The sequence below is a fragment of the Strix uralensis genome, chromosome 16 (genome assembly GCF_047716275.1).
Source record: "Strix uralensis isolate ZFMK-TIS-50842 chromosome 16, bStrUra1, whole genome shotgun sequence".
NCBI classification, from domain to species: domain Eukaryota; kingdom Metazoa; phylum Chordata; class Aves; order Strigiformes; family Strigidae; genus Strix; species Strix uralensis.
The window spans coordinates 1,305,311-1,376,271 of record NC_133987.1 but is presented as its reverse complement, the minus strand read 5'-3'; the positions used below and the strand labels follow the sequence as shown (position 1 = coordinate 1,376,271).

Sequence of the window (70,961 nt, the reverse complement as noted above, 5' to 3'; positions counted from 1 at the left end):
ACCAGTCAGTAGCTTAAGACATCCATGTGTGTTTGCAAATAAAGAACTTTAACCGAAATTTTTAGAAACAGCTACTTAGAGGTGTCACCTCCAGTGCCTGAGTTCCCATTCCCAGTAAAATGGGTACTGGTGGTGGGTATCCAGAAAGATTGTGTCATTCAGGAATCTGGGTTGGCACAGAGAGAGGTGGGGGATATTAGAGTGTGTGGGGAGGAGTTGGTTTTTTAGGCTAAAAAGGAAGTTTGAGAGGTTTAGAGCAACGCGAAGAGCTGAATTAACAAGAGGACTGCGATGGTGTGATGGTTGAAGTCAGCTGGGCTACTTGCTTGAGTAAATCTTTTAGCTTAAGAACTTCATGGCACAGAGTGTGTCTTTTATCTATTTCTAATTCTCTGTGTAAGCCTACCACGCTAATTCCTGTGTTTGTGTAATAATGGTTTGTATTCTGAAAGCCATGGGTACTTAGGAGACAGACAGTAATTCTTCTGTATCTCTCCACTTAGTTTTAGGGATATTTTGTATGCTGCATATTACTCAGAGAAAACACAAATGATCCACTTAGAACTGAAACTAAAATAATAAATAATTGGGTCTCCTGAAAACTGGACTTATAAAATAGCTTGATTGCAATTACCAGCTTTGCAGCAACCTTGAACAAATTAAGGTCAAATGGCGTTATCATGAGCAATGGTAAAAATGAGAACACACAGACATTTGTCTTGGTCTTGTAAAGTGCAGAACACCCTTCTTGCCTCTGAAGGGGGACTGTGACCCCCAAAGACACAGCCATTGTGGGGGAGCACCACACTGCTGTGACTGCAACACTGCCTCCCGCTCTATCCCTCCTTAGCTTCAGAGATAATCATCCCGGCAGTTCTTCCCATCGCTGACTCGTACAAGCACACGCTCTCTTTGTTGCACTCCTTTTTTTGTTCTCCTCTGAGACCCGAGGTTCTCCTAGGAGGCCAGGGGATAAGTATGGAGGTTACAGCCGCTCTTTTCACTGGATGTAACTCCAGGTTAATACTGGGTGAGCGGGAGTGTCTGACGTGGCTTGACAGCACAGCCCTCTCACCCGCTGTGGCTGTAGCTGGCCCAGCTGCAGGCACCTGGGGTCCCACCTTCATTAGGTTTACCATTCTGGCCTGTTTCAAGCTGTGATTTAAAAATTCAGACTTGCAGAGAAAATAATTATAAATCTGATCGGAATGCTGATAATTATTTTTTCCAAAGAAGCAATGTAACAGCTCCCAGTTGCCACTGTGTGGCGTCTTATCATTTCTTAGCATTTGCTGTTTATGGTCATTTTTTGTCATACTTAATCTCAAATTAATCCTTTGGTTGTTTTGATGGAGAGGAAAAGTCCTTTGATAGTGTTATCTGTATATCAGCGTTAGAAAAAAGGATTTTTCCATATGCCAATTTTTTCTGTCTTTGCAGTCAAGTGATTCTGTGATCATAAAATCTCCTCTGAAGTACAAACCCAAAGCAGTAAGGGATGCTGCAGCAGCGTTTCAGGAGCCAATGGGACTGGCAGCTTACTGTGAATGTTAACACGATACTGCTATTTGTTAACTTGGAAATACCATTTGCTGGTTTTTCCCTGATCCAAATGTCTTTGGAAGTAGGATGCTGAAGGGGTTTTCCTATTCATCAGCTTTCCATTTCTCCTGTGAATTTCCTTTCTCGCTCCAGGGCAGTCATTCAGGCCATGGGGGCTCTGATCGCCAGCAGCGCTGCCAGATTTCCTACAGGAGCAAATTTGGATCCTCTGTTTTATCTCTTACACTTGACCCTGGGCATGAAGGAGGTAGGGGTGAGTGTATTGTATCAGGTGAAGAGATTTGTCCTCATGAAACCATTCTAAAACAATGCCTCACCTCAGTTTACACGCAGGGATGAAGCAAATCTCTCATTTCTAGAACACAAGATGATGCTGGTCCTTCTGGTTGGATATACAGCCTCTCCTTTCACCATCTGAAGACTACTCATTCTTGCTGCCTTACAGCCTTGTCAGTCTATACTTATCTCCTCCTCTGACCTATTCTCAAAAGTACTTACCTGAAAATAAAACAGACAGATGGACTGGTGCCTTTTCTGGGAGATTCTCTGGGAAGCTACAAGGCACTTAAAAATGTTTAATATCTTTCATTTGTAATTTAGGTCCTGTGCAGCCTTCTGCAGATCATCTGGTCTATCTGTCTAGATCAGCTAGCTTTTAAAAAGATTCTTCACCAACACTTTATAACCATTTGCCTTGATCTGAAATACCAACAAAAGACATTAAAAAAAAAGGATGTACTAGATGGGGGGAAAAGGGATCGAGGGATGTGCTTTTGTGAAGGGAATTGCTGGGCATGAAAGCCCACCAGTGTGTGATACAACCAGGGTGTGAAGGAGGGCAGGGGAGGTCTGCGGCTGCTTCTCTCAGGTGCCTGATGATCCAAGGCTGTGGTGCCAGGCAGGGCTGGATGATGCACAGCTAGGTGGGTTAAAGTCTGGGTTTTCTCTGCATTTACCTTTCCAGCTGCTTGTTTTTAGGCTGAGAACTTGGGCCTGTTCTCCAAATTGCTTTTATGCAGCAGCAGAAGGCAATGGTGGTTCCTAGTGGATTTGATAACTAAGTGGACTTTTAAGTTTGACAGTTGTGGCACACTTTCTCTGTCCTCCAGAGTTACTCCCCTGAAATGTATTTATCAGATAAAATGTGAAATCTAATGGGTATGTTTGTAGCCTGCAAGACTGCTATTAATCACAGGGACACCATTTCTTAATGTAGATTATCTCCCACAGCTGGGAGATTGTGATAAACTGGGAAGACAGATGAGTCTAGACTTGTTCCCAGGGAATGAAATGGCTTTATTAACCTTCATATTTATAAACTGCAGGCGTGAGTAATAGTAATAATAATATCCTAATTTTTTTTGGATGGGTTGGGAAGTAATCAAATAGGCATATTTTGTTGACACAATTTTGAGATGAATGTTCTTGTTTTCTAAAACAAAAAGTTTCATGATGCTGATAGTCCCATTTGCAATGTAAATACAGAGGAGGGGGGAGTGTGAGAGAGAGCAAGACTGAGACTGAGTTTATAGGAAACAAAATGTGTCCCGGAGAGAAGCTGTCTCTGCCCTTCCCTGCCTGTCCCCAGGTTATGACCTGGCTGTAAGGCTGTGGGGACAAGGGGCTCTGGCCCCATGGAGCTGCCTTTCCCCAGGGGCCTCTTGCAGGGACAGGGCGGTGCTGCCGCTCTCTGCCAGCAGCCACATCTGGGGCACTGATCGATGGATTTTATTGGCGCCCAGTCCCGGGTCTGCGCTATGCAGGGTCCCTAAGCCCGACCCAGCGCTGCCCTCAGCAGATGCCCACCTCTGCCTTAGCCCAACCAGCCCCCCAGAGCAAAGCTCTCCCAGAGCCCGTCCTGCCAAGGGAGCGACGATGTCCCGGAGCAACGTCCCAGCGTCTGTGGCTCTACCTCGGGGGGAGTTTTCCAGACAGGACCCTTCTCCTGCAAGAAGGTGCCCAGCAAGCCCTGCCTCCAGCCTGGCCAACGCTCTCATGCCCATCCAGGTGGCCCAGGAGAAGCTCCAGGCCGAAATCTATTCCCGGGTGAACACCTGCAACATGCTGCTGGACCAGGTGAGGCAGCGGAGCGGAGCCCGGGACGAGTTGCAGAGGTGGCTGCAGCGGCTGCAGGCTGTCGAGGAGGACAAACAGCACCAGGCGCAGCTGCAGGAACCCAGGGCCCCTTCCTGGGGTGGCAGCACCTGTGGGGGGCCTTCATCCAAGCCCTGCACCCCCCGGGTGGGTTCCAGGCTCAGCACGCAGGGTCACCCCGTGTCCCCCCTCCCGTCTCTGCCCCAGGCGGTTTGCCAGCTGGAGAACAGCATCAAGAAGATGCTCATGAAAGTCCATGCTGGACAGAAGGTGACCGCCCTGTACCTGGCGGTGCGGGATGTCCTGAGGAAGGTGTCCCGATCCAATGTTGGGGGAGGTTTCGATACAATCCCAAGAGCGAGATTAAGACACAAATGAGGTCAAATGCCGTATATACCCAAAACAGGTTTTTATTATTAAACAAGTGAAGAGGGGTAGCGATAGGACAGAATGGAAGGAAAAGGCAGAAATAAAGCAAAGATGTGGGATAGGGCTGCAAGAACAGTCACCACCATGGATCCAGCAGCGTCCCGTTGGTCCTCAGTCTTCAGTTCTTCGGTGGTGGGTGCACACGGATCTGGCTTCAATGGTAGATGCACACTGAGAAAATTTTCTGCTGTCTTTTTAAGTTCATCATATCGGCTGATTAACATATCTGCTCGCCTTTAGTTGGTTTTATTTTTCTCTGGTCCCACAGGTTTTGTTGCATCTGGCTTCAGGGCAGGAACATTTGCCTCTTGTCAGTTCATTAGCCATGCAGGCATGGGGTCTGGCCTACACAATAGGGCCACAAATGGCTACAGGATGGGGCCAGCTCAGCACAGCTCTGCCCCTTTGAGGCTTGTCTAAAGAGTCCGGACAATGCAACCGCAAAGAAGTGGGGGGGTGCATCCTTCAATACACTCCTGCTTCTCTGGGCAACATCCCCCAGACCAATTCACAGGCCGCAGCAGCTTCTCTTGGAGGTTTGCACAGACACAAGCAAGCTTTGAGCCAGTCATAGGACATTTCAGTCTCTCACAGAAGGTGAGCTCCTCCTCACTGTGTCATCGTCCCACCCACTCCCCCTGCCAAGGCAACGAGATGTCCAAGCGGCTGCTCTGGTGGGATGCCCTCCCACATCAGCCAGGATCTCCTGCTCCCCTCCACCTGCTGTCACACTGCAGGGGACCCCTGGGGCTCGCTGGGGTGAGGTGCTGTGACTCCCTGTGTCCCAGGAGCTGGCCCACCTGCCTCTACACCTGGACCTCCTGTGTGGAACAGCTGAGCTGTACCATGGGGAGCTGGAAGACATGGAGCTCGTGGCTGTGGATGCCCTCAGAGCTGCTGCTGTAACCAATGTGAGATGGTCCAGGGCACCTTGGGGCACTTTCCCACACTCCAGAGCCCACAGACGGCACCACACGCCCCGGCTGGGGAGTCTTCCTGCAACAGAGACTGAGCTGGGCTTGCCCACAGCACCCAGATGCCTCCAGAGCTCCTCCTGGGTCTCACTCTTGGGCCAGACTGCCCTGGGGCTGGGGACAGGCTGCCCAAAGCACCAGCCACGGTGAAGGCAGTGCGCTCAGCACGCTCCATCCTCCAGCCCTCCTGGCCCACTCTCCTTCCCAGCCTGTTTAGATGGAGGGGGCAGGGAGTGTCCTTTTTGACACTGGTCACCCCAGAAGCTCAGCTGGCTCCCAAAGATCCATTCCGGCTTTGGCAGCCACTTCTCCCTTCTTGGATACGCTGCAGGAGGACGTGGAGAAGGTGGAAACCCAGTTGCGGATGGACAGAGAGTTCAGGTACCGCTCCCAGGCCGCGCAGGAGGGGCACACAGAGGAAGGCAGGGAAAGGCATCTGAGAGAGGTGAGCTGGGAGGACCCAGTACAGGCAGGGCTGCGGGCAGGTGACAGGCACCAGTGCCGAGCCCCCTGTGGGTGGGAGGCCTGCAGGGCCAGCTCCCCCAGGGTGCCAGCAGCTCTGGGGGTGACGCTGAATGTCCTTGCAGCAAGCCAGGCATGAGCTCGCCGTGGACTTCTCGAACCTGCACCTGAAGGACCCTCTTGTGGGTGAGTGCCTGGTGGGGTGCAGAGGGGTGGGACGTGGGCACAGCTGCAGGCAGCGTTCCCTGACGCTTCCCTCCCACCCCAGGCACCCAACTGGAGGCCACCAAGTCCCAGGTGGAGCACAAGGCCTGAGTCACCACAAAGATGGAGAAGGCCAAGGCTGCGGTGCCATGCTCCCACCTCTGGGTAATGTAAAAACCTATCTCCATTAAAATGCAGGGCTGCGCCAGCCCTGGGGAGACGAGACCTCTCTACTTGCTTTGTGTCCTTGCGGGGTTCTCTGCTCTCCTCTGCCCCTGCAGCCCCCCAGACCCCCTCTTTTGCAGGCAGGGATGGAGCTGCTTTTCTCCATGCCATGAACCTGCAGCAGTCCGTGGTGCAGAAACCTCCCCGAGGCCACGGCCCAGCTCCTGTACCCTCCAGGAGCACCATGGGCTGAGTCCTTGTGCTCTCCCCTGGCCAGGACATGGCTGGCAGGTTCCTGGCGCCGCACAATTCCTCGGCAGACCTGGAGCAGTATCTCCAGCAGTGCAAGGAGAAGCAGCAGGCGCTGAAGGAGATGCTGAGGAAGCTGGAGCTGAAGCACGCTGAGCTGAAGTTTCGCCAGCCCCCCAACACCCTCAGGTGCTGCTGGCCTTGGGACAGTCGTGCCAACTGGGCCACCACCCTTGGAGGAGGGACATGGGCATCCTGGGTGTCCCAACAGGGCCCCCTTCCTCCATCCCGCTGCAGCCGCCGACCCCCCCTGCTCTGGGAGCTTTTCTGAGCAGAGTGCTCCCCCAGTGATGGTCCTGGCAGAGCACCCAATGCTCCCGCTGTGGGTGGCAGCAGGAGGACCCTTGCTCCTTGCCTGGCGTGGGGAGTGGGACCAGCAGCGTGGGGTTGGGTTGCAGACAACATATCTGCTCTGCAGGCAGTGCGGGGGGCGAGACGAGCAGTTTTGGCAACAAATGTGGGGTGTCTCTGCACCCCTACACAGTTGTATGGATGTGAATGTGTTTGGCTGTAGGAAGCTGGAGGAGGAGCTGAGGAGGAAGCTGCAGTGGGAGGAGGCTCGGCAGGAGCAGATGCGAGCCCAGGTGCTGAGGGACGAGGATCTGCTGCTCCAGTTTGAAAACACCATCGACAACCTCGTCGTCCTTCTGTGTGGCATCACTGTGCCCAGGCAGGTACCCATGCAGTGTGGGGGTGAGCACGGCTCCAGCCAGTGCTTGGGGGTGCAGCGGCACAGCGCGGTGACGCTTGGTGCGGCCACTGTCTCCCCAAGAGGCTCTTCCTCCCCACCAAGGTGGTTGTTCTCTCTCTGATTCCAGGACGCTTCTGCCAAGGCCCGGGTGGTACAGGAGAAGCTCCAGCACTGTAGGCAGAGGCTGCAGTACCTGGTGCAGCGCATGGCCAGCCTGCCCTCTAACAGCCACAGCCTTGATGAGGACGACGAGGTGCGTGCGTGGGGGCTCCATCCCTGTGGTGGCCTTTGGGGACCCGCACAGGGCTCTCCCAGGTGGCCCATCCCAAGCTGTCCTCCCAGCTGGGACAATGGAGGTGGCCCCAGGAAAGAGCCATGGAGCAGCTGAGCCCCAAGTGGCACTGGGTGCTGCGGGGTGTCCCCCACAGGGGGACATGGAGGTGGAGCACCCCTGGGCTTGGAACACCCCCCTCCCCTTCAGCAGTTAACCCAGGGTGTCTTTCACAGGCTTTTGTGAAGGTCAGAAACCTCCTGGAGAAGACGATGGTGGAGGATCCCCAGAGCCTGAAGATTTCCTTGGAGGACACAGAGAGTAGGAGAGCACAGCGGGGACATGTCCCCCAGCGACTGTCCCAGCCCCTGCCCACAGGGAGTTCTGAGCGTCCTTGCCTGTCTCCCACTGTCCCAGCAGACCCTGACCCAGGAGTTGCCTCCAGACCTTGGGGCTGACCTTGGCTGTCTCCAAGGCTTTGAGCACTGGGGGTGGCTTTAGGTGGGGATGTGGGAGAACGACAGCAACCGGTGGGGTGGTAAGCGCTGAGTCCCAGCAGTGGGGCAAGGAGGGGGCCCTCGTCTTCAAAATCCCCTTCGCTGGGTGTGAAGAAGAACTAGTGCTTGGCTCTGCCTGTGGCCTCCTCTGATTAGATGCTCTTGGAGCAGACAAGGAGCTTTTGGGAGCTCACAGCCCTTTTTTACCAAAGCGGAGGTGAACCCACTGCCCCACAGCTCCAGACCTTCATGGGAAGCCCCTGCAGTGTTGGGGATGGACCCCAGTGGTGGCATCCCCAGGTCCTGCAGGTCACCCTGGGCTGCTGGGCTGGAAGAGCCCGTCAGCAGTGCCTGTGCCCGAGGGCCTGGCACGGGGCTCTCTGGGATGCCACCAGCCCTCCAAAAGGGGCCAGCTCTCCCCAGGGACACAGGCACAGCAGAGGTGGCCCTGTAGACCCTCCCCAGCGCGCTCCTCTCTGCTCTCTCCTCCAGACCCCCCTGTTTTTGATGATGAAGACCACGGCCTTGTCCTCACCCAGGAAGACATCAAGAAGCAGGGGCTGCTCCTGATCGAAAGTAACAAGAAACGTGGCAAGAAGTAGCGGTTGCTCCACGCATGAGAGCTTTGGATGCCCCCGACCAGCCCTTCTGCTTTGGATGCCCCCGACCACCTGTTGTACCCTTTTTCTTAATACAGCAGGTGTTCTTAGGCTTAATACAGCAGGTCTTTGTCATTCCTCCCCAGCCTACAGTAGAGCTGGACCAGGAGCTCCTCGGTCACTTCTGTCAGCCAGAACGCAGCGGGGTCAACCCCTGAGGGGAGCTGAGCTGGGTTTGGAGGCAGCCCCATCCCCCTGCCCCTTGCCCAGCTGTTCTCCCCGCAGAGCTGGGGATGGGCTGGGCTGGGCTCAGCTTTCCCAGACAGAGCAGAGCTGGGGGCAGGCTGGCTTTCTCCCCCTTGGTCCTTCCTGGTACGTCTGCCCCCCCAGACAGCTCTGGGAGCCCCGTGGGCTGGTCTCTGCCCAAGGCAGCTCTGGGAAAACGTGGGGCAGAGGCTGAGGCCTGGACAGGTACCAGATCTCAGGGGGTCATCTTCGTGTGTGTGCGTGGGAGTGGAAGGGCAGAGCCTGCCTTGGAAAGGGAGAGCCAAAGCAGAGCTGAAGCCCCTCGCCTGGCATGGACCCTTCGTGCCTCTTCCCTCCCCTGCTCCCTGCATGCACATTGTGCGACTCGTCCCCCTGAACTCTGAGAGAGCATCGGGGACAACATCTGGGCTGCAGGGAGATGCCTGGAGGGAAGGGCTGACCCAAGGTGCCCCAGGCCAGCAGAGGATGCTGCAGCAAGCCTTTGGCTCCAGGATGGGATCCCCAGCCCTGCCGATGGCTCACAGACACCCAACCGTGGAGGCTGCGGCGTCTCCTCTGCAAAGGCAGAGAACCGGGGGCGCTGCTGGTTCCCAAGTGCAGCCAACGCTGAGAGCTGCTGCCAGGGACCTGTGGTCCCAGCTGGAGACCCCAGAGAGTGGCACCTCCTCCAGCTCGCAGGGGACATCAGCATCAGAGCGAGCTTTCCCTGCCCTTCCAACTTCGTCCCTGTGCTTCGTGCTGACATCACCTGGGACATCACCACAGGGGCAAGGAACAGCTCTTTCTGCCAAGCCTCTCGGCAGACTGGCAGGTCACCCCAAATGTTCATGGTGGGTTTTGTGTGACTGCAGGTGCGGGGATGACAGTGCCCAAATACAGAGCAACTTGGGTGTTTTAAAGGAAGCTCCAGAAAAAGCGTCACGTGCCAGTGAACGCATCTGACGGAGCTTCCCCAATTCGACAGCCCTCTAGGTGGGCTCTTCTGCAATTAAAGAGCACCCCAGAATTACACCCCCCCACCTCCCAGCCCTGTCCCCTTCTCACGTGCCCACCACAGCCAGGCTGTGGCTCAGGGAGTCCTCTGCTGCCAGGAGCTGCCCAGCCATGGCAGTAGAAACCTGAACATACTCTGCAAACCGGGGGCCAAGCAGACAGCGGGGGTGAGTGGTGCCGGGCCACGCTGACACTGCCCACGCTCAGCACACCCAGGGTTTGAAGAACCTCAGCCAGGCCGCGCTGGGCAGGCTGTGCTCAAAGAGGAGCCGTTAAGAAACAAAACACCTGCCCAGCGCCCCCCGTCCTGCTGACCGGCCATCTCTGCTGGTGGTGTGCGGGCAGCGCGGGCAGAGCGGGCAGGGACGGGCAGCGCGGGCAGCGCCGCTTCAGCACCCTGGAGAGCGCCTGGCGGCAGCGGCGCGGGGACCGTGCGAGGACGCGCCCCCGCCCGCGGAGTCCCGGCCCCGCCCGGAGCCGAGACACGGCCACGGCCACGCGCGACCGGCCCCGGGAGACGCAGCCGCCACCCCCCGCCGCAGGCGCAGCGGCACAGTCGCGCCCGGGCGGAGGCACACGGGCACCGGGGCCGGGCGGGGGCAGAGCCCCGCGCACAGACAGTGCGTGCGCACGCACCCGCGCAGGCGCACAGTGAGACACGCGCACACGCAGGCACAGGGGCGCGACCCCCGTGCGCGCTCCCGTGGGCGCGGCAACACCCCAACCCCGACGGCAACACCCCCACAGACCCCACACGGCCCCGCACCCCACTCGCGCCGTCGCACACGCACTTTCTCACGCGCCGCAGCCCCCGTCCGCGCTCCCACAGCCCCCCCACGCGCAGGCACAGTCCCACGCGGACACCCAGCGACCCCCTGACACAGTCACACCCGCGCACGCACACCCGGACCGCGCGTGCTCCCGGCCCCCGACACGCGGACACACACGCCCACGGGAGGGGCGGCCGGCGCGGGGGGGCGCGGGGCGGGGCAGCTGCCGGCCGCGGGGCGCGGAAGGACGCGCGGAAGGAGCCGGCTCGGGTGCGGAAGGAGCCGGCGCCGCCCGAGCTGGCGGCAGACAGGGACAGCGCGATCGCTCCGGGGCTCCCCCGGCGCCTCCCGCCCCACGGTCAGGCTGCGCTCGCGCCCGCCGGGGGGTGGGGGTGCTGGTCCGTGCGCGGGCGCGGGGGGGCGCGGAGAGACGCGCGGGGCCGGCGCCGGGCGGCGGCAGCTCGCGGGGCTCGCGCGGCCCCGCCGCTTCCCCCGGAGCCGGCGCCGGGCTCCGCGCCGAGGGGGCCCGTCTGAGCGGGGCCCGCGCCCTCCCTCGGGGCCGCTCCGGGCAGCGCCCGCCCGCCGCTGCGCGCTGGGGACGCGCCGCCTCCGCGGCGCTCGGTCGGGGCCGCTGCCGGCTGCGCGCTCCGCTCGCCGCGTCTCGGTGTCCGCGCTGAAGCGCTCGGCGTTGCGCGGGGCCGCCGCGGGGCCTCAGGGCGGCGCTGCGGGAGGGACCGCGCGGGGCCGGGCGGGGCCGGGGGCGGCCGCTCCGTCCGGGACACGGGTTCATCCGGGCGGGGGATCCCGGACAGACGGCCGGGAACACTCCGGCACTGACGGGAACTGCCTCTGCTGCCCTTCCTTTGTCGGGACTCGCTCCGCTGGAGATTCTTCACAGAGTTTATAAACCGCTCGGTCTGTCCATAACTGCTCCGTGCGGTCACTGAGCGGCGCCTGGCGGGGCAGCACTCCAGCTCTTGCAGCAGTGCCATCCGGGAACTGGGGGGTGTGATACTCGTTTTAAAAATCCCAGTGAAACTGGGAACCTCGTGTCAAAGAGAAGTGGTAAGAATGATGCACAAATCCAAACAGCCTGTCCAGCCCTTAAACGAGACTAAGGCGAAGCAACGTCTGGTCAGGCCCTGAGAGAGTCACAACTCCAAATAAACTCACACCCAGAGGTGGGGAATCGTTTCCAAAGTTCTGTTCTGTCTTATGGAAAATCAGAACTAATTAAAACTTCCAGTGCCCGCAGTCCGTGTCCTCCTCTGTCATCATCCTTAAGAGATGTTCTGTGGATTGTGAGTGAAGATCCTGAGCCCAGGTTTCAGTAGATGCTTCGGTTTGATGGAGTGGAAGTTCAGTACGAATACCAACATGTTTGGGGCACTTTGGTCATAGCTGCCTTGCTGCTGCAGAGGCAGCCGTGCTGCTTTTCATAGTTGCTTTTCTAATAAACATACTATAAACAAAGCCTTTACTTCTTAGAGGGATGTTTTTGGCACCTTGCAGTTCCATCTTTCCCCGGGGGGGGGGGGAGGGGGAGGTATCTGCTGAGAGTCTGTACGTGTTCATGGGAAAGACAGAAAATGCACTAAGGCCAAAATCGAAAGCGTGCAAAGTAAAGTTAAAAAAAAATGAGAATAAAGTAGGTGTTTCTAGGCGCCAAGTCCATGTGGAAATTGCATTTGGGCAATAGTGAGATTGAATAAAGGGTTCGTTTTCTCATCCCTTCTCAGCATAACTGGACTGTGTATATTTTAGTGGATTTTGAAAGCTGCAGGGGAGTTGTCTCTAGGGAATGCTGATGTCAGACTCACAGCAGACACCTGGCATTACCCTTCAGAACACCATCTGCCAGGCTGTCTGGAGATTGGGGTTAGAGTCTGACTCTTAAAACACTTTAATCAAGGTAAGAGTATAACTGCTTGAGGAAGCAAGAGTTAATGCCCTGGTTGGTGCCGGGTATAAAGAGGAAGGAAATGTACAGAGCTGGCAGAATTATTTCTGGTGCAGGAGGAACACAGGACGGTGGTGCAAGGGTCTCTGTGACCGTGTATTTCTGGGATGTACCCACGGTGAAGCGATGCTCCCAGACCCCAGGTTTCTGTTCTTTATAACCCATGACCAGCCACATCGGTAACAATAGCATCCAGGTGTTGTTTTTAGGGTGCACTGAGCTTTTTGGATTGCTGGTAGACTTTGTATAAAATGTGTCATACATGTAGGTGTGAAGGGTTTTACTTCAGAGGTGAGAGCCTGGAGCCTCTGCTCTGAGTTGGCAGTGCTGTGGTTTTCCATGTCCGTTGGTAGAACCTGAGGTTGAGAAGAGACCTGCTGCGGTGTGAAGCTGCAGGAGGGCACACAGTGACGGGCGTTCCAGGAACACGGTTTCAGTTGGTGGCACTGGATTTACTTGTAAAGGTAAAACGCGATGGTTTTCCCATTAATGTTTTTGTTGTTTGCTTGATTTTTTTGTTTTGTTTTGTTGTGTGTTTTGGTGTACTTAACCTATTTTAAAAACAACAAATTACTTGTGTTTTTAATATGTAGGTCTGCATCCTACAGGTTGACCTGTGTCAGATGCACACTTGAATCAGTAGCTATTCACCCCTCACCACTGAGGGATGAACAGAAATTCCTTACTTTAGTCCTTATCTGGGTTAGAGCCTCCATGGTGCAATGTGTGGTGAAGCCCACAGAGAAGGGACATTTCCCCTGGCAGAGAATTTGCATACTTACCAAACAACACAAAGAAAGGTGACGAAAAAGGTACTGACCCTTCTTAGATACGAAGTGTAAAGGCACAAACCAAATAATTTCTCTAAAAATGACCAAGGGAATCTGTGGTGGATTCTGAAAATGAACCCAGTCTTTAAATGACTAATCTAGTGCCTTAAACAGAAGATACTTTATTTCCCCCGGGTCATTACCTGTTTCATATAGAAGTAGCTCCTACATGATTATTACACTATTAGAAATGGAAAAGCCATTTATAAGCCCTCTCTTAGAAGAATTTGTAAAGTGCGAATCGTTGGTGATATTTACCTGTCTATATTAGTTTATTCGGACTTTTGCAAAATGCATTGAGCATGTTTATTCTGATAATATAATCTAGTCAGCAGTGAGAAAAGAAGACCTCTTCTAATTGTAATAGGTAGCTGAACTCTAAAGAACAGGCAAGTCTCCATCTTCTGGAGAGGACTTTTGCCTGTTAACTGAAGTATTTTGTGTACCAGTCTGTTACAAGAGCTGGAAGAATCACACTGTTTCATGGATAGTCTGAATAGATTTTCTTGTAAACTGGTTACAGGAACTTATTTTCTTGGGTAAGATAGTACTGCTTCTAGTCAGGAGATGTCCTGATCGGTGTATGAAGTCAGGTAACGCTGGGTCAGATCAAAAATGCCACCAGTGAAGAGCGTGTTCTTGAGCAGCATCTTTCGTACTGACCTTGTGCTCTGCCCCAGCACACTGCACAGCTCCAGGGAGAGCTGAGAGCCTCTCTGGTCTGGGGCTGCTTCCTGCTGGGGCAGCTCAGGAGCTGCTGCTGTGTGTTGTTGTGCGTGTATGTAAATATTTACTGCTTTGTGTAAGATGTCTGTGATTAAGGATATGAAAAGAAGCGTGTGACCAGCTGTGAAGGTGTGGAGGATGTAGAAAGCGATGACTGGCTGGTTCAAAAGTTCAAAACTTGTTTGTTATCAGCGTTATTTTTAATCAGCTAAAGTGCCAGCTACTTGTCCATATACTTTTTGGGACAAGCAAATTTTATATATATGTGTGGCTTTAATAATATACTGTGCACGATATTCCCAAGGCAGCTGTGTGTTTTGTAATACAAACATAAAGGACAAAGACCTCTGGGAAGGAGGAGCCACAGTCAGAGCCTCTCTCCCCATGGAAATCTCAGCATTGCTTGGGTCACGAGGCAGCTGATCTCCCTCTGTGCAATGACAGTACAATTGACCTCAGACTTTCCGTTGGCATTCTGAAGGCAATGAGAATCAGGCCTTTAACTTTAATCTTGAGTTAAGTCTCTAGATTATCCCACGTGGCATAGCAGGAGTTTGTTAACCCTCCAGTCGTGTCAATGAGTCTCCTGTAGCTCAGCATCGTAAAGCTCCTTGCAGGACAGGTATGATTATTCAGAAGGTGTATAATTCCTTAGCCTGCACACCCAGGGAGCATTAGTACAGTCTTTCATACAAGCCTGCAACAACTGTTCTATCCAGTCTGGAAACTGTTGATGTAATGCAAATTTATTTTGTCTTATGTTCAGGATTTCAACTAATATATTGTCTTCTGTGGGGTTTGGATTTCTTTGGGCTCTTGGAGATTCATTTGCTTTTCCTATAGAAAGGCAGATTTTGTTCATAAGTGTATCTTTCTATTAAAAACCTGGGGCAGTAATAAGGCAGCGGTATGAAAGTTGTCTTGGCGATATAGAATATGACAGTCCCGTCCTTAGCCCAGGATGGGAAAGGCTGTTGGTCAGGCCTGTGACCTGCTAAAGTCAGGCCTCCGATACTTTTGAATTTTTATCAAGTTTTCCACTGAAAACTACTTGTGAAAATATACTTTCAGATGTATTATCTTACTCTGTCTAAACAAAACAAGATTAATGTAAAACATTAATGTAAATTCACACATTAATATTAATCTGTGAGCAGTCACTTTTCTGGTTACTGTTTGGGGGTTTTTTTGTTTTGTTTACATCAGGTGAGAAGAAATCTTTGTTCACAAAATAGTTTGTGTTAATCATTGTTTACTTTGCTGTCCCAAGAAATGCAGCGTGAAGAACTGGAAGGCTGACTCTGGGAAGACACTGATGTTTGGAGCGTGTATCTGAGATATCTCATTTTCATTGGAAATCGGATTTCTATATCTACATTTGGATACTTCTCAATAAGAAAGGAGTAGGGTCAATGCAGACTCTCGATGAATCTGGGTCACTTCTGATTTCCCCCCAGCAGTGGTGGCTGGGCATTACAGCCTTGGCTCAGAGCTCACTGCAGTTAATGGCCATCTCTGCCCTGCCGCCAGCGGGCTGTGGGGCGTCATTAGACAGATACACAGACAGCTGAGAGCTCAGTAACCATGGAAACCAGGAGAATATACTACAGGTTTTAGAACTGACTGAATTTTGATTTTTTAATTTTTTTAAAATGGGGAATGGTGTTTTTTTTTTTTTTATCATGGTTTGACAACACGGTATGTGTTCATTATCTTGGGAAGTGCTTTTGCTCTGCAGAATGTAATGCGGGTAAGTCCCAGGCGATAACTGTATTTAGGGAAAACAAGGTACTATGAAATGTTAGAATGAGTATAACAAAGCAACCTTTGTAAGTGTTTGTGTTGGCCCTAAGTTGTTAGTCATGAAAGGTGGGCTTGCTTAAGAGGAGAAAAAAAAGATAGATGTGATTAAAGAAAAAAAAATTATAAAAACCTCTCCCTTTCAGACATCTGAAGCAGTTTAGGACCATTTGATCTGTGATCTCAGAAAACGTGTACTTTGAAAGCCAGTGAATTCTCTTGCAAAGAGGGAACAATAAAAATGCAATAACTGAAGGTTAGATTGTGATACCCTTGTGTAAAAAACCCAGAATAGTGCTTCATTCTTTAACTGGTGCTACTTGACTTGGTGGAGCTGGTCAAGGCGCAGTTCAGTGTGACTCACAGAGTTTAGTCCCAACTGTTTGAGGGAAGGTCAGAGGCATTTGCTGAGGCTTATCTAGACGGCCACAGCCTTGTCAACAGAGTGTGCTGGTGTTTGGCAACACGAATGTTTCCTTGCAGGAGAAGAGGGTTTGTTTGTCCTGGGGATGATTTGAGTAAATGTCTCTCGTGCTTGGTCTCCTTGGTGCATCCATTGAGGGAACACCTACTGTAATCACCCGTCTCTCCTCCTTTATGCCTCAGAGGAGATATTTCTAAACTCGAGAATTTGGAAGATTGATAACATTTGCAGTCAGTGGCAGAGACGGCAGACTAGTTGGACAGCTGAGCAGGAAACCCCAGTCAGCGTGCCCTTGCCAAGCTCTGAGCACTGTGTGATGTGTGGAACAGAGCGGCCGTTCCTAAGCAGGAGGTGCCGTGGTTGGGCTCCACATGCCCACAGAGAGCTTCAGATCCCAGCACCTTCTGGGAAGGGGCTGCTCTGGCCCAACAGGTGGGTCAAATTCTTGTTCATGGGATGTGTGCTTTTCTCCTTTGAGCCATCTGCAGATAATATAGACTGACACCAGATGTGCTCTGGCGTGCTGGGCTGTGTCACAGTCTGTAAAATCTGACATGATCCCTAGTGGCCAGGGGATAAGCCTCCTGAGAAAGGCTGAACACCTGCCCAGCCCACCAGAGCGATGCCAGGAGAGTGAAATGGTTTCTCCGTGACCTCTGAGGACACGGGTTTGAAGCTCAAAGTATGGGATGTGTTGGGTCTTGTTTTAGAACGCGTAAATGTTGCTGAGTTTGATGGTTCCTCTCCAAGCTGTATTAAAAGCAGGAACACATCACGCCTGTCTGTGCCCTGCAGGCTGAACATACTGCTGACCTGCAGGGTCACTGCAGGTCCCTGGGACTTCCACTCAGGGTAGGAGTGCCTTTTCAAAAACAAGCAGTTTTAACTGTTTCACTTGAAATCTCTCTTCTCCAACAAACTGCTGAATTTGAAGGAAAATTCAGTGTCCTCGCAGCTGACCTCAGAATATGTATTTTTCTTCTGAAAACTTTTGAGAATAAATAAATAGTAAGTGCTTTCCTCAAGAATTTGAGGTGTTAATAAAGGAAAAAAAAATGCTGCTTTGCAGGCTGTTGCCGCCGAAGCAGTGTGCAGGTATGCATTCATCTTTTTTTTCACCTTGCATTTTTCAGTCCTTGGATGGGTACTGTAGCACAGGTTAGGAATATCAGCCCACTGTATCAGGGTAAGTGAGGAAGCAGACAGTGTTTAAAATGAAGTGTGTAAAGGAGGGAACTTCAGTGATGGTTCAGCGTAGACTTTGGCTGTATAAACCAATAAGGACGAGGCAGTCTAACCAGAGACGTGGCAAACCTTGGCACTCGGGTGAAGGTCTGAGGTGCACAGCTGTGGAGTTTTGACTTGTTTCTTCCTTGTACTGTATACATTCAATTAATACCTTCTCAAACTTTTGAAACAAAGAGCTTCTTCACTCCACAGTCAGAATTGAGTATAACTGTTCAGCAGGGATTCTTTATTCGCAGCGCTGGGCAGCACTGGCGATCGCACCATGACAAGGCTCTGAACTTGCAGAGAGCTACAGAGGTGACAGAACTTCTTGGCCAAGAAGATCCTCCTCAGGTGACATAATGTGTGTTTGAAATCCACCCAGAGAGTAAATCTTCTTGAAGAAGAAAGACGATCCCAAAGCATCAAGCTTTGGATCGCTGCAGCAGCTTTTGCAGTAAACAAAGACAGCCCTTCTTTTTTTCTTTATCTCAGTTAAAGCATTGTTAGATACCACAGGGATGGGCAATGGAACAAGTCTGAAGATAGCTTTGCCACTTGGTGTTTCCACTGCCAATAATGCCTAATGTGGGCAGACATAGTCTGCACAGGTCTGCCAGAGCTTCCTAGAGCCTGGAAGCCCTGGCAGCTGGTCCTGGTCAGGCTTCTTGTTGCCTTTACTAATAACAGCAGTGAAATAGATATATATTATTTTTTAAACCTTTTTTTTTTTTTTTTTTTTTTTCTGTTTTTCCCCAGGCATCTTCAGAGGAATAACACTAAAAAGTCAAATAAGAAAAAACTCTGTCCAGGTGGTCTCATGGACAAGATGCCTTCCGTAAAAGGAGCCTCTTGGGGCACAGGAATTCTTCAGCCGCATTCACCCAACCGAGCCCGCCTGCCGTGGTGTTTTGTGAAGGTGGCGAAAGCCACGCTGCATAAGCACAAAAGCTGTAGCTGAAGTGTGTGTGTGAGGAGCAGGCAGCAGCGGCACACCCTGCTTGACAGTCATCTGCTAGAGGGGGCCTGGAAGCAAAGCTGACTTTGTCCTGAAAGGTGAGGCTGCGGTGAGACAATTAAATACAGCACTCGGCTGCTGGCTGGTCCCAGGAAAATGGCGCTGGAGCCTCACTGGTCCTGCTGGGGCAGGGGCAAAAATGGCCACTCCGAGCAGGGCAGAGTCAGGGGCAAAACTCAATACCACAAGCGGGGCAGGAGCAAAGCTAGCCACCCTGATTTGTGCAGGGGCATAAAGAGCCACCTGAGCAGGGCAGGACTAAATCCAGGTACCCTGTGTGGAGAAGGGGAAGAATTAGCTTCCCCAAGCAAGGGAGGGGAAAAAACAGCTGTCCTGAGAGGGACATGATGAGAAAAAGCCACCCAAGCAAGGCTGTGGCCAGACTGGATGCCCCAAGTGGAGGATAGAAAGAGAACTCTTCCCTGAGTGGAGCAGGGGCAAAAGTAACTGTCCTGAGCTCAGCAGGAGTACAACTCACCGCCCCAAGCAGGACCGAGGAAAACTAGATGACCCAGGAGGGGCAGGGGCCAAACCGGCCAGCTCAAGTGGGGCAGGAATAACAAGGAGCTGTTTCGTTGGGGCAGGAGCAATACTAACTGCCCGCTGAGCGGGAGCGAGGAGTTATACCAGATGTCCTAACAGCCTAAACCTACCTAAGCCAAGCGGGTCAGCTACAAAACTGCCTCCAGCCACCCCGAGGGGGAATCTGGCAAAGCTGGGGCTGATAGAAAGCTCCTGGAGGCAGCTGGAAATGTGCAGATGCTTAAAATCCGCACAGGAACGGTTTTCGGAGCTGGAGGGTGAGAACACAGCTGGGTGGGGGCCGGGCAGCCAGCCAAGGTCAACCCAGCGCAGATGCTGCAGGTGTTTCTTTGGTAGTGCTAGTTCAGAGTCAACCTGTGTCTGTATCTTGGGGGGCAGGTAAAATTCCTTGGAGATGAACCTGTAAGAGACCAGGTGCTTTGCTCCATGAGTCTCACGCACACAGTCTGAACCTCGAAAAGAAACTCTCAGCAACCCAAATGTGCCAGCCAAAGCTGTGAGGAGGCACGCTTACAGCCCTGGGCAGGTTCCCATTCCTCTGGCTGGTGCAGCTCAGGGAAGAGGTGGGAGCTCTGTCCGCGGAGGAGCAGCCCTTCACCAGCAGTGCGCGGGGAAGCCCAGGGGCTGCCAGATGCTGGCTACGGGCGTTGCTGCAGCGCGTGCCCATGTCAAAAGGGGCAGTGATGCAGCACCCACCCGGCACTTGTGATCTCACCTGGCCAGGACTTGAGATTCTGAAAAGTGGGCCAGCGAAAGCCAGTTGGGCTGAGCTGGCCTTCGGGATAACTCAGCTCCTTCCTTTGGAACCTGCATGACTACTTTTCCAACTATTTATCGTTTCCTTCCCACTTCTCCTCAGCTTCCATCCTCTTTCCAAGGTAATTATGATTTGACTTTCAGGACAGATCCTAAAGAGGAGGTAGATAGGGGATAAAAGTGTCAAGAGGGCCTTTGTAATTGCTGTCAGTAGGGGGGTAGTAGGGACAGTAGGGCTCTCAGCCTGCAGCTTGCATCAGCCACAAGTACCACTGGAAGACTTTTGTGGGAAGATGCTCTTCTGTGGGTTGTGTTTGGGGTTTCTTTAAACATTTTGTTGAGCTTCAATCATTGTTTTGCAATCAGGCATTTGCGCTGATCTTCCCTCTCTGGAGAGCACCCCGACATCCTTTGCCATCCAGAGGTTTCCCTTCTGTCCCTGAGAGGAGCGGTGACTGCAATGGGGAATGACTCCCGTGAGTAGTAACAGCTTCCCCAGCAGGTCGGGATTTTGGGAATGCCCAAAGGCAACGGACGTGGCTGGTGCTCCAGCCCTGAGTGTTGGTGTGCTGACAACCTAGAGTGAATTCTGGGGCCTTTCCTGATAGCAGTCAGACTTAGCCAGGTGTTTTCAATTACACACAGGAAAACACATTTTATCACTCCTCTGCCACTAGTACGAGACTTGGAAAGATGCCCTTGCTCGTAGAAGGATCGGACATCAGTAGGGTTACCTTCTGGGCTAGATGCTTGTTTTCACCAAGTTACTATCAGGATCAGGGAAGACTTGACCTGATAATCCACTTCAAGACTCTAGAGGGAAAGGAAGGTAGCCTGAGGCACAGAAATCAGAGTGTGGGTTTTTTGGGCTTTCGGCAAAGTAAGCAGGGGAACAGACTATTTTCCAAAACTGTTTCTTGACCAGTAAATTTCAATGTCAGCGTGAGGCTTCTCCCAGTGCTTCTGGGTTGGATGTAGAGTTGGTTGTACTGGGTGCTCCTGTAGGGAACTCGACTTTCAAATATGCTTTTGTGCAACAATATCGTCTCATCTCTTTTCGAATGTCATTCCCCTGCAGTCATTGCTGAGGGAATGGCTCCACCACAAAGGATCCTCTATCCTCCGGAGAAGATTTGCATGGAATGGAAGCAGCGGCAGAGAGCTGGAGCAGGACTCCACAACCTGGGCAATATGTGCTTCCTCAACTCCACCCTGCAGTGCCTGACATACACACCCCCTCTGGCCAACTACCTGCTCTCTCGGGAGCACAGCCAGTCATGTGAGTGCTTTTAGGAACATCTTCCTGTAAATCTGCTGGGCACTTCCCAGGGATTCCCAGAATCTGGAATTTGATTTCGGAGAAAGGCAGCCCTTCTTTGTCAACCCCCCGAGTTGGTGGTGTTTGAACACTCAAGCCTAGAAGTCTCTTGTTGTATCTAGGCGTGTTCATCTTCAGAAAGGCACCTCTTTCTAGACTTGGGTCCCCATTCCTGCAAATTAAACTCGCTTTGCTTGTTGCAAAAGAAAACTTACGACAGTTTAGCATCCCTCTGAAGAATGTTTTCTACGCGCCAAAATGTGCCGGGCTTGTTGGGACATTGGCAGCTTGGGAGAAGAGGAGTGGAGACTGTTCTTATAACTTAAGATCTCCATTAGATTTCCCATCACTATGGGTATTTTGCTAACCGGAGAAGCTTGCTTCCCTCCCTCTTCAGGTCATCGGCAAGACCTCTGCATGATGTGCAGTATGGAAGAGCACGTTAACGAGGCCCTGCAATCCTCAGACACTGCCATCCAGCCTTGGGCTGTCGTGCGTGTTCTCACACGTAAGTCATTTCAGTTGCTTTTACAGGGTTTTTTTTCCATTCTTGTAGGAGAGAACTACTAACTTCTCTTTTAGGAATAGGAAAAGATTTCAAGCTTGGCATGCAGGGAAGCGCCCGCAAAATCTTACACCATATTGTCAATGCAATGCAGAGAGCTTGTCTGAGTGGGAGCAGCAGGTAAGCATAAGCAAATTACTTTTCAATGTTCTCAGGCTTTTTGATCACCTTGATGTACTCCCATCAAGGAAACCCCACACCAAGAGCTTTCAGACAAAGCAAAAAACTCGGAGGAGCTAACTCTCTGCCTTACCGTTTAGGTACAGCTTGGACATCTCTTCTCGATCAACTACCATTGTCCATCAAATATTTATGGGCTATCTGAGATCCAGAGGTACTTTTCCATTTCCCTCCTTGGAATTGTCTGTGTCCTTCTGTCTGCCTGTGATAAACAGCTGATGGTGTGACTGGCGTAGTAGCTGTAGAGGACGTAAACTGGCACAGTCAATTGACTTCCCCTGTTGCTGAACATTTTGATTTGCCTTCCAGTCACGTGCCTGAGCTGCAACATGGTTTCCGATTCCTACAGATCCATCCTGGATATTCCTTTGGATATAAAAGTAAGAGGGTTTGTAACTGTGCTTTGGGATGTCCCAAGACCCTGTAGCTTTCCTGAATCAACAGAGTTGACTTAAAAATGTATCCCGCAAACGCAGGAGAGCCTGGTGGTGGGTGGGATGTGGAGTGGATGGTATGCTCCTGGGGAGGCCATGGCAGTGGTCTCCCTGTAGGTGCTGGCCTTAAGCTGAACAAGCACACGTTCTCCTCTCTGCACCCTTGATGTACTCTCATCCTTCTTCCCTTTGCTCTTCCTCAACACCCGCCTGGCTCCTAGGCTGATGGGTTGTGTTGTTTTCAACTGAGCGGTGGCACAGAGATGCAGCTCTTGATAGCCCCGTGAATCCCTGGGCAATGAGGGAAATGTCAAGCATAACACCCTCTTTCTGCCTCATTCTGGACACTCCTTGCGGGTTCACAGTGGCTCTCCTCAGCATCACCTAGCTGGGTGTTTGTGTAAACTAGTCAGTGTTTGGGCGAGGGTATCTCCCGCAGCTCAGTGCTCTCCTTTCTCACTCCTCCAGGCCGCATCATCTGTCACTGCAGCTCTGGAGAATTTTGTGAAACCTCAGCAGCTGGATGGTGGAAAGTGCTTTAAATGTAGCAAGTAAGATGATTACTAACAACACATTAGTACCAGGTCGTGCGAGAAGGTGCTGTATGTCATCTATCACACGTCACCTTTTCACATAGGTTTAATGCACCATAATGAGACGCAGCTTTTTTTTAATATGGCCTTACGGTACTGAATAACCTTAAAATAGCATGAGGATGTGTGAGCCATGGAAGGTTAGCTGGCCTTCTTGGGCCAAGACAGGGAGCATTTCAGCACTTGGCTCTGTGCTTGGTTTCAAGGTGTGACAAGACGGCTGCTGCCTCCAAGAAGATTACGGTCCATCACGTGCCCAGGGTTCTCACGGTGTGTCTGAAAAGGTGTGAAGATGTCACTGGCAGGAAGATCAGCAAGGTGTGTACGCAATTGGGAGTGCAACTTCCTCTTCCTGGAGCAGATCTCCCAAAGCAGTGCGCTCTTTCACAAGCTGTTCGTGTTGAGTTTTTCGTTTTCTTCTGGGGAGGGGAGAGTTCCTGTGGGAAGACCAGCACGTACTCTGCTCCAACAGAGCTGCTTTGGCCAAGAACAGTTTCCTGCTCCCCAAACCATGACATGTTGCTTTAGGGAAAACCAAGTATTCATGAACCCCAAAATTGTATTTATGCACCTCTGGCCCCTGGTCTTGGAAGGCTATTTCATGTAGTAGTTCAGGATCATTTCTGAGCCCTCTCGGTCTCTCCGTAGGTTGTGGAGTATCCCCAGTACCTGGATCTTTGCCCGTACATGTCTCACAGCTGGAGAACCGCTCCTCTACTCCTTATATGCTGCTACTTGTCTGCTCTCTGAAGCTGGCTAAGAGAGAGAAGAGCACTTTAGGGGGGCCTACAGGAAAGATGGGGAGGGACTCCTTATCAGGGGGTGTAGTGACAGGACGAGGGGTGACAGTTTTAAACTGAAAGAGGCAGATTTACATTAGATACTAGGAAGAAATTCTTCCCTGTGAGGGTGGTGAGGCCCTGGCACAGGTTGCCCCGAGAAGCTGTGTCTGCCCCCTCCCTGGAAGGGTTCAAGGCCAGGTTGGATGGGGCTTTGGGTAACCCAGGCTAGTGGAAGACGTCCCTGCCCATGGCAGGGGGATTGGAACTGGATGGTCTTTAAGGTCCCGTCCAACCCAAACTATTTCATGAGTCTATGATTCTATGAAATGGAGGTCGCAGGGGACCTGGTGGGAAGACCACGATCGAACTTCCCATTTGTAGTCTTGGTTAGGTCTTCTCTCTGTTGTAGAAACTGATTCAAGAAAATGACTGAACCCCAAAGGAGGCTGCAAGAACAGCCCTAAACAGAGATCACTCTTTTTTTCTCCAGGTGCTCTGAATTGCAAGTTGAAGAAGGGGCTTCTTCCTCACCAGCGCCATCATCTGTCTCTTCCTTCTTCAGTCATGGGGTGGCTGGCAGCAAACAGGCGGGTTCTGTGGAACCACAGGGTCTGCCTCGTCAGACAGAGGTATCTGGGGAAGTGGGTCAGGGCACCAGATGGACAGGGGATTTCTTTCTGGGATCTTGACATTGCTCTCTTTTCCCTGCCACACTCCAGCTTTCCTCACAGTTGCACCACTGCTCCCTCTCAAAGCATCCCGCCTAGACCCATCCCATTTCTCCACTTTTGGCCCTTGTGCCTTTGCAGCCCTCCCGGAGAGCCTTTGGGAGGCCCTTAGCTGTCCCCTCCCACAGCTTCTGGGGGTTCCCCATGGTTGTGGTCCTTTCAGGAGGAAAGGGCAGGACCTTTTCACAGCTCTCTTTGCAGGACGTGGTGGTGGGCACAGAGGACTCTCCAGAGAACAGCGGCTCCTCCGCACCGGACAGCACCAGCTGGCTGACCTGGGCAGGGGAATGGGAGGCATTTTCAGGCTGGCTGAGGTGCATCTGGCCAGGACAGCTCAGCATGGCCTCCTGCGTGGGCTCCTCCTTGCATTGCCTCATCTGCAGATGTCTAAGGCTGGTATCCAGGAGGGAAGCTGCGTGCTCTGTCTGCTGTCAGTCATTTGGCCGTGTGCTGGACACCGTGCCAGACGAGAGCAACATAGAAGAGCACAGATTCAGCCCTTCTTCCCCCTGCCAGAGGAACGGTGACAAGGAGAGGGCCCGGAGCACATATCCGCTGCTCAGATGTGATCTTCATAGCCGGTTCGTGGAGTACATGGAGCACCACTGCTCTGTGAGGAGGAGGAGGAGGAGAACTAGTCCTCCAAGGTGTGACTGTGCTCCTAGAGGTGATGCAGCTCCAGGGCCTTCCAACGGCAGCTCCCAGTTTTCTCCTGCACCCAGGGCTTCTTGGGAGCAAACCCCCCCAAGGGAGAGAGCGCAGAGCAGATCCCCATGGCAGGGCTATGTCTCCGGAGCCGTTTCTAGCGTTTCTAGCAAGCCCAGAGATACCCACAATCTGGTAAAATCCTTTAACAGAATTGGTGACCCAGATGGGACTCTAGGACACAAGAGAGGAAGAGTCAGATATTCCTCTGGACAAACCCGTTACCAATACTCAAATTGCCGGCAATGAAATAAGAGGTGAGTTCACCTAAGAGACTTGGGCACGGGTAATTCCAGACAGAATTATACTGGGAAACTCTTGTGTTTAAATTTGCAAAGAGAGAGATAAAATAAATGTATAGAAGATGGGGACAGTACTCAGCGTTGGAGGGGGACGCCCCTTGCTGAGTTTATAGAAAATTGTGGATGATGCCTTTGGCACAATCATTACAGAAAAGGAAACTGATAATATTGTGCCAAGAGGAATGGCCATTCCTGAGAAGAAATAGAGGAGGAGGGCCAATGGATATATGGCCTCTGAAAGGAACAGTTAAACCCCATCAGTAAAAATTTCTAGGAATAATTTTGGAGGATTCTGAGAGTCTAGATATTGATTATTGGTATATTTGGTATAATAGAGGTCAACAAAGAAAGAAAACCTCTTTGATAAAAACTAAAGGGAGTTTACTTCCTTCAACTCCTGAAGCTGAAGAAACAGAATTCCCTTTTAGAAGTACTGGCATGTATCCAGTGCGTTTGGATTACATCCCGAGCCCTAGAGCGGGCCCTGGTGCAGGCGCCCACGTCTCTCCAGTAACAGTAGTGATGGGACATGAACCTTGGAAGCAAGGTGATTTAGTAGCTTGGCAGGCAAAAATGCCTCGCTTAGGAGCTGATGCTGAAAAATGTGCTCACTTGTTGTTGGGAATTGTCACTGATTACACCCCTAATTGGAATGATCTGAAAACTTTATTACGAGAACTATTTCATGCAGAGAAAAGGGAAGAGATTTTCCAAAAAGGTAAGAGAGTAAGCAATTGGACAAAAGTTTTGGAATGCAGGCAAAGATCAGACGAGCACCCAAGTGATTATTAGGGCCGATTGAAGGCTACTTTGCTTATGGGGGTATGAGCCATGACAACTTCCAAGAGCCACTAGCTATTAGTGGTTTTGTAGAAACTCATGCCAGGCTGGCAAGGTAAAACATTAAGTAAAATCTTGAGCATTGCTGCTTTTGTTTTTGGCGGGAGAGATGAAAGCAAAAGCAGCAAGAAGAAAGGTTAAAACTTGAGAAAAAGTGAGAGCAAAAAGAGAAAGAAAGAGAAATTGGGTTGTTGGCTGCAGCAGTTACCCAAACCTATAACCCGAGAGGGAGAGGCCGGGGATTTCCCCGAGGTAGAGTCGGGGGAAGGGGTGTGCGAGGCAGAATTCCTCCTATCTCTCAATATGCCAATTCTCTAGAGTGCTGCTACTGTGGAAGTTTGGGACACATGCAGAGAGAGTGCCCGCTGAGACCCGTGTCTGCACAAGGAGGATCTCCACCTGCCAGACCTCCTCGGCCTCACTCCCAGTGAAGGAAATGATACTCCTCTTCTCTGGGAACTGAAAGAACAATGGGACCCGTTGGCATCAAGGTAGATGAGCATGGCCAGATTTCTGCAAAGGTGAACGGTATCATTTTGGATAAGAAATTGGTTTGGGGTAAATTTGGGATCTGTCCCAGTTCCCCTACTTGCCTTTTGGGCCTGTACTGAATTTTGAATTTCGCATGATAGTACGGGGAGTGGTAAGGGAGGAGATAAAATATTTCTCTACCCCTTTGACGAGACCTTTTGCAGGAATTTGGTACGTTTATCTCCTCGGCTCCAACAGGGATTCAGTTGATTTTAATGGGCTCAGAAATAATTGAATTGGGAGGTCAAAACCAAAATGATTTGAATGATACACAATTTGAACTGGCTGCAATTCCCAGAGAGATTTGAAGTACATTGGGAGATGAAGTGGGATTGTTGTAATTGGCTGAGCCAAGTGTGATAAAAACAAAAGGAGGGACTCCTCCTTCAATCTGGAAATATCCAATTATAAATGAGGCCATTCCCAGTGTAGAAAAACAAATTGTACATTTTTTAGAAAAAGGAATTTTGAAGGAGTGTCGTAGTCCTTATAATACTCCTCTTTTACCAGTCAGTAAACATAGGGTAGATAAAGATCGAGATCCTGAATATAGATTTGTTCAAGATTTACGAGCTGCACGTGAACATGTAATTGCTTCACATCCAGTGGTACCAGATCCTGGTCTGATTTTAACAGAGATTGCAGTCTGGGCACAGTATTTCACGGTGCTTGATCTTCCAGGAGCTTTCTTTAGCATTCCAGTTGCGGAAGAAAGCCAATCAATGTTCGCCTTCACGTGGCAAGGGAAGCAGTTAACTTGGAGTAGGTTACCACAAGGATTTACTAGTTCTCCAACAATATTTTCTCAAATTTTGAAAAATTATTTACAAGATTTGTTTTTTTCAAAGAAGTCTGTTTTGATACAATATGTTGATGATTTGTTATTAGCAAGTAAAACCAAGGATGATTGTAGTAGAGATACTGAATATCTATGTATCCAACTTGTTAAAAAGGGACACCGTGCATCTCTGTCCAAATTACAGTTTTGCAAACAACAAGTGAAATATCTTGGATTCATATTACAGCCAGGACTTCCTGATTATTCAAAACCTTTTAAATTGTATTATGATGAAAATAAAGGAACTGCGAGAGGGGTGTTAGTACAAACTTTAGGACCACATGAACGACCTGTTGCCTGTTTCTTCTGCATTAGACCCAGTGACTAAAGGAACTCCTTTTTACGTTAGAGCAATAACAGCAGCAGCTGAAACGGTAGGAAAATAACCAGGACAATTGTCCTAGGGCATGCACTAACTGTCTGTGTACCCCATGAAGGAAAGATATTATTAAAACAATATGTGGAGAAAGCTTTATCTCCTCAAAGGGTGCATAGATATGAGGTCATTCTATTATTGGCTAATAATTTGAAATTGGAAAGGTGCAATACACTGAACCCTGCCACCCTAATGCCTTTACCCTCTGATGGAGAAAAAGATAACCATAACTGTGTTCAATTATTAAGTGAAACCAGCAAACTGCGACCCTGATTTGAACGTCTTCATGGGCGGCTCCTCCTGTTATGAAGAAAGTCGAAGATGTACCGGTTTTGCAGTGACTACGGAAATGCAGGTACTATTGGTGGGACCTTTTCCTGCACCTTTAGGTGCACAGGGAGCAGAAATAATTGCTCTTACAGAAGCTGCAAAATATGGACTTTAAATATGCTTTTGGAATGTGCCGTGCAACTGGGACTTTATGGAAAGAACGGGGTTTCTTGACATCAGCAGAGAAGTCTATGCCTCATAGAAAGCAGATCTGGAATTATTAGAGGCGATACAATTACCCTCTGAGATTTGTGTCATCTATACAAAAGCACATATTCAGAGGCAAGATATGATTTCTAAAGGAAATTCTTTAGCTGACCAAGCAGCTAGAGCCACAGCACGACAGGTTGTGTCCATCATGTCGTTATCACAACATGAGGCGATATCCGAACTTCTGGATATAAATAAGTTCTATGAAGACCTCCCTGAGGAAGAAAAGGAGCAGTGGATCCGGCTTGGAGCCCAGCCACAAGGAGAACAATGGATGCTTAATAACAAGACTCTTCCAAAAAGGTATTTATTACCGATTACGCGATGGCATCACGAAAAACCTCATGGGGGGCCAGAGAGCTTAGCGCTCTGGATTCAAAGACTTTATGGGAATTTATGCAGCAGCTAAAAGAATCTGTGAAGGATGTAAACTTGGTAAACAGTATGCTTCTGTACGAATTAAGGCACCCAGTGGAAAAAGACCTCCGTCCGCCTTTCCTTTTTCAAAAGCTCCAATTTGATTATACTGAAATGCGAAAAAAAAAATAAAAATGGGGTGCTCTTACACGTTAGTGATAATTGATGGGCTAACAGGGTGGGTAAAAGCTTTTCCTACCAGGAAAAATGATTCAAAAGCAGTAGTGAAAAATTTTACTGAAGGAAATCATTCCTAAATAGGGAATTCCTGAAGTCATTGATTCTGATCATGGGGGTCATTGCACAGCTGATATTTTAATTCCAATTTATAATTCCTTAGGAATTTTTAGTCAATTTCATACTCCCCATCACCCTGAATCATCTGGCCAAGTAGAACGAATGAACAGAACCTTAAAAAGAAAAATTACTGAAGGTTTGTAAACTAGACTGGCCTAAAGTGGCCCGATGCTTTAAATTTCGTGTTATGGGATATAAAGAATACCCCAAGACAGCCAATTGATATTTCCCCAGCTAAAATTTTATTTAAATTAATTGTTACTATTTTTAACAATTATAGTTGTAATGGTCTGTGTGATTGTTTTGTTTGTTACATTGGTTGTTGTTCTTTTATAATGCAGAAGATAGAGAGATGTGGAATTATAAATAAGAAGGATCGCAGGAGTGCGATGGAAAAAAAAAAGGAGGCAATTTGTAAAAGGAACAAACTTTATAAAACTGTTTTCCCTTAGGATATTATTAATAGCAGGAATAATTAATAAATAGATATTGTTTGCAGTAGAGTACAGGTGCTCTAGGAACAATATTGACAGTTTAAGCAACTTAGAAAAGCTGGGTAATGAAAAGCTAGACATAGATTAAGTATATGTTAAATAGACCATTTTGAGTCTTTTCTCAGAAGTCTAAAAGTGAATGATGATGAAGATTGTTCAGAAGATAAGTAACCATGATGACCGAAGACTGCAGCAGTGAACAGTGGTGTCCGAAGAGGAATTAGAGCGGAACGACAAGAACTAGTCAAAACTGTGGAATACAATGGACTTTTGAAATTGATGATGAATTAAGAGCTGAAAGTTGCTGGAAAATCACCAGAGACTCTTTGTCTTGTATGTTATATCGTATATATAGAGGGCGCTTTTTGTTAGCTGTTGCCACTCACTGAGGTGGTGGCCCAACTCCGAGTTGTTAATAAAGCGAGCCTAGAGATACCCACAGTCTGGTGAAATCCTTTAATAGTCTCCAGAGCCATTTTGTGGAGCACACAGAGCACCACCACTCTGTGAGGGGGAGGAGCAGGGGGAGAGCAAGTCCTCCACATCGTGACCAAGTCCCAAGGGATGAGGCAGCTCCAGGGCCCTCCAACGGCAGCTCCCAGTTGGCTCCCGCACCCAGGGCTGCTCAGGAGAAAACCCTGCCATGGGAGAGAGCATGGAGCAGATCCCCACAGCCGGGCTATGGGCTCCGGAGTCGGTTCGTGGAAACCACAGGCTGTGACCTCTCAGCAGGGAGGAGGAGGAGGCAGAGGGTTTCCTCAGAGCCACAGGTCAGAGAACCATTTGGGGCAGCGCGGTGGTGACGGGGGCAGACTGTGGCCCTGCATGAGGGCAGAGCGTGTCAATCCTGTGTTGATTACCTGTTGGTTGCAGCTCAGTAACATGTCAGTTGCATGTTAATCCCATGTTGGTCACGTGTCAGTCCCGTGTCATTCACATGTTGATTCCCCTTTGATTGGATCTCAATCCCGTGTGGGTCCCATGTTAATCCCATGTTGCTCATGTGTTATTTGTGAGTCAATCCTCTGTTGATTTCCCATTGGTCCTGTCTCAATCCTATGTCAATCCCATGTTCACCCCCTGTTCATCCCATGTTGTTGTGTGTTGCTCACATGTCAATCCGATGCCCACATGTCAACTCTTATGTTGAGTCCCCCTTGATTTTGCCTTAATCCTGTGTCAACCCCATGTTGGCTGTGTGTTCATTGCATGTTGGTCACATGTCATCCTGTGTCATTCACAGGTCAACCACCTCTTGCAGTAAGTGAGCTATGGGGAAAAAAGACTTAATGATCGCAAGTCTCTCAGACAGGAAACCAAAGGCTTGGAATCTCTCTCTATGTACAGGGTAGGTAAGAGGATGACATGGTTTGGTTTCATTTGTGTTTTTTTCCCGCCTCTTTACCTTAACAAGGAATTTTTTCTGCCATCTTTAGCCTGTGTTTGTCCAACTGTTCTTCAGTAACTTAGCAACAACTAGTAACTTTTTTCTTTTTCTTTCTTTCTTTTTTTTCCTTTTTTTTTTTTGGTTAAACTCTAGAATAATAACCACCACCTAAAGTGAGTTAACAGGACATGGCGTAGTATTATTGCACTGCAGAAGAAAGCCTTCATTTTATTTGGTCAAAGTGAACACGTTTTAAACTTGATTTTCTATGGGTAAATCTCGGGTTTTCCAAAGCACACATGCCACAGACGGCAGTTCAATGAAGGAAGAAAAAAGTAGTTTTAGAAGGACAAGGACTAAATCTCTGAGGCAACCCTAGGGAGGGTCACTGGGAAATTGGCCAGGCATCGTGCAAGACAGCAAGATTCAAAGTTGTTCTTCGTTGCTGCGTACAACTCTCTCCCCACACTCCCATTTTCCCCACCATTGCTCCCTGCACCTGTCTTCTGGGACATGGCGTTGTGCCACTGCATTACCCTGCGGAGGTGTCACTGGAACTCTCTTCACAATTCCTAACAGCATGGGATTTTGTGGGATGGCAGGCTGCAGTGAGAATCTAGATGGTATACCGAAATGGCAACAAGACCTCTGGAATTGTTAAGCTATCACTTGGCATCCAGGTGAATTGTTCTATATTGCTTTGGCCAACGTGGAGGGATGACCTGTGTGCCAAAGGGGGGTGGAGGAGGAGCACAGGGAGCAAGTCAGACACAGAACTTGCTGTCTTTACTCCTCTGTCACAAGAGAAGCAATCCCTACAGCCCATGGACTCAGGGGTACCGGCACCCACACCGCAGGAGACGGAGGAGGTGTTCACTGAAGCTCTGAGCTGCACACAAGAACCACATCGACTCCCCTCCTCCCACACACCGTTCCTTCCAGCAGACATTAACTTTTCTTCTCCATTAAAGCACTGTTGTCTCTACTGCATATTTAACTCGCACACTTTTCTGAGGGGAATTCCGCTGTAAATACATACAGTAAGTGTACAAAAATGGAATTTGAGGAGCGCTGTTAACTGAACTGAAAATTTTCGCTCTAGCTTTATTAACAGGAGGACACAAAATTTCCTTCAGTACTACCTATGCAACGAGTAAAAGGTGAGAGGATTTTTTTTTTCCTAGCTGTAGGCAGTAGAAGAATTTCTGCTAGAAATACAAATTTACTAGTACAAGTAAGTGATTAAATCGCTCCCCTACGTTCCCAGGAAAGGAGCAGCGTGCACGGCTGTTGTATAGTGCTGTCCTTCTGGTACCCGCCACAGGGCTGTGAGTGGGCACGGCAGCACAGGGTGCTGCAAGGGACAAAGTGACAAGAAATCCACTTCAGTGCTCAGCTTTAACTTGTGCTCTACCATAGCGTGCTCTGCCAGGAGCACACTGAGAGTCGCAGGTCATCCATAACAAGTCATTTTCTTCTGCACAGGTCAATATGATCTCCCATGGAAACAGTGAAGTATTTACCGATACTTTTATAAAAAGGCAACAGCAGACATTCTTTATCAGGCAGGAAGCAAAGGGGTCTTTAAAACCGTTTAATTACATGTTTCAGGTAACCACAGACAATACAGTAGATTTCCCACCACTGCGTATTTACATGCTTTTCTCTGGGCTTCAGCTGTTTGTTAAAAGTGTCTTTCAGTCAACATCCTGGCTCAGTCACTTTTGCTCCAAAGAAGGATGCTGGAACGGAACTAGTGCAGGGAACATCCTTCCATCAAGGCGTGATTTTCTGTGGGTTTTCCTTCTCCTTTAAGAAACACTTCCTAGTAGTTCAAGATATTTTGGGAGAATCCTGGCTTCTAAGAGGACCTGAGAGGAATGCATGGAAACTAAGCAGTGTTGAAGTCCTAGAAATACTTGAATCCATACCAGTGTGGATGTTGTAGAACTGACATTCTCTTTTCCACTGGCACTGCCACTGACGCCTGGTTTCTGTTGGGACAGTTTTACATCAATTTTGTGTTGTTCTGTTGTCACTTTTACATCAATTTTGTGTTGTTCTGTTGTCACTAGCCTTTGGGCCTCCTTCTCCATTTTCTTTCAGTGTTGTGCTGCTGCTCTTTTTTTCCCTTTCTGCTATCTTCTCTTGTCTCTGTGTGAAGACAACATGAATTGCTAAAAAAACAGGAGTCCAAGCATAGTCACACTTTGAGTTCCTGTCAGTAAATAGGTTATTTTAACCAATAAAAACACAACCTCAGCCCACAGTAGTTAGGCTCAGAACAGTTATTCTTTTATTGTGCTGAAATTCTTTTCTGAGATTGAGCTAGCCTTAGGCAGTAATATTTGTCCAAATATTTTACAATCTAAAAGCCACTCCATTCTCAGAGGTTCACATTAAGCGAATCAGTGAGAGTGCAGGACAGTTCTAAGGCCTAGAGCTACTTAGAAAAATCTGTCTAATGCTTTGAGTAACAAGATTATCCGTTTTTTCCAATTCAGAGCAAAACAATTTGACTTTTCTAGAATATTGACTTGTGCCCCCCCCTTTCCCTCAGCAGAGGCATCAGTAGCTATCCTCTTTGTCATGCAGGTACTACAAACGTTTTCCTCATGATCAGATGAGATGATAACTTCTCATATTCCCTTTCACGTGTTCAGGATCTGTGTTGCACACACACACTCCACCACTGCCCCCCTTCGCTCTCATGTCTCTGCGCTGGAGGCTAAAGACCAAGCAGCTTTTAGGCACAGCAAGAGACTCAGCAGAGCGGATCAGCAACAGCCTCCCAGGCTTCCGACTGCAGAGCGCCTGCTCCAACCATTTCTAGAAACTTAGAAATTCTCAGAATTTTATAAAAAAATCATTTAACCCACTTCTTCATTTTATTTTATCACCATCTGTCAAATACTGTGAAATAGCAAATAACCTTGCAAATCTAAGACACCCTCAAGGTGACCACGAACACAGTTTATCTGGGACGCTCCAAACCGGGTCCTGAACTGCTGTCTGAAAAGTTAAGCTGAATCTCCCACATTTGATTTCTCCAATTACAATCCGACTTTACCGAGATCTCCAAAATTGGAAAAAATCAGTAGCACTGATCATAGAGTCATAGAGTGGTTTGGGTTGGAAGGGACCATAAAGATCATCTCTGTCCAACCCCCCTGCATGGGCAGGGACACCTTCCACTAGACCAGGTTGCTCAAATGTATTACAAGAGCTAGAGATAAGGAGGATGTGCTTGCAACATATGCCCTGCTTTTCTCAGTTTGAATCTGAGCCTTCAACATTCATTTTGCATATGAAGTTAGGCTTGTAGGAAACCTTTGGAGCAATCACTGAGAGACAGATCACGGAAATCTGTCCAACATGCAAACATCATGCTGACAGACTCAGCTTCGCTTTTTCCGCCAACTGCAGTAAAAGCTCCACACTCCTGTGGACAAGCACCTCTCCTTCCCCCAGATTAGAGCTTCACAAGCTTCACAGTCACGTCACAGCTTCTGATGCTGACTTCCAAAAGTCAGGCTGGACTCAGCAACAGCCTTACTCCAGAACAGCACTACTCAAAGCTTGCTGCTGTCCTGGAAGAGGACACCTCAGAGACTTCTGGTGTCCCTCACTAGGTGTTACCAGCCTTCCTGCTGTCCCAGGGCTGCAGTAGTCGAATGCCCTTAGGGATCACCGGTCACGGTTGGGTGTAATCACCCTCAGCCAGGCACTGCTGACAGCGTAGCACATGCTCGCAGACTCTACTGCCACCCACCAGGGACTGACTGCCTGTAGGGTAAGGCAGGTTGTCTTCCACTCAGGTAAGTTCCTATAAAGTCAGATAATAGCATGGAACAAGGCATGAAATACTTTTATTTCAGTGCTTCCAATCTCTGTCTTTTCTTCCCTGAGAGGGACTAACCTCACCAAGCAAGAATATATGTCTGGATGCTACTAGATGGGATACAGAGAACCATTTTCCTCACCCAATTAGGAAGTGATTTCAAAAAAAAAAAAAAGGAAAAGAAAAGGTGTACAAGTAAGATGTTCGCATCCTCTCCTATTACACCTGGAATGCGGCACATATCTTCATCTTTCAGTCATCAAGAAGAAGAATAGGTGCACATCAAGCCTCAAAGGTTTTTGAGTAATTCACCCATATCAAAGGGAAGACCTCTACGAGGTATATTGAAGACTCACTGAGAATTTCTAGGAGTGTTGGGAAACCTGACCTAGTATTCTTGATTACTGTTCAACAGCTGCCCGTTTCAGAACTTAATGCACTCCTTCAACTTCCAACTCTTCATACAGATCCCTGATGATCTCAGAGTCTACTTTTCCCTTCTTATTCTTGGTCCCCAATTCAGGGATGTGCTTTACTTTTTGAATCCTGGTATCCAGCTCCTCATTAAGAAGAATGGCATTGTCCTGAGCATTGTTTTTATTATAGTTATGAGGCTAATTTTTCTAAAAAGAAGCGTAACTTCTTCTGTATGATCTTCAAGACACTATGCACATTGGCAAGTGTATAAAGAAAAGCGAGCTCCCTGGGACCATTGCCACTGCCTAATTCTCTTACTCTTCCATTATTTACTGATTTGTGCTTCTGGAAATACTAAATTTGATACTAGAGCAAACCTTAGGCAATTCATACTTTTGGGGGGAAAAGATGCACACATTTTCCCATTGTGACACTGATGGGTATAACTTTACCTCTGCCAGCTGGAAGAGTACCCACTTCCCACAGGGCTTTACTGGCTCAGGACTTGATGACTGGGAAGTATTTGATGAGATCTAGATTTTAAATGAACAGAGGAGAAAATAGTTCGGTGGCACACCGGAAGACAGAAAGGAAGGGAGAAGAAGAATGAAAAAATGGTTAGTTAATTCAGTTACTTGTAGATCCTTCTGGCAGAAGGCCCTACTATGGATAAGCAATCCCATCCAAGAAACACTTTACAGGCATTTAGAAGTCAGCAGGATACAAACAAATACAGAATTTCTTCCTTAGATTACACTCATGGCTTCTCTTCTACATTTCTATTGTCCACAGCTAATATTCCATCGTGCCGTGTGTCTGCATGTGTTTTATGTGACTAAGCAAACAAGACAAACCTGTTGCTTATAAACAGGAACTGTGGTGGTCAAGGTTAAATAAAGTTCTCCCAGAAAGCCTGGGCAATATTTCCCATTTGGTTAGATATAGAAGAGGACCATTTGTCCTCACAGGCACTGCTTGTTTCACTTTAGGTAGAAAACAGAAATAAGACCTTACGTTTGGAGATCAAATCTAGCTCTCTAAACAGATGTTGGGGTGTTGGTGCCAGCACCAGCGCTGAGTAAATAACTACCACCACTCTTTAGGGAAGTGCTTTTGGAGCCACATTTTTCCAAATGTACAGTGTGTGTACAGCGAATGGAAGACTCAAAACATGGCTGCAGGTGCCTGGGGATTGATCAGCGTCACCTGGGAGGGGAAAAGGAGGAGAAGGTGACCATGGGGACTTGTTATCAGTTGATCTGGGTCTCTGTTGCCCTGCACACCCCCTGAGCCAAATGCCATTTCTGGACTGTCATTCTGCGTCTCCTCTGTCTCCTTTTGGTCAGGGCTGTCGCCCGGCACTATGGGGACAGACAGACTTCTGGGGATCCTGGGCAGAATGATGACGGCACTAAGTCGTAGTTACAATTAAAGCTGTATTTTTTTAACATAATGTTATGATCAGCATAGCACAAGATTTCTACAAGCAGCATCAGTGTAGCACATTTTATTAGTGTAGCACTGAATTTTACAGCACAGCTTAGCTTATGGTTCCAAATCACCTGGACCCTCTGCAGATTGGGTCACATCTTGGCTTGCCGTAGCTGTACCTGCTTGGGCTGGAGGCCACAGGGGACCTGGATTGGATGGGGAGGAACAGCAGGGGACAGGCTGGAGGCAGTAGGAGAGCGGAAGAGTTTTCCTGGGTGAATATGTTCAGCATCTGCTGTCCTTACCCCATCGCTGGGCAAGGCATGACTGCTGTCTTTCCACTGTGCACCTTGCCAGCAGCCCTGCTGCAGCCAGCAAAGAGGGTCATCAAAGAGGGAGAAGACATAACACAGTCAGGCAGCCCCGAGGCTCCTACACATCCTCAGGCCAAAGAGGCAGAAAAGAGGTCTGTTGAAAGAGGTCTAAAAAGCTGCCCCTTCCTGCCGCCCTGCTGTGCTCACTGCTCTGGGCTCAGTCCCCACGGCATCGGAGGCCTGGAGGGGCTGGAGCAAAATGTTGGGGCGCTGCAAAGGAGCAGGAAGGCAGATCCTCTCCTCGGCTGCACGGTCATCCCTGTGGTTAGCAAAGTCGTTGGATTCCAGCGGTGCCAGTGAACAGTTCATGGTGCCTGGCAGGAGCATCACAGACTAGTTGGGTCTCCTTCTGTGCTCTGAACTTGCAGAGAGCTACAGAGGTGACAGAACTTCTTGACTAAGAAGATCCTCCTCAGGTGACATAATGTGTGTTTGAAATCCACCCAGAGAGTAAATCTTCTTGAAGAAGAAAGACAATCCCAAAGCATCAAGCTTTGGATCACTGCAGCAGCTTTTGCAGTAAACAAAGACAGCCCTTCTTTTTTTCTTTATCTCAGTTAAAGCATTGTTAGATACCACAGGGATGGGCAATGGAACAAGTCTGAAGATAGCTTTGCCACTTGGTGTTTCCACTGCCAATAATGCCTAATGTGGGCAGACATAGTCTGCACAGGTCTGCCAGAGCTTCCTAGAGCCTGGAAGCCCTGGCAGCTGGTCCTGGTCAGGCTTCTTGTTGCCTTTACTAATAACAGCAGTGAAATAGATATGTATTATTTTTTAATTTTTTTTTTTTTCTGTTTTTCCCCAGGCATCTTCAGAGGAATAACACTAAAAAGTCAAATAAGAAAAAACTCTGTCCAGGTGGTCTCATGGACAAGATGCCTCCCTCTTGGGGCACAGGAATTCTTCAGCCGCATTCACCCAACCGAGCCCGCCTGCCGTGGTGTTTTGTGAAGGTGACGAAAGCCACGCTGCATAAGCACAAAAGCTGTAGCTGAAGTGTGTGCGTGAGGAGCAGGCAGCTGAAAATGTGCAGATGCTTAAAATCCGCACAGGAACGGTTTTTGGAGCTGGAGGGTGAGAACACAGCTGGGTGGGGGCCGGGCAGCCAGCCAAGGTCAACCCAGCGCAGATGCTGCAGGTGTTTCTTTGGTAGTGCTAGTTCAGAGTCAACCTGTGGCTGTATCTTGGGGGGCAGGTAAAATTCCTTGGAGATGAACCTGTAAGAGACCAGGTGCTTTGCTCCATGAGTCTCACGCACACAGTGTGAACCTCGAAGAGTAGAAAAGAAACTCTCAGCAACCCGAATGTGCCAGCCAAAGCTGTGAGGAGGCACGCTTACAGCCCTGGGCAGGTTCCCATTCCTCTGGCTGGTGCAGCTCAGGGAAGAGGTGGGAGCTCTGTCCGCGGAGGAGCAGCCCTTCACCAGCAGTGCGCGGGGAAGCCCAGGGGCTGCCAGATGCTGGCTACGGGCGTTGCTGGGGCTGTGGCGGCTGCGTTGCCATGGCGCGTGCCCGTGTCACAAAGGGGCAGTGATGCAACACCCACCCGGCACTTGTGATCTCACCTGGCCAGGACTTGAGATTCTGAAAAGTGGGCCAGCAAAAGCCAGTTGGGCTGAGCTGGCCTTCGGGATAACTCAGCTCCTTCCTTTGGAACCTGTGTGACTACTTTTTTCCAACTATTTTATCGTTTCCTTCCCACTTCTCCTCAGCTTCCATCCTCTTTCCAAGGTAATTATGATTTGACTTTCAGGACAGATCATAAAGAGGAGGTAGATAGGGGATAAAAGTGTCAAGAGGGCCTTTGTAATTGCTGTCAGTAGGGGGGTAGTAGGGACAGTAGGGCTCTCAGCCTGCAGCTTGCATCAGCCACAAGTACCACTGGAAGACTTTTGTGGGAAGATGCTCTTCTGTGGGTTGTGTTTGGGGTTTCTTTAAACATTTTGTTGAGCTTCAATCATTGTTTTGCAATCAGGCATTTGCGCTGATCTTCCCTCTCTGGAGAGCACCCCGACATCCTTTGCCATCCAGAGGTTTCCCTTCTGTCCCTGAGAGGAGCGATGGCTGCAATGGGGAACGACTCCCGTGAGTAGTAACAGCTTCCCCAGCAGGTCGGGATTTTGGGAATGCCCAAAGGCAACGGACGTGGCTGGTGCTCCAGCCCTGAGTGTTGGTGTGCTGACAACCTAGAGTGAATTCTGGGGCCTTTCCTGATAGCAGTCAGACTTAGCCAGGTGTTTTCAGTTACACACAGGAAAACACATCACTCCTCTGCCACTAGTACGAGAGTTGGAAAGATGCCCTTGCTCATAGAAAGATCGGACATCAGTAGGGTTACCTTCTGGGCTAGACGCTTGTTTTCACCAAGTTACTATCAGGATCAGGGAAGACTTGACCTGATAATCCACTTCAAGACTCTAGAGGGAAAGGAAGGTAGCCTGAGGCACAGAAATCAGAGCGTGGGTTTTTTGGGCTTTCGGCAAAGTAAGCAGGGGAACAGACTATTTTCCAAAACTGTTTCTTGACCAGTAAATTTCAATGTCAGCGTGAGGCTTCTCCCAGTGCTTCTGGGTTGGATGTAGAGTTGGTTGTACTGGGTGCTCCTGCAGAGAACTCGACTTTCAAATATGCTTTTGTGCAACAATATCGTCTCATCTCTTTTCGAATGTCATTCCCCTGCAGTCATTGCTGAGGGAATGGCTCCGCCACAAAGGATCCTCTATCCCCCGGAGAAGATTTGCATGGAATGGAAGCAGCGGCAGAGAGCTGGAGCAGGACTCCACAACCTGGGCAATACATGCTTCCTCAACTCCGCCCTGCAGTGCCTGACATACACACCCCCTCTGGCCAACTACCTGCTCTCTCGGGAGCACAGCCAGTCATGTGAGTGCTTTTAGGAACATCTCCCTGTAAATCTGCTGGGCACTTCCCAGGGATTCCCAGAATCTGGAATTTGATTTCGGAGAAAGGCAGCCCTTCTTTGTCAACCCCCCGAGTTGGTGGTGTTTGAACACTCAAGCCTAGAAGTCGCTTGTTGTATCTAGGCGTGTTCATCTTCAGAAAGGCACCTCTGTCTAGACTTGGGTCCCCATTCCTGCAAATTAAACTCGCTTTGCTTGTTGCAAAAGAAAACTTACGACAGTTTAGCATCCCTCTGAAGAATGTTTTCTACGCGCCAAAATGTGCCGGGCTTGTTGGGACATTGGCAGCTTGGGAGAAGAGGAGTGGAGACTGTTCTTATAACTTAAGATCTCCATTAGGTTTCCCATCACTATGGGTATTTTGCTAACCGGAGAAGCTTGCTTCCCTCCCTCTTCAGGTCATCGGCAAGACCTCTGCATGATGTGCAGTATGGAAGAGCACGTTAACGAGGCCCTGCAATCCTCAGACACTGCCATCCAGCCTTGGGCTGTCGTGCGTGTTCTCACACGTAAGTCATTTCAGTTGCTTTTACAGGGTTTTTTCCATTCTTGTAGGAGAGAACTACTAACTTCTCTTTTAGGAATACGGAAGGATTTCAAGCTTGGCAAGCAGGGAGATGCCTGTGAAATCTTAAAACATATTGTCAACGCCATGCAAAGAGCTTGTCTGAGTCGGAGAAGCAGGTAAGCATAAGCAAATTACTTTTCAATGTTCTCAGGCTTTTTGATCACCTTGATGTACTCCCATCAAGGAAACCCCACACCAAGAGCTTTCAGACAAAGCAAAAAACTCGGAGGAGCTAACTCTCTGCCTTACCATTTAGATACAGATTGGACATCTCTTCTCGATCAACTACCATTGTCCATCAAATATTTATGGGCTATCTGAGATCCAGAGGTACTTTTCCATTTCCCTCCTTGGAATTGTCTGTGTCCTTCTGTCTGCCTGTGATAAAGAGCTGATGGTGTGACTGGCGTAGTAGCTATGGAGGACGTAAACTGGCACAGTCAATTGACTTCCCCTGTTGCTGAACATTTTGATTTGCTTTCCAGTCACGTGCCTGAGCTGCAATGCAGTTTCCGATTCCCACAGATCCATCCTGGATATTCCTTTGGATATAAAAGTAAGAGGGTTTGTAACTGTGCTTTGGGATGTCCCAAGGCCCCTGTAGTTTTCCTGAATCAACAGAATTGACTTAAAAATGTATCCCGCAAACGCAGGAGAGCCTGGTGGTGGGTGGGAGGTGGAGTGGATGGTATGCTCCTGGGGAGGCCATGGCAGTGGTCTCCCTGTAGGTGCTGGCCTTAAGCTGAACAAGCACACGTTCTCCTCTCTGCACCCTTGATGTACTCTCATCCTTCTTCCCTTTGCTCTTCCTCAACACCCGCCTGGCTCCTAGGCTGATGGGTTGTGTTGTTTTCAACTGAGCAGTGGCACAGAGATGCAGCTCTTGATAGCCCCGTGAATCCCTGGGCAATGAGGGAAATGTCGAGCATAACACCCTCTTTCTGCCTCATTCTGGACACTCCTTGCGGGTTCACAGTGGCTCTCCTCAGCATCACCTAGCTGGGTGTTTGTGTAAACTAGTCAGTGTTTGGGCGAGGGTATCTCCCGCAGCTCAGTGCTCTCCTTTCTCACTCCTCCAGGCCGCATCATCTGTCACTGCAGCTCTGGAGAATTTTGTGAAACCTCAGCAGCTGGATGGTGGAAAGTGCTTTAAATGTCGCAAGTAAGATGATTACTAACAACACATTAGTACTAGGTTGTGTGTGAAGGTGCTGTATGTCATCTATCACACATCACCTTTTCACATAGGTTTAATGCACCATAATGAGACGCAGCTTTTTTTTAATATGGCCTTACGGTACTGAATAACCTTAAAATAGCATGAGGATGTGTGAGCCATGGAAGGTTAGCTGGCCTTCTTGGGCCAAGACAGGGAGCATTTCAGCACTTGGCTCTGTGCTTGGTTTCAAGGTGTGACAAGACGGCTGCTGCCTCCAAGAAGATTACGGTCCATCACGTGCCCAGGGTTCTCACGATGTGTCTCAAAAGGTGTGATGTCACTGGCAGGAAGATCAGCAAGGTGTGTACGCAATTGGGAGTGCAACTTCCTCTTCCTGGAGCAGATCTCCCAAAGCAGTGCGCTCTTTCACGAGCTGTTCGTGTTGAGTTTTTCGTTTTCTTCTGGGGAGGGGAGAGTTCCTGTGGGAAGACCAGCACGTACTCTGCTCCAACAGAGCTGCTTTGGCCAAGAACAGTTTCCTGCTCCCCAAACCATGACATGTTGCTTTAGGGAAAACCAAGTATTCATGAACCCCAAAATTGTATTTATGCACCTCTGGCCCCTGGTCTTGGAAGGCTATTTCATGTAGTAGTTCAGGATCATTTCTGAGCCCTCTCGGTCTCTCCGTAGATTGTGGAGTATCCCCAGTACCTGGATCTTCGCCCGTACACATCTCAGACAGCTGGAGAACCGCTCCTCTACTCCTTATATGCTGTCCTGGTACATCGTGGTGACACCTGTCACACAGGACACTTCTACTGCTACGTGAAGGTAAAGATCAACATCCTTCCTCGCAAAGGAAATACGTGTGCTGGGGACGACAAATGTTCATGGCAGTGTTACTGGCAGCCAAGGTTTTGGGGGAGAAGGTCTCCTTAGGAGCTGGACTGGATTTGTTTTGATTTGATGTACTCTTGGTTCTGTAGTTTTCTGCCTGTGTTTTTGCTGAGGAACCACGCAGTTCATCTCCGGGTATCGATGCCTTTTTTTACAGGCCAGCGATGGACTGTGGTACAAGATGAATGATGCGTCTGTGGATCCTTGTGACTTCGACACAGTCCTCAGTCAGCAAGCCTATTTGCTGTTTTATGTCAGGTAAAAACAAATTTTAAAATGTGATCAGAGTACATTTCCTTTTCCTGGCTTTGCTTTTATTCTTCTCATCCTCTTTCTGTTTCTATTTCTATGTTTCTCTTTCTGTCATCAGAGACAATTACTACCTGCGTCCTTCAGTGCTGTCAAATCTGAACTACCCCATGTCGGTCCTTATCTTTCCTCGCTGGGCTTTAGGCTGCTGCCTTGGTGTAAACTGCTACTTGTCTGCTCTCTGAAGCTGGCTAAGAGAGAGAAGAGCACTTTAGGGGGGCCTACAGGAAAGATGGGGAGGGACTCCTTATCAGGGGGTGTAGTGACAGGACGAGGGGTGACAGTTTTAAACTGAAAGAGGCAGATTTACATTAGATACTAGGAAGAAATTCTTCCCTGTGAGGGTGGTGAGGCCCTGGCACAGGTTGCCCCGAGAAGCTGTGTCTGCCCCCTCCCTGGAAGGGTTCAAGGCCAGGTTGGACGGGGCTTTGGGTAACCCAGGCTAGTGGAAGACGTCCCTGCCCATGGCAGGGGGATTGGAACTGGATGGTCTTTAAGGTCCCGTCCAACCCAAACTATTTTATGAGTCTATGATTCCATGAAATGGAGGTCGCAGGGGACCTGGTGGGAAGACCACGATCGAACTTCCCATTTGTAGTCTTGGTTAGGTCTTCTCTCTGTTGTAGAAACTGATTCAAGAAAATGACTGAACCCCAAAGGAGGCTGCAAGAACAGCCCTAAACAGAGATCACTCTTTTTTTCTCCAGGTGCTCTGAATTGCAAGTTGAAGAAAGGGCTTCTTCCTCACCAGCACCATCATCTGCCTCTTCCTTCCTCAGTCAGGGGGTGGCTGGCAGCAAACAGGCGGGTTCTGTGGAACCACAGGGTCTGCCTCGTCAGACAGAGGTATCTGGGGAGGTGGGTCAGGGCACCAGATGGACAGTGGATTTCCTTCTGGGATCTTGACATTGCTCTCTTTTCCCTGCCACACTGCAGCTTTCCTCACAGTTGCACCACTGCTCCCTCTCAAAGCATCCCGCCTAGACCCATCCCATTTCTCCACTTTTGGCCCTTGTGCCTTTGCAGCCCTCCCGGAGAGCCTTTGGGAGGCCCTTAGCTGTCCCCTCCCACAGCTTCTGGGGTTCCCCATGGTTGTGGTCCTTTCAGGAGGAAAGGGCAGGACCTTTTCACAGCTCTCTTTGCAGGACGTGGCGGTGGGCACAGAGGACTCTCCAGAGAACAGCGGCTCCTCCGCACCAGCTCCCACACCCAGGGCTGCTCAGGTGCAAACCCCATCCACGGAGAGAGCACAGAGTAGTACCCCACGGCAGGGCTATGGTCTCCGGAGCCGTTTTGTGGAGCACACAGAACACCACCACTCTGTGAGGGGGAGGAGCAGGGGGAGAGCAAGTCCTCCACATCGTGACCAAGTCCCAAGGGATGAGGCAGCTCCAGGGCCATCCAACGGCAGCTCCCAGTTGGCTCCTGCACCCAGGGCTGCTCAGGAGCAAACCCTGCCACGGGAGAGAGCGCGGAACACATCCCCACGGCCGGGCTATGGTCTCCGGAGCCGGTTCGTGGAAACCACAGACTGCGACCTCTCAGCAGGGAGGAGGAGGAGGCAGAGGGTTTCCTCAGAGCCACAGCTCAGAGAACCATTCGGGGCAGTGCGGTGGTGACGGGGGCAGAGCATGTCAATCCTGTGATGATAACCACAGGTAACGTGTCAGTTGCATGTTAATCCCATGTTGGTCACGTGTCAGTCCCGTGTCATTCACATGTTGATTCCCCTTTGATTGGATCTCAATCCCGTGTGGGTCCCATGTTAATCCCATGTTGCTCATGTGTTATTTGTGAGTCAATCCTCTGTTGATTTCCCATTGGTCCTGTCTCAATCCTATGTCAATCCCATGTTCACCCCCCGTTCATCCCATGTTGTTGTGTGTTGCTCATGTGTCAATCCCATGCCCACATGTCAACTCTACGTTGAGTCCCCCTTGATTTTGCATTAATCCTGTGTCAACCCCATGTTGGCTGCATGTTCATTGCATGTTGGTCACGTGTCATCCTGTATCATTCACCTCAACCACCTCAAGCAATAAATCCCATGTCAGCGCTAAACCAATCCCCGTGGATCTTCCGTCTTTCACATGTTAATTTCGTGCCAGTTGCATGTTGCTCACATGCCCATCCTGTGTCATTCACATGCCAACAACGTTGATGCCCCATGGATCCCGTGTCAACCCCGTGTCACTTGCATGTCGTTCCCATGTCGATCCCCCATGGACCCCGTCTCCATCACATATTGGTCACATTTCAATCCCATGTCAGCACCAGGTCGATCTCATGTTGATCCATGTCCATCCCATGCCCATCCTGTGTCCATCATGTGTCCATCTCATGTTGAACCATGTCAACATGTTGATGCAAGTCCATCCCATGCTCATCCTGTGTTCATCCCATGTTGACCCTGTGTCAATCTGTCCATCCTATGTCCATCTGCTGTTCTGTGTCCATCTCATGTTAACCCATGTCCATTCCATGTTGACCTGTCTCCATGCCAAGTTCATCCCCTGTTGGTACTGTCTCCACCCTGTGTCCATCCCATGTTGATCTGTGTCCATCCCGTGTCTGTCCTCTGTCCATCCCCTGTTGACCCATGTCCCTCCCCTCCCCAGCCCCTGTCTGTCCCATGTCCATCCCATGTCTATCCCACATTGACCTGTGTCCATTCTGTGTCATTAGCACGTGCCTCCCCCCCTCCCCAAGGGGACCCCAGTTTCTGAGACCCTCCTCCCCCCCCCCCCGCCCCATTAACCATGGGCATTAATTACCCCCCACCCCTTTAATCACCCCTCATTAAAGACCACACATAATGACTCGGGCACAACGAATGACCATGGCAATGAACATGTGCATGTGGCAACAGGCGAGTAATTGACCTCAACATCCCGTGCATGAGGAAGTAATTAATCAGGGTGACTTATGCCTAATCAGCATGCTTATGTTAAATAAGGGGTGGGGCTATGGGGGCGTGGCCTGGTGTGGTGTCCCCCTCCCACACCCCCAGCATTGGTAAATAATGAATTAAAGAGTTAATTAAGTGTTGTGGTGTGATTGGAGGGGAGGAGGGGTGGGGAACTCAGGCATGGCCCCTGCCCCGCCACGGCCTCAGGGACTATTTATAGCCCTGCCCCTCGCCCCATGGGGCCCTTGGGGGGGGGGGGGGGGGGGGGGGAGGAGCAGCTGCCCCGCCTGGATGGGGGAGGGGCTAGGGGGGGCAGATGTGGTAAAAAAACACCCTACCATTACAACCGTCCTAAGGTCAAACAGTTCCACTTTGTGGATGTAACTAAACGCTCCTGATATATTTGTAATTCTAAAAACCATTGACATCTTTCCAGGTTAGCAAGCGTTTTCCATGGATAATGAGCACAGAGTCATGGAAATGAGCGGTGCTTTAGAAAAGAAGAACTGAGACTAGACAGTGAGAGGGCCGCAGAAGAGAGTGCTACAGGGTAACCAGAAGAACAGCCAAGGAAGCACTAAGGGACCAACAGAATATTCAACAGAAGAGAATTAAAAGGAATTTGGCAAGAAAATAAAAAATTGGAATAAAGATTTGATTTAGCCACACTCTTATTAGTGTAAAGATAAATAAATATTCACAAAGTAAAACACGACAAAATACATCTGTTCTGCTGACAGCTCTTGTTTTAAAAACTGGCTCTGACAAAACAACTAAATAAAAACATCCTGAATTTTATTTCTCACATTTCCAGGTATCTTTCTACCTTCCATTTCAGTAACAAGGGCACCTGACTCTTCTCACCTAACTTCCCAATATCTGCATGACAGGTTTCAATTTGTCTGTTTTCCTCTCAACTACACCACAATTATCACTTTAAAATGGGATTCTCTTACCATAGGTACCTCTAAAAACTAATTATGCTTCAGGTAGACTCTGCTCACCTTGGAATGTGTTTGAAATGCCGGTCAGGTGAGTTTCTCTCCGGGCATGCTCCCTGCAGGATACCAGAGGGAGGATGGAAGTGAGAGCTAATTTGAAGAAAATAGTTTCAAATAATAGTATTTAATGTCAAATTTTCCTGTCAAAGTGTCTGGAGGGTACCAGAGCCGAGACTGCAGAAAGAAGGACTATTGGCTAGAGAGTTCAGAAACAGAGAGTCCCAGTCCAGTAAAGTATTTAAGCATTGAAATGTGCCATCCGTCTCTACCTGATCTCAATTCTTTACAGTGATCTCATTCTTCCACTGTAAATTTAAATCTGAGAAGGGAACTTTGACCTGTGCACATAGCTGTCACCAAAATATTATAGGAGGCCTCAGAAGTTGTGTTTGCTCTTTGCTTTCCAGTACCTGAAGGTAAACATTTAATTGTATGGTACACTGATTTCTTCCAAACTGGTAACAGGAACGCTTGCTTTGCAGAAGAGCTTGCTTTAGATTCCTGTAGCAAGTGGAGAACTGTTGAACAGACACATTATATCTTGCGCCAGTCTTATTAGTTTCATTGTCCATACGCCCTGTCTCAGACATCTTGCTGAAGGAAGCTATCAGAACTTAAAGACATTGTGTTTTCTCTTTGCTGACACATTCCCATCGATAAATGGCAAGCACATACAGTAATCAGAGTCGGGGTTACTGTCCTGGTTTGGGCCAGGATAGAGTTAACTTTCCTTGGGCTTTGAGGGAGCACAGCTGGAGGGCCGGGTCCGGATCCATCACTGGAGCGTTCCATATCATGGGACATCACGCTCAGTATCTGGGCGGACGCGGACTCTCTCTCGCACGCCGTTCTCAGTTTCCAGGTCGGCGGGGCAGGATTCTCTGATGCGGTCAGGTCGCTGCTGGGGATGGGCTCCATACTGGTCACCGCTCAGTGAGCCACTGCTGCATTTTACCCATTTTGGACTTGCTAGTGTTACTGTTGGTTTTGTTACTATTACTAAATTCTTTTTATTCAACCTACGAATTTCTTCTTTTGTCCCTCCCCTGTTTCACCGGAGGCGGGTTGGGGGGGGGAGGGGGTGGGGGTGGAAGTAAACCTGAAGTAAAGCTGAGTTCAAATCACAACAGTTATCTTCAGAAATTTCCTTCTTACCAGTCAGGGCAAAGCTGCCCCTTTTTTCTTCGCTTGCCTTGCAGCCTTCCCCGGTAACACAGATGAGTTTCAAGTTGAAAACAGCATTATGGACTCATAGCCAAAATATGGTGAGTCACTTTGTTTTTAAAATTACCACCTGAGACAAATCCCTGTAGGCTCATCTTTACCTTGTTCATGCTTTGCCTACATTTCAGACAAGGAAGGGTTATGATCAGCTTGCAGAGCTTCCCGTGTCCCAGTGATCCTGCTTCACAACATAAGGTATCAGGAAGGCAGCTCTCACCCCTGTGAATCCAACATTATTTCTAAAGGGCATGTTTATATGGCCAACAATGACTTTTAAATATTAATTGTCACAGTTTTGAACACAAATGTGCAGCACAGCCTTCAAGGCAAGACTCTCAGATTGCACAGAGAATTACACACAAAAACTGTATCCCTTCAGGGTAATGCCTCTTGCAAAAAGCCATGATTCCATTAAATTTTCACACATTTTCCAATACATGTGTATATTCCCTTGAAGTGAAATGTGAATTTCATCTGTGCTCATCAGGACTGACTGATGGGAGGGCTTACTGCACACGGTCAGCTGCTGACAGCCACCACTGGCCGACGACAGATGTGTCCATGTCTGACCGTGAGGTGCTCTCGTACCAAACACAGCCAGGATTTTCTACTTAACTGTGCAGTAACTGGCATCTGTCCTCAAAGACTCTAAAAAAAGTATCTAATGAAACAGATGCATGCCCTATTTCATACCTGATTCCAAAGTAAATGTGTCCATTCTGATTCATTACATGGAAACCAGGACATCTTACAGAAATATGAATTCTAGCTCAAAGAATTTGAAGCCATGCACGCAAATTGATACTGATAGATTTTTCCACGTGAAGTCCTACAAAAAAAGCCCCTCAACTCTCTGCAAGCCACCAGCAAAACCCCCACCAACTTCAGAGGGAAGTGCTGCTAATCTTGTAAAGAAATCCCTAACACAGAAAACAATTTGCAGTGCAGTTCTCAAAGCCAGCCATCACCTATGTATTTTATGTTTCCCTGACAGCTCTTTCACAGAGGCAAAAGCCTTAGTTTGTGGGAAAATACGTATATGAATCCCCATTCTCTTTAGATTAACTTCATTTTTGGTTTGGGCTTAGTTTTTTTTTATTATTTGAACAAAACTCAGTACTGCAAGTATGAGGAATGAAATGCGAAATGGGAATGTAATTATGCTCTCTGGTAAATCCATGGAACCTGCTAAAAAAAGTCCTACCAGATTTCTAAAGGCTCTGAAACACATAGGTTGGGTAATTTTTTTAATTATGGCAGGTAGAATGATTTTCAGTTTATATTACATTCCCCTTTATTCTCACAATCAAATGTGTCTTTGAAAGCTCAGTCAAATGGCATTACTGAAAAGTCTATAAATTGAGAAGAAAAAAATTGGGAATCCCAAATTGTTGTCTCTTCTCACTACTGCAACTGATTTTCCTCCCTCACCTGATAAATGAGTATATTGTTTCCTATGAAGATGCCATGCTATCCAAACCTCATAACAACACAAAGAGGCAAAACACACACTGAATTCTGAAAAGTAAGCTCTAACTGAAAAATGGAAAAAATCCAGATGTATTTAGACATAAAACCAAAAAAAATCCTGTATGTGTCTGATCACTAGGCTCTGTTATCAGAGAGGAAAAACTGGCCCACAACCAACACACCTGGGAGCCCAAATTTACCCATGAAGCCAGACATGAGCAAGATGCAATGCTGAACCAAGCACAGCTGTTATTTTTGGTATCTTTTCCAAGGACTGATCCTTGGTGAGGTGTAAGCTTCATGTTATATGACACCGAGTATATGATCAACAGCAGAACAAAAGACAATACTGCAAACAGGTGAGCAGTGACACCCGCGGAACAACCCTCATCACCTCAGTACCTACCTAAATGTGGAGGTTTGAACTCAGCCGGCAGCCTGAGGAACAAAAGAAGAGAATTCGTGGATTGAATAAAAAGAAAGAATTTACTAAATATAACAAGAGAACAACAGTAACAATAATAAGTTCAAAAAGAAAATGGGTAAAATGCAGCAGTGGCTTACCGAGCGTGACGACTGCCCCGCCCCCCCCCCAGCAACAATACCGTCAGACGAGCAGACGGCTCGAGAGAGAGAGCGAGAGCAAGCAAGCCTGAGAGAGAGCCCACCCACCTGGGCATGACATCACATGGTATGAAATACTCCAATGAAAATTAACTCCATCCTGGTCGAAACCAGGACACTAAACTAACACTTCCATCTTTTAGAGGAAGAAACTTATCTCACTCCCCAGTCTTTAACTAGGCTCTTCTATTTACCTCTTTTTATATGAGTCTCTTTCTTTACAAAGACCATTAAACAGCCTGTATTCTAACCCCCGAAAGAGCTTACCATCCAGGCCAGGCAGAACAGTACTCCTCACAGCCAGCACCAAACCAAGCGGCAGTCCAAAGAGGAAGAAATGAGACAGGTCGAATTCAAATGGGCCCAGGTTTACTTCTGAGAGACTGGAATTCACAGGAAGGATGTCTGCACCATCTTTCAACACACCTGAGTGGATGCTGAGCAAAGAAAACGTGCTGATTCAACAATAATGAAGAGGGCATCCAGAGAAAAAAATCCATTCCCAAAACAGGCTGCTTAGAAAGCCCTAGCATCTGTACCTAGATCCAGGCAATACGCCTTAAACTGTAGATAGATACGGCAGTATAGCAGCCACTGATGATTTCCAGGGTGTCTGTTCAGTAAATTTACTACCTTCAACATGCAAGAATTTTCTAGTTATTCTACAGAATACTTATTGGTAAGTTACACAAGGACTCTGAGACTGAAGTTTACCTCCCTTGCCTTTTAGCAGTACAGGAGTATGTAAGCTTATTCTGAAGCTTCTGCTACAAATTCTAACCTACTCAACCTGCAGAAGGACAATGGTATTAAAAAGGAATAAAGTATGTTCCATAGGTACATAAAAAGCATTGTTCTAATCTGTTCCCTGAACTATGAACCAGGATTTCACTACTTTTCAACTATCTATTACGGGTTAAAATTAGTGATGCTTACAGACAGTTTTTAACCTGTTAAGTGTATTAAACACTTCCATTTGCTTTGTATGCCACACGTGCATGAGGTGAGTACACATCACCTATCCTTCACCGACAGAGACATTTAGTTCTGCTAGAGATGAAACACCTACATTCAGAAGAAGAAACATAGCACAGACACCTGCTGTCCCGTCATGAGACAGAGCAGAACATGCACACAACATGGGTAACAAACAGGAGAAGCTTGAAGCCATGATGCAAAATAAAAATTATGATGTAGTGGCTATTACAGAAACATGGTGGGATGTCTCCCATGACTGGAGTGCGCCAGTTGATGGCTACAAGCTCTTTAGGAGGGACAGACAAGGAAGGAGAGGCGGTGGGGTGGCGCAGTTTGTCAGGGACTGTTATGATTGCTTTGAGCACAAGTAGCGAAGACAGGGTAAAGTGTCTTTGCGTTAGAATCAGGGGGAAGGCCTACAGGGCAGATGTTGTAGTAGGAGTCTACTATAGGCCACCCACCCAGGACAGAGAGGTGGATGTAATATTCTAGAGGCATCTATGTGAAATCTCACGATCGCTTGCCCTTGTTCTTGTGGGAGACTTTAACTTCCCAGACATCTGCTGGAAATACAACACAGCAGAGCGGGACCAGTTCCAGAGATTCCTGGAATGTGTGGGAGATAACTTCCTGACGCAACTGGTGAGCGAACTGACCAGAGAAGGTGCCCTGCTGGATCTCCTCTTTGTGAACAGAGAAGGACTGGTGGATGATGTGGCGGTCGGAGGCCGACTAGGGCACAGCGATCATGAAATAATAGAGTTCTCTATTCTTAGAGAGGCCAGGAGAGGGGGCAGCAGAACTGACATCCTGGACTTCCAAAGGGCTGATTTTGTCTTGTTTGGGCACCTGCTTGACAGGATCCCTTGGGAGATGGTCCTGAAGGGTATAGGGGTCCAGGAAGGCTGGGCATTCTTCAGGAAGTAAGTCTTAATGACTCAGGAGCAGGCAGTCCCCAGGTGCTGTAAGAGAAGCTGGCGACAGAGAAGACCACCCTGGCTAAACAGGGAGTTTTGGCTGGAACTCAGGGAGAAAAGGAGAGTTTACAGCTTTTGGAAGAAGGGACTAGCCACTCACAGTGATTACAAAGAGGCTGTGAGGCTGTGCAGGGCGGAAATCAGGAGGTCTAAAGCCCAGCTGGAAATTAATCTGGCTTCAGCAATCAAGGATAACAAGAAATGTTTCTATAAGTATGTGAGCAGCAAAAGAAAGACCAGGGAGAGTCTCCAACCCCTGCTAGACGCAGGAGGAAACATGGTAACAAGTGATGAGGAAAAGGCTGAGGTGCTTAATGCCTTCTTTGCCTCAGTCTTTAATAACAACACTAGCTGTATTGAGGGAAGCCAGCCTCCTCAGCCAGAGGACAGACACTGGGAGAACCACCCCGCCGCATTCCAGGAGACAGTCAGTGACCTACCGCATCACGTAGACACACACAAGTCTATGGGACCAGACGGGATACACCCGAGGGTGCTGAAGGAGCTGGCTCAGGTGCTCGCCAAGCTGCTTTCCATCATTTCCCAGCAGTCCTGGCTGACCGGGGAGGTCCCGACAGATTGGAAATTGGCCAATGTGACGCCCATCTATAAGAAGGATCAGAAGGATGATCCGGGAAATTACAGGCCTGTCAGCTTGACTTGGGTGCCTGGGAAGCTGATGGAGCAGCTCATCATGAGTACCGTCACACAGCACATGCGGGACAACCAGATGATCAGGCTCAGTCAGCAATGGTTTATGAAAGGCAGGTCCTGCTTGACAAATCTGATCTCCTTCTACAACAGGGCGACCTGCTTATTGGATGAGGGAAAGGCTGTGGATGTTGTCTACCTTGACTTTAGTAAGGCCTTTGACACCGTTTCCCACAGCATTCTCCTGGCAAAACTGGCTGCTCATGGCTTGGATGGGCACACGCTTCGCTGGGTAAAAAAATAACCCTAACCCTACCCCTAACCCTAACCCCTAACCCTAACCCTAATCCTAACCCTAAAACCTAACCCTAACCCTTACGCCTAAACCTAACCATAACCCCTAAGACCTAAGCCCTAACCCCTAACGCCTGATCCCTAACATATAACCCCTAATACTAACCACTAACCCTAACACCTATCCCTAAACCCTGAACCTAACCCCTAACCCTAATCCTAACCCTAAAACCTAACCCTAACCCTTACGCCTAAACCTAACCATAACCCCTAAGACCTAAGCCCTAAGTCCGAAGACCTAACCTCTAACCCTAACCCCAACACTACACATAACCCCTAACCCCTAACCCCCAACTCCTAACTGTAAGGAACTGTGTTAGACTTTGCTTGTCTCAACATTGCTGTTTTGCGACAACCACTTCCTGGCCCCAGCACCCTGTGGCTCTAAAGGAGTACACTTTGGAGGAGACGGAAAGTCCCAGATGAAACCACGACATCCGCTCAAGGCTAGAACAACGACAGTCTTGGCAGTGCCTGCCAAACTGTACCTGCGCGCGAGCTGGGTGAAGAGGAAATCGGGGCGAGGAGGACGTGCAAAGGCTGAAGGCACCACAGGTCAACACCCACCCCCCACCCCCCCCCCCCTGCCAGCACGACCACCATGAACACCTGGGCATGTGCGCATGGAGGACCATGGGGCGGCACGTATTACAATGAGCTATGTGGAAATGGGCAGACTCTTCAGAGAAATTGTGGGGACTGGGACAATAAAAGGACTGCGTACTCCTTCAGGGGCACCTTCTTCAACGCTTGTTAATTGAAGCCGGGACCTCGGCGGAGCTTGGAGCTTGGAGCACCATCACCTGCACCGAGCCCGAGCCAACGGAACATCGCTGGATCCCTGGTGGTGGTGGTAATTATCTGCATCTCTACCGTTTTCTTGCTTAGGGATTCTGACTTTCCCTTTCTTTTCCTCTCTGTCCTATCGCTATTATTAATTGTTACAGCAAATAAAGTTCATAAGTTTATACAGCATTTGACCTCGTTTGTGTCTTAATCTTGCTCTTGGGATCATTTAAGAACTCGCCCCGATATTGGATCGGGACATTAACCCTTAACCCCAACCCCTAACCCCTAATCGATAACCCCTAACCTCTAAGTCTAACCACTAACCCCTAACCCTAACAGTAACCCAAATCCTAACCCTAACCTTAAACACCAGCCCCCTGCACCCAGCCCCTTACCCATAAAGCCTAACCGCTAACCCTAACACATAACCCCTAACTCTAACCCTAAGCCCTAACCCTTAGACTTAACCCTAAAACCTAACTCCTAACTCTAACCCATAACCCCTAACCCTAACCCCAACCCTAACCCCTTACCCTAACCCTATACCCTATCCCTAAGCCCTAACCCTAAGCCCTAACCCTAAGAACAAGCCCTCACCACAAACCCTATCCCTAAGCCCTAACCCCAACCCTAAACCCAACCCCTAACCCCTAACCCCTAGTGCCTAACCCTAACCCCAAGCTCTAACCACAAACCCTAACCCAAACCCCTAAACCCTAAACCCTACCCCTTATCCCTAACCCCAAACCCTAACCCCTAACTCTATCCCTAACCCTAACCCCTAACAATAACCCCTAACCCCAAGCCCTAACCATAACACCTAACCCCTAACCCTTACTCTAACCCCAACCACATAACCCTAACCCCTAACGCTAAACCCTAACCCCAAACCCTAACCCCTAACCCTATCCCAAACACTAACCCAAACCCTAAACCTAACCCCTAACACTAACCCTACCCCTACCCCAAACCCCAAACCCCTAACCCCTAACCCCTAACCCCTAACCCCTAACCCCTAACCTCTAACCCTAACCCCTAAAACTTAAACCTAAACCTAACCTTAACCCAAACCATAACCCTAATCCTAACCCTCAGCCCCAGCCCCTTACCCCTAACGCGTAACCCCTAACCCCTAACACCTAACCCCTAATCCCTAACCCTAACTCGTAACTCTAACACCTAACCCATAACCCCTAACCCTAAACCTAAGCCCTAACCCTAACCCCTAATCCCTAACCCGAACCTTAACTCGTAACTCTAACACCTAACCCATAACCCCTAACCCTAAACCTAAGCACTAACCCTAACCCTAGCCCCTACCCCTAACACCTAACCGCTAACCCCTAACCCATTACCCTAACCATAAACACTAACCCTAAGCCCTAACCCCTAAATCTTAACACCTAACCCCGAACCCTAATCTCAGTCAGGGTCACCTACGTTATAGGAATGGTAAGGTCTGGTCCCCCAACGCCACCCGGAGCTCCCTGCAGTGGTAGGAGGGGGTTCACTGGGAAGCACCGATGCCTGTTCCACTTCCTGGTCTGTCAGCTGAGTACAGACAGAGCAAGTCAGAGATGGACATCCAGACAGACAGTTGCTTGTACAAACCAAAGTGTTTCAGCCAGAAAATACTGAAGAGAGGCCAGAGTCCCAAACAACCTGACAGAGCATGTGGTAAATGGGGGGAAGGGAAGGGAAGGGAAGGGAAGGGAAGGGAAGGGAAGGCAAGGCAAGGCAAGGCAAGGCAAGGCAAGGCAAGGCAAGGCAAGGCAAGGCAAGGCAAGGCAAGGCAAGGGAAGGCAGGGCAAGGCAAGGCAAGGCAAGGGTTCCTGAAGCCCCCAAGGCCCACGGGGCAGGAAAAGTCAGAAAGCAGGCAGCATTCCTGAGAGTCAGGCCAGCTGTAAGTGAGCCCAGTTCATGGGCTCAGAAAAGCAGAGCTGTAACTCGTACTGAGCGCCAAGATCTGCTCAGCTAAGATATGTCAAACACTCAATAAAACAGCAGCTCTGGTTTGGCTTTTTTTTCTTCCACTGGATGAATAATCTTTTCTATCAGGATGCAATCAGGAACCCAACTCCAATTTGGCTGGGACAGCCTTTCGTCTGATCAGGAACCTGGAAATCTCAGCTCAGCCACTCACAAGTTTCTCACTCGCAGGGAGACTGCTTATAACAGCGCAGCAGATTAAACACAACAAGCAGTCACTGCAAAAATCAAGGCAAACCCAGAGCTGCTGCTTGCCAGCAGAGCATTTTAATGGAGGGAGCAGAGCGAAGGATCCTTCTTTCACTGATCCCTTGAAAGTATGCAACTGCTTTCCATCACTCATCTCCACCCAGACTGACAAGGCTGAAGGGGTTCAGTTCTTCCTGCAGTCAGGGCCAAATAACGGGCACTTGTCACCACACATCTGCACTTGGGACTTGTCCACATCTGACTGACACAACCACTGCAATAACACAGCGCAACACCCAAAGTCTGTCCTAACACTGGATAACCACGCCTAGAGGGCACAGCTCATGGAACAGCAGGGCCAGCCCTGAAACAGAGATCTGCCCAGGGCATGGGGGAGAACGGGGAGGAAGATGCAGTGCTGGAAGCACTGGGTTCCTGAAGCTAACAGCAGCACGGATGCAATCTAGACAAAAAGCTCTGCCTGCTGCATTCCCATTGAGTAATTAGGGGGAGGTTTAGCTTTCTCTATTTGTAAGGTTGTCCTGTACCTTGCTAGAGGGGTATGTCTCGTGCAGATCTGCAGTAGGGGATGTCCCAATTCACTCAGCCCCGGCAAATCAAAGCTGTATCCTAAGGACAGAAAGCAGAGCTGAGCTGAGAGATGGGACCACTGTGAAAGCCACTGCCTGACGTCCAGGACAGAAGAGCAGAGGTCTCCAGTCTCCATCACAAGGGGCCACTCCCAAAGTGCCTCCTACCTTCTGGTCAGTAAAGCCGTAACTTACAGACCAGTGACATCTTTGAGAAAGTGTCCTGTAGGAGTCTGGGCCGCGCTGGGAGAAAGTTAGTGCAGACAGAAGAATGCAAGGACGAAGACAAGGCCAGCAAAATAAGGCTGGCAAAAACACACAAGATAGCAGATAAGTGAGAAACACCTGTGGTCAGCAAAAGCACACAAGTCTGAGCAAAACAGGGTATGAGATAAGGGAGTTTTGGCAAGTTTTGGGCTTTACGTGCTAATTGCAATTAACCAATACAAATGCTTGTAGAGGCGCGTGAACAGCGCGTGTAGATGACCTGTAGCCTATTAGAAGATAGATGAGTGCGTGTACGGAACTTAGTAGAGTATAAATGTAACCAGAAAAGGAATAGAAAAAAACTAGAACAATAACTATAATAAAAGATGGACGACCTGATCATCACATTGGTGTTGCATCGTTTCTGTTCCCGCACAGAGAAATAAGGACCCCGGCTAATGGTGACTCCGACAGTGTCCGAAGCCTCCACTACGAACAGCAGACGAGCCCCAGATGTCTTCAGCACAGGGTTGGCTGGATTATTCACAGCCAGGGAATCAGCTAAATGCAGTTTAACTCATTTGCCTGCTTAATCTAGAGCACTTTTAAATCCCCATACACTGATCCAAGGTGCTAGAGGTATTTTAACCCTTGAGAGCCCAAGATGCTAAACACTGGTTAAGAAAGCAATTCTAAATGTACAAATCTAATTTCCTTCAATGTTTCAGTAACTGTGAATGAACTCCTCATCCACCCTGGCTACCAGCTCTTGCTACAAGGAGGATTCATTCGGCTCCATCTGGCTTAAAATACTGAGCTGAATCAGCAGATCCTGTCCTGGAGGAACAGGTAACCCTGCCCTGAACCTCTGTGCATCACGCAGCCCCAATCTGCCGCTGCAGATTAAGGGCCAGAAGCAGAACAGAAACAGAACAAAGAATAAACTGACAAACTGCTGGATTTGGAGACCTGGTATCCCCCTCCCAAAAGACACGTCCAAAGACACCTGGGCTACAGGATTGTTCCTTCAAGTACAAGAGGTAATACAGTAAACCCTCTTGTTTTCTCCAGGATTTGGTCACCAGAGAGCTACCCACCAACCCCTGGACAGAAGAGCACACATCCTAATTAAGGGCAACATGTAAAAGCCCAAAGCAACAAGGTGGCATCTGGCAAGTGACAAAGATACAGCAGCTTTTGGTAACAATTCTTTGAAGGGAAAGCCAGAGTTGATAGGCATCCCCGCTGGAAGGCTGTTACAGAGGAGAGTGTTAAATAGAGTCAACTGGCAGGTTTAAGCATTGTCTGGGAAATGTCAAACACTGTCAAGATACCACAGAGCTCTCTGCAGCCAAGCCCCAGCAAGGGACTCCTGTGGGCTCATCTCTGAGAACACAGATTGATGGGCCACCAGCCCTGCCAACAGAAAACACCTTATCAGCAGCTGGTGCAGAGAGCACAGCGCCCTCAAAATCACCAAACCAGCCAGGTCAGCCCACCCAGACACCCAGCATCTCCCCGCAGTACCTGCAGCCACATCTGCAGCCCAGCCCTGCTGTCAGGATCCTCTTGGACTGGTCGGGTCAGCGCTCCCAGCCTTCCAAACCCCGGCCTTCTGGGAGCTGCACTCAGCCCAGTCCAGGGAAAAAAGATGAAGACACCCCTTAACTCTATTTGGAGACTTCCAGGAATTCTCCCACCTCAGGGAAAAGGAAATGGAACAAAAATTTTTGTTCAGTTTTTCCAAAGCAAAATAAAACCCAACCACTGCAGCAGCGAGACAGCTGTCCCAGGAGTAGAGATCTTCAAAGCCCTGAAATAAATAGTCTTGCCTCTGGCTTCCAGCTGCATGGGATTGCTTTATAGCATCTTAGACAAAACGCACAATAAAATACCTCCGACAAGTTATCAAAGAAACAGCATTAAGGTTGTCCACAGGATTAGGCATTGGCTTCTAAACCCCCCATTCTTTGGTACCTTCAGCAAACTGCCAGCTCTGATTCAGACCTCGGTTGGTTTCTGAAAGGGTGACAAAAGCAGCTTCAGCAAGATCAGAGTCAGACCACAAAATCTGCTTCCTTTAGAGATCAGGCCCTGCTGTCTCTGAGCAGCTCAAATCCCTCAACAGCCGCTGGGCCTGCAGGAACTGAACAGCTCGAGTCTGACCAGGGGATGAGGCAAAGCCTGGGGAAGAAGGGCAGCTGTGAAACAGTTTGACAGAGAAGAGGGGAGAGAGAAAATGTGGGGCAATAGAGCTTTCAAAGGAGATTAAAAGAATCAGGGCTTCATGAACCCAATCCATGAACTAGAGGTTTTGTATCTGTACAGATGTTATTGGACTTGGAATGGCAGAACACTAAAATCCATTGCCCAGGGAGAACAGAGAAGCTTTGGAGATGAGCACAGAGCACAGCGCTGCCAACTCTTTAACAGCCAGCAGAGCACACCTCCTCCCGGGGGGGGCAGCTCTAACTACCACACTGCTGCCCAGGGAGGACAGGGGAGGAGAGTCAGGACAGCTGCAAAAAGTTCATGAGACTTCTCAAAGGGGAAAAAAAGGAAAGAGAAGATAACCAAGATCTTTTTACCAGGCTGTCTGTGACAAGAGCCATCAAAACATGAGTGGGTGATGGACAGCTGGGGAGAACAGTCAGGATTCGACAGAACAGTTCAGACAGCATGAAATCAGAAAGAAAATGAACATTCGTCAAAAAAACCTCTTAGTATTTTGCTTTGCCTGAGAGGTACCTCTGTGTCACAGGTAAATATCCCATTCCGCTGCCCACATGCAGACTTATTCCAACAGAGAATTATTCCAGTAACCAAGGGCTTTTCTACACAATAACCTCTGCAGCCTGGGGCAATGCAGCCGTGCATTCAAGTACATGCACACCCAGTGTGTGCAGGCTGGCAGCTCAAACCTTTGCATACTTCTCTCTTCATTGCTCCTGAAGCATTTTGACTCCCCAACCCTACACTCTGGTTCTGCAATAATTCCCCACACAGTCAAACTACAGTTTCAGGCACATCCCATTGCCTGCCCAGGATGGAATCCCCAAAGTGCGACTGCTCCCAATTCCATTTTTCCTGTAGGAAACAATGAGATAGAGAGGAATGTGTGCAGGCACTTCAGCAATGCACACGGCCGAACCACACAGGAACAGCTGGTGTGAGGTGGAAGGTGGTGAGACAGAAGTGAGACTTCTGGGGTTGTCAGCTGCCACTTCAACACCTGGTAATGACAGAAGTAGTAGAGGAAATTCTAACTGCTTTTAATATACCAAGAAATAACTGCTACTTGCCTGAGGTTTAGAGTGGAAAATCCCTTTATAACACAAAATTAATTTTCATGATGTCCTGGTGACCCTGTGTGACCCCTCTTCAAACAGATCACCATTCTGAAACCTCTCAGCTGCTTCTCCTGTGACAGTGAACACCTGACAAATCTCTCACTGCCAGTGGTCCTGCTGCCTCTCCTGATCCATCACATTTTCATCACCTCCTTCAGATGCCTGCTGCTCAGCAAGGTCAGTGAAGGATGAAGGAAAACAGGACCATGACAACAGTAACCAGAGCAGGGTATTAAAGAACTGACAGCAGAGCTCTGAAACAGAAGGCACAGACAGTAAGGCATTACTGTGCACAAGCTTTCACAGTGCAGACGCAGTATAGACAGGGTAAGAATCTGCTCCCCAGCTCTGGAAAACCCAATCCCCTCAGCAGCAGCACTACTGACACCTGCAAGTTTCCTTCCTTAAGTTCTAAGGACAGAGGAGCATCCCCTGGATCCAGATGCAGCCCCCCTCTGAGCACTGCCATTCTGAGGTGTTGCATTTTTCATATCGATCAGCAATAACTTATAAAACAAGATTTCAGTTAACTGTCCTAAAACGTAAAACAACAACAGGAATTGCTTCAAAAGGTCAATCAGAGATGAGCTGGCCCCACATGCTGCATGGCCTCCCCTGACCACCACACACAAAGCTCAAGCCCTCCCCAGCCTGTCCCAGCCAGCGCCCCAGGAAGGTGCTGTCAGACCTCTCCGCTCCCCTGACAGCCCCCCGGCCAGCTCCCCAGCACAGGGCACACGCCGGCTGCAGGCCGCCAGCCAGCCTTAGGGACAGGGAATCACTTCAGGAAAACTCACATTTTCCCCAAAGACCAGGTTCTGCTCCGACCCCGAGCTACCGCCGCGAGCCCGCAGCACCCTGCCTCTCCGCAGCACCCGAGGGGTGCAAACCCCGACCCGGAGCAGACACCAGCCCTGTCCCACCTGCTTCACACGGCATCCCTGCAGCCACAGGCACCTCCTGAAAGGGGGAACCTGCGAGAGCAGTTTTTAAATGTGTTTCCACAAAGACCAGGCAATTACAGAAAAGAGATTTCACAGGGAGAAAACCAGGGAAAAGGAGGAGGAGGAAGTCGGTCTGCCTGGCTACATGAAATTGGGATGAGAACAAGCAGAGATGCAGGGCACAGCAGAACTGAACAGGAGCTTGAAGGTGATGGGAAGAAAAAGCAGACAAGGTGAACTACACAGGTGTTCTGGACAGGAAACTTATTTTGTTTAGGTCTTGATTAATTCTCCCTTATCAGTTATTCTGATGATTAATTCTATTTTCTCATGGGAATTTTGTCAACATTTAAAAAGATGCACAGGAGACCCCAGGAGAAGCCCCAACACTCACCTAGGAACGAGGTGACGATCTGCAGACTGACAGCACATCGGGCAGGACAAGCTGGCAAAGAAACACGGTGGCAACCAGTTACATCACGTTTACAGCAATCCACAGCCACAGGCAGAGAAAAGCGACTATTTCATGCAGAGCTGGTGCAGAGCAGAGAGGTGGAGGTGAAGGAGCAGCTGACGGGGGAGGCTGAAGCAGTGCCACCCACGGCAGGAGCTCTGCCGGCTGTTTGCAGGCTCAGAGCAAGTGGTGCTGCCGGATTTCCCAACCAGAAGCACTCCCAGGATCCCAGCACACAGAAACTTGTCCTTTAATTACTTTTCAATTACTTCTTGTACCTTCATTGTGTGAGACTTCTGCTCTGCCTGCAGATGTCAAGAGACTCTTTTCTGAAAGCAGAGCAGGTTGTTCCAACTTGGAACAAACAGGATGTGTCTTTTGGGAAAGGTGCAAATTCGAAGCTCTGCACAGAAACTGAACTTTGTCCAGAAAGCCAGAGGAGCAGCAGGGCTCTGCAAAGGGGCTGGGCTCCAGCACACCCCCCTGCTCACCCCCCCACATCTCTCCCAGCACCTCTGAGCTGGAAAAAACTGTCCCACAGCCAGAAGGCAAGAGCCCGCCTGGGCCAGCTCTCGCCCTCGGGCTTAATGCCGGTGTCTGATCAGCACCTCTTGGCGCTGGTGACTGGCACCCTCTGAAGCACCACTCTGAGGGGTTTCATCAGGTTGAACCCACCCAGCCCAAATCACCACAGAGAGCAGAAAATATTAAATGCATCACTTCTTTCACACTTGAAGTAAAAATAAAGGGCTAAAATTCACTTTCCCTGGGGTAACCTGACAGATAAGCCCGGCAGACACAACAGACCCTTACAGACAGCAAAACCCACCAAGTTCAAGGTAAAAGGACAAGCACAGTCACACATCAGAACGTCTGAACAGCCCCAACTGTGACAACAAACCTTATTTTTGAAAAAAAATTCAGAACCATGAAAAAGTTTGGGTTTTTAGACCAAAGCTTTCCCCTTCCCCGGCGATCCCACCACCCCCTCCAGGGAAATGGGCCCCAGCCCCTGCACTCACCCACTGCTAGGCCGGGGACACCACCACTAGTGCTGGGGCTGGGGCTGGGGCTGGTGCCACCTTTGCAGGAGAAAAATTCCTTCAGCCATCCAGAACAAAGCGAGTGTTTTAAAAGGAGGAATTCCCACTTGCTGGGTGAACCAAATCTCTGCCTGGAACATCCCTCAGTGCAGACCACAGAGAGCTGGAGGACCTCCTGCCTAGGCCGCCCCACTGCAGACCATAGAGCCCTGGCAGACTGTCAGCAGGAAGTAGGCCCTGTGGGGGCCAGGGGGACCCCCGGGGGGGCTCCAGCACGTTGTCCCCCCCCCAGCACCTGCCCACACTCCTGCCTGTGCCGTGAGGGGGGATTGGGGACCTGGAGGGATTATTGGGGGGGTGTTATTGGGGTTCTGTGGGAGTTGTGGAGGTTATTGGGGGCGTGGAGGGGGGATTGTTTGGGCCCTAGAGGGAGTGTAATGGAGTTGGGGGGGGTGGGGGTGTCCTGGAGGGGCTTAGGAGGGTTATTGGTGTCTTCAGGAGGGGTCTTGAGGGAGATATTGGTGTCCGAGGTGGGGGGATTGGGGACATCCTGCAGGGGGTTCTGGGGGAGATATTGGGGTTCTGGGGGTGTCTTGAGAGAGGTATTGGGGTCTGGGGGAGGGTCTTGGTGCTTGGGGGGTGTTATTGGGGTGCTGGGGGAGTTGAGGGGGTTATTAGTGTCCGGGAGGGAGGGGGGGGTGGGTGTCAAATGGGCTCCTGGGGGTGGTTTCTGAGGGAGATATTGGGGTCCTGGGGGACAGTAATGGGGTGCAAGAAGGGTCCAGTGGGGGCTAGTGGGGTCCTGGGGGGGGATCTTATGGGGGATATTGGGGTCCTGGGGATCTCCTAGGGGGGCTAATGGGGCTTAGGGAAGTCCTGGGGGTGGGCTGGTAGGGTCCCGGGGAGATATTTTGGGTCTTTGGGGGTAAAATGGAGAACTGGGGGGCCAATAGGATCTGGGAGGGCACTAAGTAGGTGGGGGCTGAGGGTGTTTTGGAGGAACCTGGGGGTGGCAAATGCAGTTTGGGTGGGTTTCAGGGGGGATTTGGGATTCCTGGGGTTCCCAGGGGTACCTGTGTCCCCCCCCCCCCCGCGGGTGCTGCTGCCCCAGGGGTACCCCAAGAGCGTCAGCCCCGACTACCTCCAGTACCAGTGCTGGGACGCCATGGGGGTGGGGGACGGCGCCTCCACCATCACCAGGGCCACCCTCACCTGGGTGCTGTGGGGTGAGTCCCCCTGATCCCAAACCCCCCTTTTCACCCCAAAATGGCCCTTGGTCCCCAGATCGATGTTTGACCACCAAATCCCCCAGTTTTACCCCAGAATTTCTGTTTGATCTGATTCGTGGAAACAGACTCTACAACTCAGAGAGAGTTATACAGCAGGTATGTTTACTCTGGCCGGGGTGCAAGGGGATTTCTCCACAAAGCTTGCACCCCAACAGCACATTTTACCAGAAACTTATCGAGTGTGGATATACATATTCATTGATTACATAACACACACATACATATGCATGAGTGAGGCTGGGTTAGCTCTAGAGGCTGGTGTCAGCAGTTTATGTTCTCTTTGCACCTGCCCATTGCCTCCTGGGGGGCATCTCCGGGGTCTGTTGGAGGAAGGCTCACAGTCCTCCTCACCTTGTACTTTTCCTCGGAGCATGTGCAGATGCTCTTAGCCAATTTCTTGAATAACAAGAGTGGTTCCCACTGGTTTACCCGTTCTCTCTTATCGAAAAGCACTAGCTTATTAGTTTCTACTGTCCACATATAGTCCACAAAGACTCAGTTTGTAAGAACCCATCTGCTTTCCAAGGACATGTCTCTTATTTTTGCTGAACACGGTAGTGCTCCACAGAACAGTCAGGGCAGGCAGGATTATTAAGCAAAATTCAGAAATCATTATAAGTTGCTATAAGTTGCTGTAAGTAAATAAGTTGCAAAGCAGGTGATCACTTCCTTGTGTCAGAAGGGATTTACACTGCCCGCCTTTAGCCATCTGTTCACTCCTCGTGTTCTGTTTCAGTCTCCCCTGTTCTCTGGAGCAGTGTTCAGGAAGTACAAGTTCCTAAAATTTCCAGTAAGTGAGCTAGTGCTGGCACTGTATTTCTTTGATATGTATTTGATAGAGGTGTCCAGGAATTCAAAGTTATTACCCACTGCTTTTAAAATCCACCAAATAGGCCTTCTCTTACTACAGCAGTGAGAAGTTGGAAGTAACCAGGTGGCAGCTGAGTAACTAAGTGTAAAACTTAATTGTCAACAAGAAAATTGTTGCTAGGTAAGGCTGTACAATGGGAAGGGGAATAAGTAGACTGTGGACAAAGGCCAAGACCACCAGCCTTTCCAAAGCACTGGGAACATGGTCTGTTCCCTCGCTGCCAGCCTCACCCGTGTCCCTCACTGCCAGCCCTTACAGGCTGCCCTGGGACCCTTCCAGGGAGCTGTGGCGGAAGATGCACAGGTAGACACACCCGAGTTACCCCATCTTGCCTCCAGAACACGGTCTGGCCATGGTGTTACCACCTTTGAATCAACTCACATCTTCAAAACCTTCCAGTGATACAAAGGTGAAATCAAAGTTGTTAAATTCAGTCCTTGTCTTTACCTCATGTGCCTGAGCACAGGGTGCAGGTAGCACCTACTTAGATAATTTCCTCATCAATGCTACACTAAAGGCACAAAACAGGAAAAAGGATGTATCCCTAATTTAAATAAATTGTCTTACTGCTAGATAAGTAGGAATAAGAAATTGTCCTATTTTATTTCCAACTCCATTGGTTATTTATAGCCAGGCTTGATATAGTACACTTCACATTTGGTAGTAGCCGTGGTTAATAATTGTGCCAGCAGCCAGAGTTACCGCACATGTGGGGACAGCTACGAGGCTTTGGGGCTTGGTCAAGTGAGACTTTGAATCATGGTCAAGATGACTCTGATTAGCGATAAAAAATTCATCAAGAATAGACTTAGATCTTCAAACCCTAGAAAATACATAGAACACCCTGGACCATAAAGAGAGTGTCTGGGATTGTGCTGAGGATCAGTTATTTGACAACCTGGCAAATTGACTAATGGATTAATTAACTTGGCAATGAAACTAACTTTTGAGTGTCCTGAAAGTGAACTACCTTCATTATAATACTAAAACCACACCCCTCCCCAGGTTAAGACCCTTCCCCTGAGCATGCGTAGGAGTAGCAGCATTATGTAAGCTGTATTCTGATTTATGTTAATCACTAACCAATCAGTATCTAATAGGCATGTTTGGAAAAGCATTAACCTCTGCCTTTTGTGTATAAAAGAAACACAAAAACCTGCTGTTGGGGTGTTTGATTTGTGAAAAAGTCCACCCAGCACCCAGGCCTGACTAAACACAGCACCTCTGCTGAGCGTGTTCAGGGGGGTTATTGCACACTGGGCACCAACCCGCTGTCGGGTAACAGGCTGAACAATTTCTAGTGTTTCCTGCATAGCATGAAAGCTGCAAGAATTGTGGGTTCTGCTGCTGAAGGTCATCCTGTCCTTCTTTAAGATCATTGTAATCAATGTTAATAAGCAAGTAAGTTAACTTTAAATAACAACTGAGACCCAGAGGACTGTGACTGCTAAGCAGGGATGACTTAATCTCTGATCAATAGTGATTTCTCAGGCAGAGGTCCCTGCTAGGGTGGTGTCTCATCTCTCCAGGTAGCAGCTACTCACAGTCTGGAGTTTACATTGAGGTAGACCTGTACCAAGTGTAGGTTACTTCTGCACACTGGATTGCAAACTGGCCACTCAGCAGCTCCGCTGTGAATAGCTGAGACATCTCTGCAGAGAGAGGCTTGAAGGACGGCTGGAGGCAGCAGCCACAAAAAGCACCACAAGAGAAATTGTTTCCTCTTGTCCTTCAGACCCCCAAACATATGTTAGGGGGTATTTGTTGCATCGACAAACAGGGACACAAATACATTACAGTGCTTTAAGTACTAGCAGAAAAATGTGAAAAGACCTTCTGACTTTTCCTTTTTTTTTTACCGGCCTGTTGGATGGTCATCACCAAAAAGTCAGTGCAATGCTTCACGATTTACTCCGAGATCATCAGGACATAGCACAAATACTTCAAATTAAACATCTATGAAGGAACCCAGACTAATGAAATTATAGAGCATTCACATACTGTAATGGCTGTTGGGATGGATCAGATAAAGGTATGTGCTTATGTCAGATAAAGAGCATGTGCTTAAACTGTAGCTTTTGTACAGTGCTGGGAGTGTGAAGCTGGTGACAGTAGAACAGCCCACGTTTCAGTTCAGTTTGTTCATTACTAATGGTTAGTTCTGAGCACCTGTGTCGAGGACTCACCCAAAAGGGTTCTGTCCCTGTGCTCAAGCTCCACGGTAAAAGGAAGCTCCTGCGGGATGGAGCATCCAGCTCTCCGTCCTGATCAACACCCCAGGTGTGAGCTGCAAACACAGACTGGCCCCTCTCACCTACAGAAGGTGGTGGTCTCGTTCCCCCAGGAGAGTGGCCAGCTGGTAGTTTTGCTCAAACCAGCAAGTTTAAGTGTTGAAGCACAAACAGATTCTTCTTACTAAGAAAATAAATAAACCAGGGCGTGTAAAACACAACAGAGTGCTAGCTGGCGTAAGTGACACCACGCTCTGGCAGGCAGTGGAGTGCCCTGCCAGCAAGCTCTCCAAACTTTTGGTTATCTTTTTTGTTTTTTGTGTGTGTTTGTGGAATAATTTCAAGCAGAACGTAGGGATCTCAGCTCCTTGTTCCTTGCTGTGATCATTAGACAAGTTCTTCTAAAGGTGAAGTGCTGTGCTGGGATCAGTTCTGCACAGGGTATACATGAAGAACGATGAAGAAGTATTTGGTCTGAGGTGTATCAAGCTGAGTGTTTTCTGCTCTGTTGGGTTTAGTTTCAAAATACACCAAAAACTGTGGCTGTGTCTTGAGTTCCCTCTGGTGTGTGCTGCTCCGTGACTCCTGAGCCCCTGCCTGGGCTGCAGTGCCGTCGGAGGGTCCTGCCTCTCGCTTGGCCACTGATCTCCTGCAAAAGTGGAACAATCAGAAACTGCCGGGTCTAAAGCTGCTGCAGTGCAGCTGGCTTTGATGTCAGCCTTAACCCCTATTTAATCCTGATGTGCATTTTATGGGTCTGCGGAAGAAAAAGCTAACTCTGAGGTGAGAGGCCATTGTGTAAATCAGAGATGTGTTCTTTATCAGGGACACTATAGTATGTGCGTAGAACAACAACATCAGTGGCACAAACACCACTCTGGGGCTTTGAGTCCAGACCTCTCTCTATTACTGTGATGTAAATCTGCAATAATTGGGAGCTATTTGGTACCTTTGAATGTTTGATCTTATACTGAACTTTAGGACAGAAGAACGGGAAACATAAGAGAAACTGGATCCCCAGAACATGTAAAAAGGGGCTGAAATAGTAGTTTAAAGGTAACACTTAGAAATAGGAATGGAAAGCCTATAATCTTTATCTAACTTGGACAGAAATGATGAGTTAAAAGAAACAGGTTTATCTTTAATATTGGAGTTATCCTGCTGATTGGATGGAGGGAAGGAAGGGGTGGAGAATGGATAAGAGGAGAGGACGAGGTATATTTTAAGGCTGTTGCTGCAGACTGAGTTGGGCTCTTCAAAAGGAACATGCTGCGGGAGACAAACAGAGCTGCTGTGTGGATGATGCCAAGAGAAAAGATGCTGGAATCCCACCACTGGCTGTGAAAGCAGAGGGTGGGTTGCTCAGGTCACTTTAAGAGAGGGTTTGAACCAAGAAGGAAACTAACATGCTCTTAAGGAAAAAAAAAAACACCAAAAAACAACACACACACAAAAAAAGCGATGGCAGAATGGAAGAAAGGGGCATGTTTGTTAAGAACATCTCCTTTTGGCAGGGGTGAACTTGTGCTGCAGAAATCAGTCCCGAGCATGGACCCTCAGGAACGTGATGCTGACTGAGGTTCACTGACAGCTGCTGATTATCACTGCCTGGAACTGCAGCTGAAAGGGGAACCCAGAGGGGAAGGAGTGTGTATTTTATGGCCAGTCTTCTGAACTGCCTGCAAGATATATTTCTAGGAGTTAATCAAAATATAGTCAATCTGGAAGAGATTTTTTTTCTTTCAGACTCCTCTGAAGCTCATTCCTGAAACCTGTCAGTCACCAAGAGAGAAAGAAAGTGGGAGGGAGAGAGTGGCTAAGACCAGCCTGAGGAAGGAGAAATTATGACTAAGAAGAAAAAAAGGAGGAGAATATTTTCAAGATGGAAAAGTTAACAGCTTTCAGTAAGAGACATTTTTTTCCTTTTAAAAATCCTATTTGTTTTCCAATCACCAAAAAAAGTCAGTACAAGTCAGTGTGTGCATAGTGATGATCACAACATGCTCTTAAAATTTCTGAATGGTTTGTGGTTTCCACTTGCTCCAGTACTGGATCTGGACCCCTGCAGGCCCTGGCCCCTGTCTCTAATCAAGTGACTCGCTTTCCAAAGAGCAGACAGATCTGTGTGACTTCACAAGACTGACAGGATACGCATTTCCTATCAGCTTAACAGGCAGACGTGTTCTGCTTGGTTTGCCTTGTGAGTGCCCCACCTACCACGGCTTGTAGGCACATCGGCAACCAGCTTCCACCGAGCGCAGCTATCGATTGCTCCCAGCACCAGCGACAGAGACTGATGACATTTTTCATCACCCTTCTCTCACCAAGTCATTCAGAAGGAGTGTTCTCATAGACAGCAGCATTTTGGAAAGTACCTTTCCAAGGCTTCCCACAACATGAGTTCAGCACGCTCCAGTTCATAGAGCTGTGCTGGCTGGGGGAGGAGATTCAAGTGGTCTTTCATGTGCCCGTCAGTCTCTTCTGTCTGGAGATGTTTGGTTTTAAGCAGGATAAATAGAAACTTATTAAAGCTTGAACATGGGTCTGTATACGAATGGCTGGATGGTTCACTGGGAAAATTTATCTAGAGAATTCCCAGTGAGAACATTGCCGATGTTTGGTAAAGGACATAATCTGGAATAATAACATGTGAATATGTGAATATATAAATACATTAATATATAAATATATATCTAAATAAATTAGTGCCATTACGCAAAATACAAGCCCCACAAGAGAAATAGGAAAAAAGTATTATCAAAAGATGAGAAGGGTTTTTTTCTGGGTTTTAATACACTGTAGTAACGTATTTTTTCTTTTCCATGATGACAGCAGGTTGGAGAGACAATCAAGCCAGTAGCCCAAACAAGAAAACAAACGTGTAATTTGTACTGGTTCACAGGAGCCAGTACAACCTCCTGATGATGGGTGACAGGGATGAACAACACAGCACCAAGCAGTGGTGCCTTACAAACCAACACCTGCCGCCTTCTCCATCCTCAGTGATAACACAACTGTTATCGAGGACATCTGCAGAGACAATGAAACGCCAGTGTTGTACCCCAGAAACAGAAAAAGGCTCTCCCAAAGGCAGCTCTCCTGTGTCCCCAGTGCCAGCTCTTCCCAAAAACAACCCGTGTGTGTCACACCGACCCCAGCACAGGCTCGCCGCAGGGAATCAGCGCACTGGCTCCCACTTCCAACCTGCAGCAGGCGCTGGTCATCGGGCTCAGCTGGGAGAGAGCAGCAGCAGTGCCAGCAAGCTGTGGGGTGTGGGTGTTCCAAGGAGAAGCAGCAAGGCCAGGAGAAGGCTTCTGCAGCGAGTGTGAGGCCGATGCATCGCCTGCTCTCAGCTGGGCCAGCCCCAACACAGCCAGAGCCAAACAGGGCCAGTCCCTGCAGCTTGTCCATCCCTGCTCCTGGAGGGCCCAGATTACCCCCATCACACACTCCGGCTGATGTATGGGCACCGTGGCTTTCTCCAGCTCGGGCACCTGCAGGCAGAGACGCCCCGTTCAGCGACACCCCGGGATCCCACACAGCTCCTGGGGGACCAGCGCCCTCCAGCCCCTGCTGTGCTCTCTGTCCCGGCACAGAGGAAAAGCAGCTGGCCAGGAGTGAAGCCGGTGAGGAGTCAGGACGGGGCTCCCTGTCCCCCCCGCTCTCCTCATCTTGGCCCCGGGCGGCACCTTCCACTCCTCCAAACTGGCAGCAGCTACAGCAGGGACAGAGTAGTTGCGGCTTCATCACTGCCGTTAGCCAGCCTGCGCCTCAGCTTCCTCCTGCGTGAGCTGGTACCAGGGCAGTTGGTGCCTACATCTGGGGAGCTTTACACCAGGCCAAATAACACTGAAAAGTTGCAGGGGAGTCACAAGGCTGTTTTTGCTCTGAGCAGCCATCAACAGGGTGTAGGTACAGGGCCCAGTGACATCTGGGCTGTGGTTAAGCAAAGGCTGAGGGCAGCCATGGAGCGAGGGGCTGGAGTGTCCAGGACCCCATTGCCTACGGAG

The 70,961-nt window shown here is 49.1% G+C and overlaps 1 protein-coding gene and 1 pseudogene across 2 annotated transcripts; one reads left to right on the top strand and one right to left on the bottom strand.

Moving 5' to 3' along the window:
- The first annotated feature begins 3,438 nt into the window (after positions 1–3,438).
- LOC141950923 (coiled-coil domain-containing protein 183-like) lies at positions 3,439–8,261 on the top strand (annotated as a pseudogene).
- A 24,217-nt stretch (positions 8,262–32,478) lies between these two features.
- Positions 32,479–61,583, bottom strand: LOC141950703 (membrane-associated phosphatidylinositol transfer protein 3-like). 2 transcript variants are annotated; one of them, XR_012631132.1, is made up of 5 exons: positions 61,458–61,583; positions 50,313–50,482; positions 49,828–49,859; positions 35,610–35,690; positions 32,479–33,053 (listed from the first exon to the last, which is right to left on the bottom strand). XR_012631132.1 is itself a non-coding variant. In XM_074885897.1 (4 exons), the coding sequence occupies exons 1-3, from the start codon at positions 61,493–61,495 to the stop codon at positions 49,828–49,830; spliced, it is 240 nt and encodes a 79-aa protein (XP_074741998.1). In that variant the 5' UTR covers positions 61,496–61,583; the 3' UTR covers positions 46,380–48,170. The 2 variants fall into 2 exon arrangements, 1 of the variants encoding a protein (XP_074741998.1); XM_074885897.1 differs by lacking the exons at positions 32,479–33,053; positions 35,610–35,690 and adding an exon at positions 46,380–48,170.
- Positions 61,584–70,961: the final 9,378 nt, after the last annotated feature.

Excerpts from the sequence above, each read along its gene's own strand:
- LOC141950703 (XM_074885897.1), bottom strand. The coding sequence starts at position 61,495 with ATGTGCTGTCAGTCTGCAGATCGTCACCTCGTTCCTAG. Across the intron at positions 50,483-61,457 it reads GATCGTCACCTCGTTCCTAG|CATCCACTCAGGTGTGTTGA; the intron begins GTGAGTGTTGGG and ends TTCTTTGCTCAG. Across the intron at positions 49,860-50,312 it reads TGTTCTGCCTGGCCTGGATG|GCTGCCGGCTGAGTTCAAAC; the intron begins GTAAGCTCTTTC and ends TTTGTTCCTCAG.